Source organism: Procambarus clarkii, chromosome 91, assembly GCF_040958095.1.
Source record: "Procambarus clarkii isolate CNS0578487 chromosome 91, FALCON_Pclarkii_2.0, whole genome shotgun sequence".
Classification (NCBI taxonomy): Eukaryota; Metazoa; Arthropoda; class Malacostraca; order Decapoda; family Cambaridae; genus Procambarus; species Procambarus clarkii.
In genome coordinates this window covers 2,801,881-2,873,969 of record NC_091240.1, presented here as the reverse complement: position 1 = coordinate 2,873,969, position 72,089 = coordinate 2,801,881, and the positions used below count along the sequence as shown (strand labels likewise).

Sequence of the window (72,089 nt, the reverse complement as noted above, 5' to 3'; positions counted from 1 at the left end):
CCAACAGACGGTACAGACTTCACACACACACCACCAACAGACGGTACAGACCTCACACACACACACCTCCAACAGACGGTACAGACTTCACACACACCACCAACAGACGGTGCAGACCACACACACACCACCAACAGACGGTACAGACCTCTCACACACCTCCAACAGACGGTACAGACCTCACACACACCACCAACAGACAGTACAGACCACACACACCTCCAACAGACGGTACAGACCACACACACACACACCTCCAACAGACGGTACAGACTTCACACACACCACCAACAGACGGTGCAGACCACACACACACCACCAACAGACGGTACAGACCTCTCACACACCTCCAACAGACGGTACAGACTTCACACACACCACCAACAGACAGTACAGACCACACACACCTCCAACAGACGGTACAGACCACACACACACCTCCAACAGACGGTACAGACTTCACACACACACCACCAACAGACGGTACAGACTTCACACACACCTCCAACAGACGGTACAGACCACACACACACCTCCAACAGACGGTACAGACCTCTCACACACCACCAACAGACGGTACAGACCACACACACCACCAACAGACGGTACAGACTTCACACACACCACCAACAGACGGTACAGACCTCTCACACACCACCAACAGACGGTGCAGACCACACACACACCACCAACAGACGGTACAGACCTCACACACACCACCAACAGACGGTACAGACCACACACACACCACCAACAGACGGTACAGACCACACACACACCTCCAACAGACGGTACAGACCTCACACACCACCAACAGACGGTACAGACCACACACACACACCACCAACAGACGGTACAGACCACACACACACCACCAACAGACGGTACAGACCTCTCACACACCACCAACAGACGGTACAGACCTCACACACACCACCAACAGACGGTACAGACCTCTCACACACCACCAACAGACGGTACAGACCTCACACACACCACCAACAGACGGTACAGACCTCACACACACCACCAACAGACGGTACAGACTTCACACACACCACCAACAGACGGTACAGACTTCACACACACACCACCAACAGACGGTACAGACCTCACACACACACACCTCCAACAGACGGTACAGACTTCACACACACCACCAACAGACGGTGCAGACCACACACACACCACCAACAGACGGTACAGACCTCTCACACACCTCCAACAGACGGTACAGACCTCACACACCACCAACAGACGGTACAGACCACACACACACCACCAACAGACGGTACAGACCACACACACACCTCCAACAGACGGTACAGACCTCACACACCACCAACAGACGGTACAGACCACACACACACCACCAACAGACGGTACAGACCACACACACACCACCAACAGACGGTACAGACCTCTCATACACCACCAACAGACGGTACAGACCTCACACACACCACCAACAGACGGTACAGACCTCTCACACACCACCAACAGACGGTACAGACCACACACACACCTCCAACAGACGGTACAGACCTCACACACCACCAACAGACGGTACAGACCTCACACACCACCAACAGACGGTGCAGACCACACACACACCACCAACAGACGGTACAGACCTCTCACACACCAACAGACGGTACAGACCTCTCACACACCAACAGACGGTACAGACCACACACACACACCAACAGACGGTACAGACCACACACACACCACCAACAGACGGTACAGACCTCACACACACCACCAACAGACGGTACAGACCTCTCACACACCACCAACAGACGGTACAGACCTCACACACACACCACCAACAGACGGTACAGACCACACACACACCACCAACAGACGGTACAGACCTCACACACCACCAACAGACGGTACAGACCACACACACACCACCAACAGACGGTACAGACCACACACACACCACCAACAGACGGTACAGACCTCACACACCACCAACAGACGGTACAGACCTCACACACCACCAACAGACGGTACAGACCACACACACACACCACCAACAGACGGTACAGACCACACACACACCACCAACAGACGGTACAGACCTCACACACCACCAACAGACGGTACAGACCACACACACACACCACCAACAGACGGTACAGACCTCTCACACACCTCCAACAGACGGTACAGACCTCTCACACACCTCCAACAGACGGTGCAGACCTCTCACACACACCACCAACAGACGGTACAGACCTCTCACACACCTCCAACAGACGGTGCAGACCTCTCACACACACCACCAACAGACGGTACAGACCTCACACACCACCAACAGACGGTACAGACCTCACACACACACACCTCCAACAGACGGTACAGACCACACACACCTCCAACAGACGGTACAGACCACACACACACCTCCAACAGACGGTACAGACCTCTCACACACCTCCAACAGACGGTACAGACCACACACACCACCAACAGACGGTACAGACCACACACACACCACCAACAGACGGTACAGACCTCTCACACACCTCCAACAGACGGTACAGACCTCTCACACACCTCCAACAGACGGTACAGACCTCTCACACACCTCCAACAGACGGTACAGACCTCTCACACACCTCCAACAGACGGTACAGACCACACACACACAGATGGTATAGCCATGCAAATCTTCAAGCTATAAACTATATAGTACAGATGGCGTGGAAACGTTTGTGCTTATACTCTAATCTGACGAACTTCCCGATAGATAATAGACACTAAAACTTCCACAGATGTTAAAATCATCCCGAATTCCCCCCCCCCGTCAACACAGGTGTATATTCATCATGTTCATGTTCATCATATTCATCATACAACAAGCTTCCCTCCCGCTCTCAGGTGGTGATGCTGTGTCTGGCCCTCGTGGAGGCGGCGAATCCGCTTTCTAGACAGCTGGTGTCCCTGGCCACAGATGGCCTCCTGCCGCCCACCCTGGCCCACCAGTGTTCTCGCACCACTGCCCACGCCCACGCCCACCTTTTCGGGGGTACCATGGCTGCCTTTCTTGCTCTGCTCTTCAGCCACGTCCTCCTCCTTCAGGTAAGGGACGCTGAAGGTACGTGACAGGGACCAGTGAGAAGCTTAATTGGTCTGGATGGTGGCCGAGGGAGCCCCTGGTGGAGGCCCTAATTACGTTCTTACCTGAGGGAGAGGACCGAGTGAAAGGTGAATGAGATGTTGGTGGATACCCGAGGGCTGCCTTAAGAAACCTGGGGCCAGATTCACGCAAGTACTTACGAACGTGTACATCTTTCCTCAATCTTTGACGCCTTTGGTTACATTTATTAAACAGTTTACAAGCATGAAAACTTGCCAATCAACTGTTGTTATTGTTATAAACAGCCTCCTGGTGCTTCGGAGCTCATTAACTGTTTAATAATTGTAAACAAAGCCGCCAAAGATTGGGAAAAGATGTACAGGTGCGTAAGTGTTTGCGTAACTGCTTTCGTGAATCTGGCCCCTAAAGAGGCCCGAGCTGAGACCGAAAGACATGTTGCGGGTCCGGGGGAGGACCTTGGTCTAGGAGTAAATGGAAGGGGCGGGCCGGGTCGTGGTTCGCAGTGAGGTAGAACTAGGCAGTAGTGGGCGACAACGAGGGCTGTGAAGGGTGGCGTGCACACTAAGCATAGCGAGAAGATTTCATCATAGAAATCAACTACATTACAAATTCTTGAAGCTCTACAAATAAAAATAGAACAACCCACCGTAAGTTTCAGAAGAATGCCCAATTATCCAATCAGGATAATTGAGCATTCTTATGAAACTTCGACATCCTCTGGCGAGTCCCTTCGCATATCCCTAGACATCATACTCACAACGACGTCTAACTTAGTACCGTTTACGGGCTCACCATAGCCCGTGCTACTTGGAACTTTTTGCTCCAAGTAGCGAATCTTAAACAACAACAACAACTACATTACTAACTAAACTCTGGCTCCGGTGCTGCTGACAAGGGGTTAGGCTTAAGCAAGTTATCAGGAGAACGCGCCAAGCCGGGGAGACTTGTGTAGATGGTTGGGTTTTAAGCAACCCGTTCTCACACTTTCTTATAGTCAATATTGACTTATTAAATAAGTGCATATGTGACATACTAATTTATTGTGAATATTTTAGTTTACCTTGAAAAGCTTCATAGAAAACACCGACCTTACCTAACCTTCTTAGTATGTTAAGATAAGCATCTTATTGCTTCGTAATTACAATTATTACTTAACCTATTATAGTTAAGGAAGTTTAGATTCTAGCAAGATCAACTAGTTCAGTCTGAACTAGCAAGTTGAGCTTATTATGGAGTGACTATGTGGGTGTGTACTGTTAGTGAAGGGAAAGAGGGGGGGGGTATATAATATATGTACACGGTTGGGGCCTCGTAGCCTGGTGGATAGCGCGCAGGACTCGTAATTCTGTGGCGCGGGTTCGATTCCCGCACGAGGCAGAAACAAATGGGCAAAGTTTCTTTCACCCTGAATGCCCCTGTTACCTAGCAGTAAAATAGGTACCTGGGTGTTAGTCAGCTGTCACGGGCTGCTTCCTGGGGGTGGAGGCCTGGTCGATGACCGGGCCGCGGGGACACTAAAAGCCCCGAAATCATCTCAAGATAACCTCAAGATAACTCCCTAGATAATACGACTGCTGCTGCCTGCATAAGCTCTCCTGACCAGAGATATCATCTCCCAGGTGCTGGCCACGTGTGCGCTCTGCCTGCACGTGGTGGTGGTGCTGGCGGTGATGTACCGTCGGCACCGCTGCTCCTACGGGTCCCTGTGCTCCGTGGCCGCCACCGCCTCCTCCAGCGCCCCCTACAGCTACCAGCGTCTTGCTCCGCCACACTCCCGCCAGGAGAGGACCTTCCACTTCCTGAAGGTAAGAACGGCCTCCTGCGTGCTAAGTTGGGAATGATACTGGTATATTACTCTGCTGTTTGGGACGGACGTGGCACTGGTGGGACGGACTTGGCACTGGTGGGACGGACGTGGCACTGGTGGGACGGACGTGGCACTGGTGGGACGGACTTGGCACTGGTGTGACGGACGTGGCACTGGTGGGACGGACTTGGCACTGGTGTGACGGACGTGGTACTGGTGTGACGGACGTGGCACTGGTGTGACGGACGTGGCACTGGTGGGACGGACTTGGCACTGGTGTGACGGACGTGGTACTGGTGGGACGGACGTGGCACTGGTGGGACAGACATGGCACTGTTGGTGTGCAAATTAGCCAGTGCTAGTTATGACTATTATTCTAAGAATTAAGAATACAACCGTTATGCTTATCCCGTGAGAGAATACGTGACTTACTTTGCTCCTCCGCAGGACGGGATGCGAGTCCTGCCTCAGAGAGTCCGGACCCACAAGGACGCCACTCCCGCCTTCACCTCTCCGGACTCTGAGAGTGGCGTGAGTGGACTGGACCCAGAGACCCGTGACACGGCTCCTCTGCTGGACTACTCAGAGGACAGCCTCGCCTCGCCCCTCCGTGACTCCGTGCAGCTGGAGGCAGTAGAGTCCACCAACCAACAGCAGCAGCAGCAGCAGACTTCTGCGTCGGACACGGAATCCGCCGCGTCGGGATATGGCACGGACACTGATGCGGAAGATGACATTGACGCTGCCGTGGCCGAGTATCAGGAGAAGTTGAAGGTGGCAACGTTGGATATGGGCGTGGCCCGTGCCCCTACGGTGGCCACGGCGCGGCGGGCGTGCGTGGCCTTAACTGCCCTTCTGGCCACGGTGATTGTGGCGGCATTCGTGGCCGTGTATGGGTGGAGGGACGGCGGCGACCACCCACTCCTGGTGGTGGTGCTGTCGACCACCATGTTGGCAGCACTGGTGTTGGTGGCACTTCTAACCCGCCTACCCACCCTCCACCCCTCCAACACCACCACCTTCAGGGTACCAGCAGCCCCCTGGCTGCCCTCCGCTGCCCTCCTTCTCAATGTGATCCTGCTGGTGCAGGTCCTCAGGCACTCCTGGGCAGTTATCTCTCTCTACACTACGGCAGGTAAGTACGCCCTCAAACACACACACACACACACACACACACACACACACACACACACACACACACACACACACACACACACAGAGTGTCAGAGTAGTTAACAAGTGGACTGCATTAGGCAGCGATATGGTGACGGCAGACTCCATACACAGTTTAAAATGTAGATATGATAGAACCCAGTAGGCTCAGGAATCTGTACATCAGTTGATTGACGGTTGAGAGGCGGGACCAAAGAGCCACAGCTCAACCCCCGCAAGCACAACTAGGCCAGTACACACACACAGCCTGCTTTCCGCTGTACTGAACAGGTATAAGCCGCGTCACGTTATCAGATCAGCTTTTTCTTGAAGCATAATTGTGTGTAAAATTGGGCTCATTCTCCTTAAAGATCAAAAAGTTTAACACAGTGACAGCATTGAACATCAGCATGACCTGTTGGATCATGCACATGGCTGTCCTGAGCTCATACATAAAGGAGTATTAAGTGCTTTAATGACAGCAGGATTGTATTCAAGTTACGTCTTATGATGATCTTGGTTGTAATCTGAGGAACCGACAGATGAAACATGTATAATGAATTTACTACACTGGTTTACATACACTTGCCTGGGGGCTGTACTCTGGCACTTCTAACTTGTGCCCCTCACCTGTCATACTCTGGCTCCCTCGTATATTTCTCTCTCTCCTCCTCCCTGACTTCTTGTCCCTAATCCAATCACTTGGGCTGGACGGTAGAGCGACGGTCTCGCTTCATGCAGGTCGGCGTTCATTCCCCGACCGTCCAAGTGGTTGGACACCATTCCTTTCGAACCCCCGTCCCATCCCAAATCCTTATCCTGGCCCCTTCCAAGTGCTATATAGTTATAATGGCTTGGCGCTTTCCCCCTGATAGTTCGATTCAATTGTCCCTAACCCCTCGTCCCATACCTGTGTATCTAACTCCTGTCTCTTACCTATACTGTCGTCTCCCTGCAGGTCTGGTGTGGTACTTCACCTACGGCGTGCATCACAGCGCCCTGGCCACCCTAGGGGTGGTGACTGCACGCGGCCGCTCCACTGAGATCATCTGCATGGAGCCCCTAGCGCCCCCCGCCCTCACCCCGACCCTGCTGCAGGCGTCGCCCCAGCTCCTCCACCACCCAACGCACCAGCAACACTTCACCAGGCTCACCCAGGTCGACACCGTCCTCATCACTAGGTGAAACCCCTGCCGCAGAGTGATCCAATCCTGTTAAGAGGTTCCGCCTAATTGGGAACTATCGTCCTTGCTTCAGAGTGTGCCGCTTCTGGTCATATTACAGGCCGGAGAGGGACTCGTGGTCCATACGATTTCGTACCTATTTTCTTCAGCTCGTAGGTCGACGTAGTCCTCGATGACGAGAGTATCGAACGTAGACTTCAACTCGAATCTTGTTCCTCGATTGTGGTATACAGAGGAGCTTGGTCCTCCACTCCCTCCCTCGTCCTCCCAATCACGAATGTTTTAATTCGAATTGACAGTAACCTCGTTATAATGTGTCGAGTTTCTTCGGTTGGGGCTTCCTTTGAGGCTGACAAGACACGTAACACGAGCACAGCTCTCAATATAATTGACAGGTAATCACAAAAGGAAAATCACTCGCATCTGTTGTTGTTTTAGATTCAGTCACCGGGAACAAGAGTTCCAAGCAGCACGGGCTACGGTGAGCCCGAAGTGGACGTTCACTCGCACCTAATATGAAATACACACACACACACATATATGTAATATAATGCAAACTTGTTAATATTAAAAGTATTAAGAGTTTAATTTTGGAAATGAATTGTGTGGAATGTTTAACCAAACACTAGTCTGCCTTAGCATTGCTCTCATTAAGTAATGTAAAGCTTCCTCCATGTTAGGTTTTGCTCTGTGATTAAGTTATAAGCTTCCTGTAAGTCCAAAGCTCCGGTTGGTGGGTCTTGTTGATAATAAATAAATTACATTTTCATAAAGGATCAAAATATTTTGGGTGCAAATATAATCATTGCGGCTTCTTACAAATTAATCCAAAATATTGTTAGTTCTGTTATATTGATTGGACTATAAAGAACATGACCCATTCTGTTTTATTCTGGTTAGCATTTCTTGTGGCACTCAGTTGGCATAATGTGGCGTTCGTTCCACATTGAATCGAAGTCAGTGAATTGAGTCATTGAATTAAGTCAATGTTGATAGGTGGATACTGCAGAGATTTAAAATTATTAATGCACCAATGTTGCTGAAACGTCAATACAGTTGAATCACTGCTGCATCAATATGCCAAAATCCTCACATAATGTTTCAACGTCGTATCAACGTTACTTCAACGGAACATTAATATAAATACAACGTGACATTAACATCGATACAACGTTGCATCGACGTTAAAGCACTGTTGATACACTGATAATGTTGACATATCGATGCAAGATTGATTCAACATGATCAAAGTCGCATCAACGTTGCTTCAACGTCGCATCACCGTTGATGCGACATCCCCCCTAAGGTTGAATCGATACTGCAGCGACATACCAACATGAGTGTCGTATCGACGTTGCTTTAACTTCAATGTAAGGTCGCACAAACGTTGAAGCAACGCTGCATCAACGTTGTTCCAACGTTGATCTCACGTTGTGCGTGTCCATTCATTGCCAGTGTTAATCAAATCTCGTATGAACATTTAATCAACGTCATTGTTAATTCACCATTCAATCCGCATTGCTTTTGGATAGTGAGCCGTTGGGACGTGACCTCCTGCTGTAGTAAACCCCCCCCCCCCCCAGGTGAGTGTAATGGTGGTAAGGGCATTAAAACCTACGAGGTCTCGTATGTACTTGTCAGACACAGTTCTCCCCAGCCAGACACGTCGTCAGGTGCGACACACGTTCAGGCTGGGAATGGCTCTTGATAAACGTTGCTCACATCTTCGGGGGGAAAATGAAGTAATACCAAGACAAAATACCTCGCCTGTATCCTCTCAAAAATATATATATATTTACAGTTATATGTACAATATATATGTACATGTCAATTCACTGCCGTCAGTCAGTTTGTCTTGTATGACGCGCCAATAAAGACTTGGGGCCAGATTCACGAAAGCAGTTACGCAAACACTGGCGAACCTGTACATCTTTTCTCAATCTTTGGCGGCTTTGTTTCCAATTATTAAACAGTTAATAAGCTCCGAAGCACCAGGAGGCTGTTTATAACAATAATAACAGTTGAATGGGAAGTTTTCATGCTGTAAACTATTTAATAAATGTAACCAAAGCCGTCAAAGATTGAGGAAAGATGTACACGTTCGTAAGTGCTTTCGTGAATCTGGCCCAAGATCACTATTTCTACACCGTCCAGCGCTGTTGCTCATGTTGTGAATGTCGATGAATCTTCCCATCCAAAGTTGACAAATTCCCCCTCAGGCGACTCTTCTAAAGGCCGAGTTAATGCACTTCGGTCGGTTGTCACTGGGCCGCGAGCTGAGCACTTCGTCTTTGTTGACTGCGAGCCGAGTACTAACTGTACCCAAATTTATCGGTGTGCTTGTCTGTCGGCGACTCTGATTGGCTCTCATTTCTCGCCACCAGTCGCGCATTCTGGGCCAAAACTACACTAACTGTCGTCAGCTCGTTTCCTTCTGTAGCAATTCGACATTATCTTTTAAGTCACAATTTTAATCTTGGCGCGACGAATTAACACGTCCTGATAACTTTCAGTAACAATGCCCACTGGAAAGTGTATTGAGATTCCCTGGCCTGATAACCTCTACACTCTGGCCTGATAACCTCTACACTCTAGCCTGATAACCTCTACACTCTGGCCTGATAACCTCTACACTCTGGCCTGATAACCTCTACACTCTGGCCTGATAACCTCTACACTCTGGCCTGATAACCTCTACACTCTGGCCTGATAACCTCTACACTCTGGCCTAATAACCTCTACACTCTGGCCTGATAACCTCTACACTCTGGCCTGATAACCTCTACACTCTGGCCTGATAACCTCTACACTCTGGCCTGATAACCTCTACACTCTGGCCTGATAACCTCTACACTCTAGCCTGATAACCTCTACACTCTGGCCTGATAACCTCTACACTCTGGCCTGATAACCTTTACACTCTGGCCTGATAACCTCTACACTCTGGCCTGATAACCTCTACACTCTGGCCTGATAACCTCTACACTCTGGCCTGATAACCTCTACACTCTGGCCTGATAACCTTTACACTCTGGCCTGATAACCTCTACACTCTGGCCTGATAACCTCTACACTCTGGCCTGATAACCTCTACACTCTGGCCTGATAACCTCTACACTCTGGCCTGATAACCTCTACACTCTGGCCTGATAATGGATATTAACCGACCGAATGTTACACTTGATTGTCCTAGGAACTTGACGAGTCTCATTCTTCCCAGTTCTGTTTGCAATGGTAAGTATATATTCTGTGAATCTTGTTATAATGTTCTTCTCGTACTGAGTGTTATACCATCAGGTGTTATACTGATGAGTTAGCATGCGGATGGATGAATCTTTGAGGGCAGGCATGTGTGTTTTCCTAGTCAGTTGAGGGTGGCTTCTGCCTTTTCCTATCTGCTGGGGCCAGATTCACGAAGCAGTTACGCAAGTACTTACGAACGTGTACATCTTTCCTCAATCTTTGACGGCTTTGGTTACATTTATTAAACACTTTAGAAGCATGAAAACTTCCCAATCAACTGTTATTATTGTTATAAACAGCCTCCTGGTGCTTCGGAACTCATTAACTGTTTAATAATTGTAAACAAAGCCGTCAAAGATTGAGGAAAGATGTACAGGTTCGTAAGTACTTGCGTAACTGCTTCGTGAATCTGGCCCTCTGGTCTGTAACTAAATGACCCAATTTGTTCAACATCCTGTTAAGAGTCCGTATCAGCCATTTGGGGGTCGCTCTTGATATGCTACTGTGTGTGGACTGATCGAGTGTCCAGTCACAGGCGAACTGCGATATATTTGCTCAGATCAGTTTAACTATTAGTTTAAAAATGGGATGTGCCACTGTGGGTGAGGTACCTCCGTCTTCATGGGTTGAAACCTGAGTTTTCCCTCTACCTCTCTATCCTAGTTATTGGTATTCCATGGCTCTGGGATCCATCTTTTTTTCTCTTTCGTTCTAAGAAAACTTTGTACACTTATTACCTTTGATTCGTGTTGTTTGCAACCAAAACCACGAATCATGCACATCTAGAAGATCTATTCCTACCTTACCTGAAACAGCTACGCTATAGTACTAGTTGGACGTCTCTCTCCTCCTTTCAACCATCCATGTTGCAGTAGCATCTGCTATGTCACCCAATGTGACCATCTATCTACTGACCGTCTCACTCGATGTTTGTAACCACTGCATCGCAAACGAAGCCTCAACATCCAACAGTCGACACCGTCCTAATAACTTGAATAAAACCACATTCGAAGAGAATGTGGATCAATAGTTATTGATATCGGGCTTCAAATGCATTTGCGTGTGTGTGAAGACATCAATGTTATCTTCCGTCCCGGACAGTCTTCTACACCCATCGAAGTCCAATATCAAGAACACACTGCTCGCCTTGCTCCGTCACTTCACGCTGGTCAGGTTCTGATAACAATTATAAAAAAAACATACACCTGAATCCTAGTGTTGATATCATCTCATCAGTTGGGAGCAGAAATCCTCAGAAGTGCCATAGTGAAGTCAAAGATTTTAAGTATGCCATGGGAACTCTTATCTAGGTCCTGGCCCTCTCGTGATAAGTGATCTATCCTCTACCATATTTGTATTGTGTTCAACAGTATAACCTCAAAATCCTGTAGTTCTTGGGAAAGGACGAGTCAAATATTGTCCAGGAACAAACAAGCCCCCCCCCCCTCCCCATGCCAGTACAATGCATTATAAATGTGGCCATGTTGCTTGGCCTTGCATTTACACAATGATCTTCTGCACTATTATATGGTAATCGTGGCCATATTCAATCTATTATCGCAAACCTGCTAGCTCTGAATTAGTCGCAGTAATTACCATTCTACGTTCTCTTCTGTGCTCACATTGAAATAAAACAGTTCATTCTTCACCTTACACAACATTCCATTCTCGAAAAGGGTTACAAATATACTCGTGACGGTGCCCTCGATTGAGACACCTCTGAAGATGGGCAGCAGTTTGCTGTAAAAAGTGGCCCCCCCTCTGGCGCCCTCACCGAATTCACGTGCCTTCCACTATACACTTCCGTGGCACCTGCTCGGCACTTATTCCTAACAGTTCCCCTTACCCCAGGTAAGGTCCAGATCCGTGTCATGGCATCCCCATTGCCAGCAAGAGCCGTTTGATGGATCCATCTTCTGTTTCGTAGTCCTCGTACCCCACACACGGAGCTCCTGGTCATCCTCGTCCCAGATCCTTCCAACGCCCGCCTCCAAGACGTTACTGCCTACCATGAGGCCACAACCCCATATGCCTTGGGCTATCTTCCTGCAGCCGAATTCCTCAACTGCTTTCGTCTTTAATACCAAGCTCGGTCTAACCCCATCACACCTGGCTTGCTCCCAAGCCTCGCAGCATCTCGATTCAGCAGTAGTACCTCTCACCTGAGAACACACTGCCTCTATCCAACCTCTTCTACCAACACCTGAATGTGTGAGAGAGACCCATGTTATATCTTGAACCCTTCGAAGTCATTCCTCCTAGCCTTGCCTATGCTGCCTAAATCTGACTGGTAACACAGTTGACTAATTGTACTGTTTAATTCTCAAAATGCATAATTATTCAATGAAATACACCGCTTTTCTGCACTTTTTTTTCGCCAATACGTCACTCTCTAGACACCAACGAGTTTTTGGCCAATTTCAAGCTTACACCTTTTTAACGTCGCCTCGCCCTTGTAATATGTTAAAATGTCCACTCTTATCTTTGATCATCGAACATTTGTTCCACAATTCATCATATAGTCCAGAACGTGTTAAAATCAATGATAGAAATTAGAGGATAAGATATATTAATTGCACTCCCCCCCCCCCCAAACTTTGTACAACAAACCACATAGTGCTTCAATATACAGAAAATTGTAGCATGGAAAAGTATAGTCTCATCAGCTTGTTACTGTAGCAGCTCTACAAGTAAGTAAGTAATTATCAAAAGAAGGCACCAAACCGGGAAGGCTATGTAGCACCATCAAGTACGCAAAATAATCAGAGGGCGCTAAATATCACCAAGGATGCCAAGCAGCTCTACAAGGACCTGAGGGATGAATAGCATCGCTAGGGAACAGACTGCTTGGCGGGAACCGTTTCTGGTTTGAAAGGCGCGATATACTCCGATCGCCGGACGGAACCATTTGTACATTGCGGTAATAAAATGGAAAAATTGGCTACCCTAAAAGCTAATGTTTAAGCAATTTCGTGGAGCATTTGTCAATTTACTTTATGATAATTTTGGACGATTCTCGTCACTATCAGTTAATTTCTATACTTAAGTTATGACAACATTATGTCGTAAACTCGGGGGCCTGTGTTGCTTAAATTTGGTTTATTACACACATTACTCCTATTAAAATGTGGCAAATAGTTTCATCAATTGTTTGTAATTAAACGGAAGTAGTTCTTGCCGTGCTGACAATTTTATGTTGCCTCTTAATATTTGTAGAATAGGTTGGTAGCAAAAAAAACTTACAATTAAATCTTTTTTCCACCCTTCATGTAATGTCCTGAAGCTGAATGACTACCATAATTTCGAAAGCAAATTAAGACGTGTGGTTTTCGCTGACAATAGGAGATTGTCCCCAACACGAGTCTAGTCGTATTTCCATACATTTGGTGGCTCCTCTTACAGGTGTTCTTTATGTAGTTCTAACTTCCAGTTTAGAGTCTGAAGTTCATCATTCACGGACAGTTTTGGTGGCTTATTTTAACGAGCATTTGGCCAATGTATTAAAACATTGATTGGGCTGATTTTCAGCTCCCTTTGCTGCTGAGGGCTTCGTTTGGCAGTTCCATGAACTTTCACCTAACCTTCCATGTTGAGCGAATATCGGAACGTTTCAGTGGCTAACCTAACCTTACGTTAATTATACTTCACGTGGACGAGTGATAAAACACTGGGCCAATAATACCAGAACGTGGAAAGCAGTTTTATTTATGGTTACCTTCGCTATTTGGCCAACACTGAATTTTGTTTTTTCTGCTGCTACAGCTTGTGCAGATATATTTCAGGACTTCAGAAACCCTTGGCGGATAGCGACTGACGCCACATCACTTTCAACTCACTGTCCAGGCCTCTCAATAGGCCTACGTTGTGTACAAACCATTTCATTGTTACGAAGACTTTAATGAATAAAAAGTTTAAGATTGTACCCTATTGTTTTAGTTATTCTAAATTCAATTACCAGGAAAAAAAAATAAAGTGAATAGAAAGCAGAGCATAGAATATTTTATGGGTTTTATATTTAACATTGGGATCCAGCTCACAATTTTATTATGATTTTCTTCCAAGATCTCTGCATCAAAGGATTTTCCAAAAGGTGTCATACTAGACTAACAGTCTAGTTAAATAAAAGTAAGCAAGTAATTATCAAAAGAAGGCACCAAACCGGGATAGTTAAAAGCAAAGTTAACTGCCATGTAACCTATTAATTATATAAAATTAGCTCATAGCAAACGTAGTTATTAAGAGGGTTAATGTGAAATTATAAATTTTAATTAACCGCTACGTAAGCATTTATCTGTTAGTAAAAAAAACTAAGACTCTGGGTAGAGTTCCGAAGAGCGAGACGAAGGTCGTCTCGCACACCGACTTTTCGTAAGCCATTTTATTTGTATTGCAAATTTAACCATGCATATACGTACACACGTATTGTGAACACTATACTACCTGTGGGCGGTGGGGAAGGACTTTCTTACATTAAATTTCTTTAAACATTTTCAGAGCCATTTGCGTTTGGAGGAACTAGTGAAGTATTATATGTCTCCCCAATATTATATGCTGGACAAGGAAGCCAAGCGGTCAGCCGCTTCTTGAGAAGGGGCTGCAACAACACGGGTACAAGTATGGGAGGGGTTAAAGCTGACAAACGTATCCACAGAATCAACAAGGTGCTTATGGAGAAATCATCAGGACGAGTAGGGTCAACACTACCAAGATCAAAATACTTAGTCCACGTAGCAGGACCAAAGCCTGCGAGGAATCGTGCGAGTACGGAGGTGACGGCGCCGTGCACCCCTGGAAACGGTAAAAGGCGCAGTTGTGACAACGAAAGACTGAGCAACGCCAGGTGAGGTGGTGGTGATCACCACTGGAGCTTCGGGGCTCAACCCTGCCACAAAGGTGGGAGGGGAGCCGAGAGTAGCAGCATGGTCAGGGCCCAATGTAGCGGGGGATACAGAGCCCGGCCTTCCAGTACAGTCCGACTCTTAGGCCTGGTCGCCTACCACGAGTCTGAGAAGTTGTGAGGGTCAGAAAAAGGCATAAAAAAATAATCCACGAATACCCATACCCACCATGGAGCCACAATTAGAGGAGAGGACACCTGACAAGATGGTGCCCCCCCCCCACCAAAGGGGGTGCAACGTGGATCTACACTTTGCAGTCGCCACCTCCAGAGCCGTCAGTACATTGAGATCAGGCTCAGCAACGAAGTCAAAGATTGACAATACAAGCGTCCCCTCGCTCGACAACGTTGGGTACCACAGTTTTATGGGCGAAAGTGTGCCTCCCCAAACACCTGGGCGTCAAAACAAAAGAAGACATTAGAAAGAGTAATCAAGAATGGCAAAAAGTCGGCGGGAAATGACAGTCAGAAATAATAGCTGGGGAGGAAAAATAACTAGAAAGAAAATGTAATCAACACAATTAGTGAAGACGGCAGCAGGAACACAAGGCTACAAAAGGACAGAGGACTGTCCCATGGAGCATCACTCCCCGGCAGCCGCCCACCAAATCCCCTTGACAACGGGCTGGAGAGGGAAGGAGAGATATTGTTCAAGTATCTTAATATTGTTGACGACTCGCTCAAGACCAAGTACTATTTCAAACGGTGAAGTAAAAAAACATCCAGCCTGTATAAACTTTTAATTTAAAACTTAAAAACAATTCAAATATAAAACTAAATTAACTAAATACACTATATACAGATTTGTAGCTTTTATCTTGGTAAAGTATATGTAAAACTGGAAAGAAAATTAAATGCACCGAACCTACAATTAAATTAAGATGTATAAAGAACATGTATGGGTAGAGTATAAGCATTGCCTCAAAAGATAATTATAAAATTTACTATTTACATTTAGTTTCATCAATATAAGCTAAAAATTAAAGTCAAATGAGGAAACGGGAGAGACGAATTTAGCCAATTTAAGGAACTTTCAAATAAAAACTCATTCACACGAACCCGATATAACATTTCCACGTTTTAGCCTAGTGTGACCCATTAGATCATTAGCAATACCTAAATATATTACATATATTAAAGCATTTAAACTAAATCGTGTCATTATCTTTCGCAAGTAGCACACAAACAATTAGGAGGTGAACATCCGCACACTACATTGTTTATGGGACTATAACGTTGCGAATTATACCCTAAAATACAAATATTCAGTTTTTTTGGGGGGACTGTTTACTTTTTGGGTCTTTCTCTGAACACATTATATAGACGACAGTATTATTAACAGTTCTTCTCAGGCTGTAGTTCAAGGGATTGAAGAGATCTCTGTAGTCTCCCCTACTAACATCCAGCGACCTGGCCGCCTTGCTCACCACGTTAATGTCAAGACTGCGAGGGTCCGTACTGCTGGCCTTGTAGTACCCCAGCTGGAGGCAGACCAGGTGAGACAGGTAGGGCTTCCACCTCGAGTACAGGTAAGTGTACCACATCCCCGACAGCCGCACCAACAGGTAACCTCGGGGGCTGCTCTCTGGAACTCTGTGGGGGCAAAGGGGAGGGGAAAAAGAGATGAAATTAAGCAGCGCTTATTTAAGCAAGATCTCGTGCAAGCATAGAAACTTCTATTACTTGTGAATTCGAAGGTTTACGTTCATGTCAAAAGCTGTTGCATAAACTAGATTTCTAGTAACTAATAATTCCTCGACATTCCTCAATATTTTATGCAAATGTCCAACAACTACCATAAACGTGGAGTATCCTATCATTTTTACCTTTCCACTTGGTTTTCACTACGGACGAACCTCTCAGCCAGTTTCTAACCCTTCTGTTACCTACAATTAACTAATCTTTGCCAGTGCCTTCCCCGAGAACCTGCGCTAGTGGCCCTCGAGGTGCATTACTCACCCGAGGACGTTCTCTTGCACGTGGACGGCAGGGGCGAGGGCCACACAGTGCTGCTCGTCCTCGCCCGAGGGACAGTCCCTCACTCCATCACACACCTTCCTCCTCGCCACACACTCTTGCTCCTCAGAACTGCCGGAGAGATGCCCAATTACCAAGAAGTTATGCATCTTTAGACAGCACTGGAGGAGATCTTTGATACAAGGATACGTCAAATTTAACATTTACACTGCTTAGGGCTAGTGCAAGGCACTACGAACTGAACAATATAGGGAGTTCCCCCAGGCTTGAGGAGCAACTTACAAGTGGCACCTGAACCACTGGCTGGAGGGCTGACAGCCGCAGTAAGCCTCGTCACTCTGGTCGCTACAGTCCAGCCGGCCATCACACACCTTCTCCGGAGAGTTCCCAGACAGGTACTGAAACAGATTTCCATATAAAAAATAACTTTCAATAAGCAATGAACCGAAAAATAATTACAACTAGTGGCTGTTGTGTACACATCGTAACGTTATTAAAAGAAAACATTGCCACACGAGCTGGTGGAGCAGGGATTGGTCGGGATCACAGCTGGCAGGCTACACACGAGGGGCCAGATTCACGAAGCAGTTACGCAAGCACTTACGAACCTGTACATCTTTTCTCAATCCTTGGCGGCATTGTTTACAATAATTAAAGTTAATGAGCTCCGAAGCACCAGGAGGCTGTTTATAACAATAACAGTTGATTGGGAAGTTTTCATGCTTGTAAACTGTTTAATAAAAGTAACCAAAGCCGTCAAAGATTGAGGAAAGATGTACACGTTCATAAGTACTTGCATAACTGCTTCGTGAATCTGGCCCGAGGCCCTCAACCGCACACCCAAGGGCAACTACTGGAAAAGGCGGAAAAAAAACGAGAGGAAAGAAATCAGGGGATAGTGAGAGGGAGTCAAGAAAACTGAGGGAACAAGTACTCACGCGGCAACACACACAGTTGGTCTCGTCGACGGCGTCGGGACAGTCTGGGACGCCGTCGCAGATCTTCTTGAGCGGGACACACATCCCGTCCCGGCACGGAGCTCCGCCCTCTGGACACTCTGTACACACACCAGTTACTGATGTAGATACCATAGTGCACCGATTTGTTAACTATTACAAACCCCTCATGTATGTGTAGCCTCATAGGCAAAGTTTGATCTGTATTTTGAGGTATCTTAATTCAAGATATTGCCTTATTAACTAAAGCAAGATCTGAAGCACACGTGTACCAAATCATGTAGTACGCACCTCAACGTTTAATCTTTTTCCAAATAGTTTTTAGAGCGCTGTAAAGTTATGAAATTTAAACTCTTATAGCCTACTGGATACTACGCGTACCCGAATCTATAATATCTACCTCTGGAAGATAGGCTTACCTCCCCCGACCTTTAGCTTACAAGTCCAAAGGTGCACAACACCCTACTTCATCCGCCTTCACTTCCCCCTCAGTTAACAAGGGGGAAATAATGAAATTGCTTCACAGCTGTCCGAGATTCACAAGCTCAAAACGGTCACCGTTTTGGGCAAGATCAGCCACCACATGAATCTTACCACCAGAGATGGGAGGAGGATAGGCAAATATGGGAAAATAACTATCCGCGTTGAAAACAAACTTTAATCGATTTTTATCCCGCGGGTTGGATACCTACCACACATGCCAGTCTTGGAGTTAGGGCGACACACAGTGACGAGGTTGGGACAGTTTGCGGGCTCGTCTCGCTGGTCGGGGCAACTGAGGTCTGCGTCGCAAACCTTCTCCTTGCTCACACACACGGCCGTCGCGCACCTCGTCCCCTCGCACTCCATCAGAGCCTCGGGTGTGTAGCCCTCTGAGAAGGTACGATATAGATCCGATTTCAAATATTCTAGATTTTGAAAACTGAAATGTATGTATGCTGAAATTAAGTACAAAATCACAAAAGAAATTACGGTAGAGCGACTGTCTCCTCATGCAGGTCTGCGTTAAATCCCCGACCGTCCAAGTGGTTGGGCACCAATCTGCTCTGGTTTACTATTATTTCAAAAGAAAAACAAAAGTAAAACCTACTTTACGTTTTAGTTTTAAGTTACTACCTGATCAACCAGGCTGTGACTCATACGTCAGGCTGCGAGCAGCCGCGTCTAACAGCCTGGTTGATCAGTTCAGCAACCAGGAGGCCTGGTCGACGACCGGGCCGCGGGGACACTAAGCCCCGGAAGCACCTCAAGGTAACTTCAAGGTAACCAAGGTACTGATAAACCAATACTTTCTTAGCATTCTAATCTAACTTTAGACAAATCTAACAAGGTATGGCACGTTAAATGAATACTAATACCGCGCCCACATACACCCACACTACTGCTCCTCCTCCAAGCCGAACTCTGGCACCCACCGATGACTGCGTTAACACCAAGGAGGACGTCGACGGTGAAGAGCGGGTGTTGGGCGACGCTGGTGCAGTTCTCCTCTGGGTGTCTGTACGCCCACACGCCCACCCCCACCCACGTCGGGTTGAGTCCTTGGGTGTACTGACAGGCCACGATCCCCGCCCACGACCTCTGTGGGAGTTCAGTTCATTTGTTATGCATCAAATATCCATCCTGTGGGCGGTAGAGGAAATGGTTACAGATTCATGAGACCCCCCCCCCCAAAAAAAAAAATCATTTAGCTAAGCAAGTCTTTATGAACTGGTTATAGGTGTGGTCAGAGCTTAAGGAAAAGTTACCGAACTGGTCATTTGCAACCAAAAACTTCTCTAGTAATTGTATTTTCTCGCGATTTGAACTGCATTATGACATACATGAAACATTTTATAACAGAAATCCACTAGATGCCACATTTTTCTATCCCAGTCCAAACTGGTAGACAACTCCACACATGCTACGCTACTTTATTATAGTTAAGGATGCCACAGCCTAACACAGTTCCACATGTAGGTACCATGCAAGAATGCATTGACAATTAAATCATGGGCAATACCGAGGGCTTCGTATATGGAATTACGCGTAATAAGGCCAAATTGGATGGCATGAAAAACCACTGAATGATGGGCTTCTCGCTACACAAATGCGTCATTGATGACTGAACTAATTGCATCAATCTGCAAGTTTATAGTTAATATCTATCAGTCATCACAAGACTGTAATTATGAGGTCACCGCTTTGGTGATGGGAGAGTATCCTTACTGATATTCTACTGAATGCAAGCGGTTATAACCGTTTAATAAAAATTATGCTGCACCGTCCTATTCAGACGTGTATACTTTGAAAACCTTGGCAGTGCGAGTCATTTGAAGGGAGGACCAGGGGGTGGCTAGATTGTTTGAAAAGTCATGTTTTGAAAGTTCTGTCTGACGCGTCAGAAGCAGAGGTTCAAGAATTATCTTACGCACACTGCCCGCTGCTTCCTCTCAACTGAATGTTCCAATAAATGTCTAGTCTTCCAGTCCTCTGTGGTACAAAGGTCCTGTTACGATCTGGTTGGTCTATATATTATATAAAAAAACAAGCCATTTGGGCGCAACATACAAATGTAGGAACGATATTGTCCGTTGAGGGTCTTGTGTCGGCGCTGCCGGCGCCACGATTATTTGTATAAATGTTAACTATTGGCTATGTTTTAGACTTTGGATGCATCAAGTTATATTTTAGTACATAGCCAGTAAAATGCTGAAGTTATGTGATATTTAAGTTTTATTTGACAAAGTTGTCTGGAAGCACAAGACTGTTACTGTACGTCAGTTTGTTTATGTTAAACTGCCGAGAGGGAGCGACAACGAGTCAATTGGTTCTGTGCACAGAACATATGAACATGTACTGAACGGGATGAGAATAGCTTTAGGTACCTCGTCTGTGTGTATTTATACCTCAATAAACTTATTGAGGTACAGCTGTGCATTTACAATATCAATCAAATCCTGTTCTTTTATTTTTGCTCCAAATAGTTATAAATATTGAAATTTGTGCAAAACGTTAATGTTTAGTCAAACCTATAACCAAATTTACAACTACTCGGTACACATGTACCCTGGAGACGTGTGCCTCACCATGCAGGGATGGTCGGTCGTGCTGCGCAGGACACACAAGTGGTCGTCAGGACAATTTTTATCCAGTTGCAAGAGCACTCCGCTCATGCTGCCCTCTGCCTCGTGGAGCCCGCCCATCGCACACCGCCGGCCACTCTCCACCTGCTCCACGTTCCTAAAACAAAATAAAGTGCTTCAGTAATATAGATTCAATAATACAATATTCAATATTACATAAATAAGATTCACCGACAGTTCAGGGAGGGTTGGCATCCCCCGTCAGTGTTCAGAATACGAGAAAATCAGTACGAGCCATGAGAAGGACTCGAACCCAAGCCATCATAAAAGCAGTTGATTTGTAAAACACATTTATGCACTTGAAAAGAAGCGTTGGAGGTAGAACTGGACAATAGCTAGAGTGTATGGGGGGAGGGGGGGCCAATGTGTGAAACCCTGACTGCTTCAGTGGAAGCCGCAAAACCCCTCTATTATTCATTTTAATCCCAGGTTGCATTGCTTTTACCATGTCGCGGTGTAGTGGTCTAAGGCGTGGGCCTGGGAGTACCAAATGTGAGCATTCGAATCCTCCTCACGGCTCCTACTGATTTTCTCATCGATACATCACGTTAATGTGATTTGATTGTACACTAAAACTAGAGATACGCGAGGTCTTTAGCATTTTATAATTTAGGAATTTATTCCGTTTTAATTATCTACTTTTTAGGTGGTATTTAAGGCGGGGGTTAGAGCTATACAGATTGACAAAAATAATTGTAAATATTTCCAATAAAAGATTTACCACTTTGTCAGTACTTTCTTCTGAATTTAATTGGTAAACAGACCTTTATTGACATTTGTCCGGGTAAATTTCCCCACTGAAGTGTGTACTCTCGCTACTCACTTGGTCGGGAGACACAGGTGGGCGATGTAGGGAGTCTTGGGCATTCTGTCTTCAAGTCGCAACAAGAGGATGTCAGTGTTGGCCACCGCCTTCATGTACGTCACCCGACGGTCGTGTTCGTGGGCGCCCCAGAGCCGTGTGGGCGACCCGACCAGACGCCGTGACCCCATCACCATCGACACCATCGACCGCTGCAAGCTGACAGTGAAGGCGATAGCATAAGCGCAACTGGGCGTCTAGCGTGGTCGTGGGAGAACACGGCATAACCAAACTATTAGTTTCACTATAATCGTTAGCACTCAAGTTCCTCAAGAGCACAAAATACCGCCGTCGGCAGCATACGAGTATTGTGTTACGTCTCACCTGACTCCCTTCATGCAGGTGTCGGAGGTGACGACCCAGTGAGGTCTGATGAGCGTGGCACCGCACCTGTGGCTGCCGTCGACGTACACAGTACCAGCCCAGGGGAGGCCACCAGCCATCCCCACGGGGGTATCCTTGCTGAAGTAGTACAGAGGAGCCTTCCCGCATGACTCCCTCTCGCAGCTCACCACCGCCTGAGGAGATTGAACAGTTTATGGTGCATTAATAATTTGCCTTTTATGTTAAAGATCGGTTATTAATTACCCGAAATTTTTACCGACGCCCGAGGCAGGAAATTAACACATCCGTTTGCCACGACTCCCTTCCAGACGGAATTTCTCTTATTTTGTAAACGTCACGACACCTCGCTTGCATATTTCCTCAAGTGACGCAGTCTAACAGTGCAATCCGAGTCATTATCTCCACTATCGAAGAAAAGACGTCTGTTAGGCTATCTACGACCCCTTCCATCCAGCACAATAATTAATGATGTCACGAACGCCGTCCAAGGTTTACGCCTATGTAAACAAATCTACTCTGACTCGCCTGTTCCCTTATTTAATTAATTTAGCTTACTATCCTTTTAATGCTACGCCAAATTAATGACACTATGTTAAAGACACATCCAACACTATGTAGCATACATAAATCTGTATCTATGTATTTACATATGTAGCTTAGCCTAGCATTTTTAAAATCACTACAATCACCTTGTGGTTGATTGGTCAAATCCCTGAACTGAATGTTTGACAAATCTCTCACCCTGTCCATGGAGGACAGAAGAAAATGTATATGCGCTGATTAGCATTGTAAATGTGTGGCCACGTCTGTGGTAGAAACAAAAAAAGCTACGCCAAGTGCGACTTAAGGGGCACATGAAGGCAGGTCGTGTGGCAGCAGGTGGCACCAGCGCCTAAAGAATGGAGAGAAAATTCGGTGACCTGGTCTACCTGTTCGTTCTCGACCCAAGGGAAGGTCTGTGCTCAAGGTAGCGTCAAGTTACGTGTTACCACTTTGAGAGTGAGGAAGTTTATCTGCAGTTAACGGCGTATTAGTTGCTTATTTAATATACAACTTCTGTACCTACAAATAAACCATTGTGTTAATTTTTATTCATAAAATATACATTACGTTTATTGTACAAAAAAGTTGGGGTGGTAGAAAATATTTGTGTTCAGTGAGATTCCACAAGGTCTCAATGCTTTTATTCTCTTCCCCGAGAGGCTGTAAGTCCCTACAATTGCACCAGTGGTGGTATCCCTATATATTAGGTTTTATTTTATATTCTCTTACCACCTGTTCCTTTCTGACCCCGCCTACAAATATTCAGACGATTTGAAGTTAACATTTAACAAGGAAATGCCTCCTGGTAAGTCTAACATTAAGCCAATTTGTTGCACTTCTCAGGCCAGGAGTAATGGACGGAGGAAATCTGTTAACCAATTACCATTTCTACAAAAATATTTCCCCAGGTTAAGCTAGTCTTAAACGTCATGAAAGCCGCTTCTGCTGCAGAATAGTCTGACCACCGAGGCTACAGTAACTATCCAATTATCACAAAATTAGTCTAAATTGTAAAAAAATAGCCTAATCTAGATCCGCCACCCACTTGTTCCTTACCTGGGTACAGATTGCGCGCCTAGTTCTTCCTCTCTGGGACACATGTCCTAACTCCTGTAGAAACTTCAGACTCGGGACGTAGTCTTCTGGGATCCAGGTGTCGTTGTGTACCAGCCTCTCGACGCTGCTCGTGCCGCGCCGTCCCTCGACGGACCGTCTGTGTTTCACCTTTCCTTCAGAACGCTGGGAGAAGTTAGTGACGTTTCTGTGGGGGTGCTTGACGGAGAGAAGCTCGCGGGGCCTTAGTTGTCTGATGTTGCTCTCCGCCTGAATGTAACTCACGTTGGCCAGTTTACTGGAAAACATGAAATATAAACGAGGCTACGGACACACGGTGCAACAATTAAATTTGGAAATGTGTGTAGAGGGTTCAAAATATAAAGCTTAAATTAGGATTTTGATTCTGCAACAAACTTTACAATTCCACACTACACTGTTAGTTATTTTTTTTTGCATGCCCAAAAATTCATATATTCCGAGATTTTTTAGAGCACGAATGATGCCAGGACTAGCAAAGCCTTAGCCCACGTATATCTGTTGCCCAAGGCATTTCGCCTTAAATTTAAAAGACTTTATATTCAATTGCGAAATTATTATAGCACGCTTGGTAAACTCTTACCCGAGGTCTTGCTCAAAATAATTAAGAATTAATTCAGTGTGGATTTTGCCTCTGGCCTACGAGAATATATTACTACCAAAATATATTGTTTGAGGAGGGATATATATATAATTTGTTCTATTCTATGGGGAGTTTGTAGAACATACAAAGCATAACTGCAAAATAGTTATCAATGAAAATAAAAGCTCTTCCATACTCCTACGATGCAAGAATCACAGCCATGGTTCAGGCAGTATCTGAAACTCATGATAATCTTCAAAACCTATAATCTTAAATTTTAAATCTATAGAAAATGTGATACCGCTTCAAAATCTAGCTCTAAAAAAGTATGTCTACTATAAATTTCAATATAGTAAGGCCTACGTCAGTAGGTGGCGCGAACGCCTACAGATATGCTCACACAGTAAACAATATAGCCTAATTTTTAAATTCACTTCCCACCGCGAGTAATTTGCCTCAACTCTTTCTAGGGACTTTTGCTGCATTATCACATTTATGGGTTAGGTTGATTACAGCAGTGGGAGGCAAATAGGTAAATCTATAAATTCATCTGTGTGGATACGTGTCATCAGTTAGGGTTTGACAATTATGGAAACAAAATTTTAAACTCTTTCTCGTCGGTAAACCAAATCGGGTGATTAGCGACAAACCATCTCAGGCTCTAAATTATGCCGAACTTTCCTCTCGTCCCGAGAACCTAAGTTTTATCCCTCACATTCGGAGTACATGGTGCCTTTAACCGTATATGAGGCTAGCACAGCTTTGCCACCATGTCTTATAATAGTTCACATTTAATTATCGTTTCATTTATAAAAAAGGCATGATGAAAAGGTGAATTCAATATGGTATACAATATTCTTTGAGTGGACCCACTCTGGCTGCCGATATGAAGTACTGTTCAAGAATTACAGGAGGCCTTGGTTGAACTTTCCTTTGCCTGTAGCACAGAGGTGTATTGGCAAATTATGAACCAAATTGCACGATATTTTATAAAAAATAACCATTATCAGTTTATGGTCAAGTTGTAGAATAAACCTTGAGTTTCCATTACTAATGTGCCTAGAATAACTAGGCAGAAACTTAATAGCCTGAACCTTTATATTTCTCTAGTGACTTAAATTGTTTCTCTAGTGACCTCGATTGTTTCGGGCGCGGGTTGGACAGGCGTGTTAGTGGGATTGGGTGGTTATAGATAGGAGCTGCCTCGTATGGGCCAATAGGCCTTCTGCAGTTACCCTTGTTCTTATGTTCTTAAATATTTAATTGCGTTACATAAGAACATAAGAACATAAGAACAAAGGTAACTGCAGAAGGCCTATTGGCCCATACGAGGCAGCTCCTATTCTATAACCACCCAATCCCACTCATATACTTGTCCAACCCGTGCTTGAAACAATCGAGGGACCCCACCTCCACAATGTTACGCGGCAATTGGTTCCACAAATCAACAACCCTGTTACTGAACCAGTATTTACCCAAGTCTTTCCTAAATCTAAACTTATCCAATTTATACCCATTGTTTCGTGTTCTGTAATTACAGCGCAATTATATGAAATTAAACTTACAAATTCATAATTTCTTTATCAATTTTTTTTATCGAAGCAGAATTCAAATTTACACGAAAGAGTCGTTGACAGAAACTAACTTTCTAGCAAGTTATAAAATTTTCGAGACGATATAGGTTAGCACTGGTTTGGTTTTAGTTGGATAATATGTCACCCCTAACTCTTCGCCTTTCCAGTGAATGCAACTTAAGCTTTGTTAATCTTTCTTCATATGAAAGATTTCTAATTTGGGGAATTAACTTAGTCATCCTACGCTGGACACGTTCAAGTGAATTTATATCCATTCTATAGTACGGCGACCAAAACTGGACTGCATAATCTAAATGGGGCCTAACCAGAGCAAGATATAGCTGAAGAACCACACCAGGTGTCTTGTTACTAACGCTTCGATTAATAAATCCCAATGTCCTATTCGCCTTATTACGAACATTCATGCATTGATCCTTTTGTTTTAAATTCTTACTAATCATAACTCCCAGATCCCTTTCGCAATCTCAACACCATCTAGCTCGTATCTTTTAACTATCATCATTACCTAGCCTCAAAACTTTACATTTATTAGCATTAAACTGCATCTGCCAGTCTTTTGACCATTTTAAAACCCTATTTAGATCAACTTTAAGTGATAGCGAGTCGTCTTGCGTGTTAATTTCCCTACCGATTTTTGTATCTGCAAATTTGCAGATTTTGCTACTCAATTTTTTAGATCAAAAGTTTTATATATAAAAAACCTGTATTAATTATTACTACTAGATGGTACGTGCAGTATGCACGGAAAATAAACCCTTCATGCAGACAGCACGTATCATCATGAATAGTTTTTTTATACAACCTTTTATCTAAATTAACAATTTAGATAAATCCACTAGATTACATTTATGACAAGATTTCTTTATCCGATCTACAACAATATACGCAAACTGCAGGAGGTATCTCACTTGTAGCCGAGGTAGGAGCAGGCGCTTATGCCCATATCTTCCGTCAGGTGGTCGATGCACACGGCAGACCAGGAGGCTCCCGACCGTAACACCAGCGTGCCCTGGGACCTCTCCACCAGACGGCCGAACTTGTCAGTCTCCAGCGAGCCAGCCACCTCGACCAACCCGACTAAGGTTGCAGCAGGATGGGGGAGAGAGGCGATAGTCAGTTCTGGTGCCCGAGCACCACTAGCATCTAAATATTGGCGACAAAGTTAGCATGTTTTCAACATCTTTACTAGAAAAAGGCCACTTACTGCAGTCCAGTTCATCCTCGCCGTACACGCAGTCAGTTATGATGTTGCATACCTTCTCGTAGGGGACGCATGCTCTGCTCCTCGCACAAAGGAAATCATTCCCACACGGGTCTGAGAAGGAGACAACAAAGTCGGCAGGCAGCTGTCTCCAATATAGAGGTTACCAAGGAACAGTAAGGGATGGGGGGACCGAATACACATGCTAAACTGCGTGGTGTATCTCGAATAAGAGTATTCGAATCATTAATCAGTTTACATTTTAACAACCTAATAAAATTAGTTAATAGCTCTATGCAATCACCCCATTCAGCCTCTCATCCGACACAATTTTTATTATTATTCATTTGAGGGCCACTCGAGGGCTGCCTCAACCGGGACAGCAACCCTTTGTTTGTAAACTTTTCACGCTCTAATCTATCTCTCCCTCACCGTCCCCCTCCCCACCAATTCGACCCCAGTCTGTCCAAGACTAAACTACTCGATCTACAGCTCGTCACAAGCCGCCTTACTGCAGGTCTCGTCGCTCAGGTCGAAGCAGTCGAAGTGGCCGTCACAGTCGAGGTCTTCACGGAACTTCAGCAGTCTGTCGAGGCAGGTGCAGCCGATCTCGTCAGTGCCGTCCTTGCAGTGCCGCACCCCATCGCACACGGCCTCCCAAGCCAGGCACTGAGGCACTCTGTGGGGCCGAGTACAATTTTAGATGCAAGCAACACAAGCCCGTTACGGCTACAGGCTGTCTAGGCAAGAATGGGGTGTGTGTGTGTGTGTGTGTGTGTGTGTGTGTGTGTGGTGTGTGTGTGTGTGTGTGTGTGTGTGTGTGTGTGAAAGTGTGAGAAAAGAGGGAGAGGGGGGAGGGAGGGGGGGGGGGAAGAGAAACAATGGACAAAATATATAATAGAAGGCAAGAGCTTTCACGCGGGAGGACGCTACTCAATATTTAAAGTTTGTTTACTTTTAACCAGTTTATAAAAAAAATTGAACCTCATTTTCTTAAAAAAAAATATTTACCCCATAAAAGTTTTAGCATTCAAATTCAATAGATAAATACGAATTCCAAATATTGCACTTGGAGTAAGTTCAATACGTTCCCACCCAGCAACCAGTCCTCAGGCCAGGCTCGTTAATGCAGCGGCAGTCCAAGACGCATTCATTAATTTTAACGTTGTATTAAAAATAGGCTTTTCATATATAAATTAACAATATTATTCATTAAAGTTCTATGTATAGTTAGGCCGATTCGTCGATTAGGTGTTTAGGCTCTATTTGCGATTATTTGTATTGGAAGTAAGTGGGTGAAGCATTTACAAAGTTGAGATTAGAGCAGAGGTTATAGAAGCGCAGGTTGAGAAGTGTTCTAGCGTCATCAGTTGAAGTCTGGTGTAAACCGCTTTTAATTCATAAAACGAGTTTGGCTTAACGAGCCAAACTCGTTAATGGATTATTATGGAAATGGAAATCCAACTCATTTGGATTAACGAGCATTTGGCCTTTGTTGATGAGGACAGACAGCGCCCAGACACTCCTAGAATTCAACTTACACCGAGCAAACAAATTCTGTCCTCGAGCAGTTTATATCCCTGGTGATGGAGGCTGAAGACATGTCGGGGTACTTGCACAGGTGGCCACCCAAGCTGCCATTTACCAACCCTGACGAGGTGGAAAAGGCGGCAGTCGTCGCCGTCGAAGGTAGCTGCTGCGAGGTGCTAATCTTGTTACCAGCAGGCCGAGTCGTCGTAAGGTTTGTAAACAATTTGTGTTCTTGTGAAGTGTTTACCTTTAGAGCACTTTGTGTTCCCGACTCTCGTTGGTCAATAGAAGGTAACAGTGTCGAGGCATTAGAAAATGAATGCTGAACCGCTTTTGTAGCCTCTGCAGAGGAACTGGCGGTAGTTTCCATAGACAAACTGGCAGTTTCCGTACCATCCGTAGACAAACTGGCAGTTTCCGTACCATCCGTAGACAAACTGGTAGTAGTGTCCGTACCGTCAGTAGAGAAAGTGGCAGTAGTGTCCGTGGACAAACTGGTTGTAGTGTCCGTACCGTCCGTGTAGACGACACTAGGTATTTTAGCACCTATGGACACTACGTGCATTTTGTTTGTACCATGAGAGATCCCGATCGTGTTACTCCCCAGAGTGTGGGCGGTGGACGAGGTGGAGTGGACTTGGTAATACTGGGGACAGTTCATCTCGTCTTCTCCGTCAAGACATTCCTCCTGTGGAGTATCCAAAGCCAGAATCGGTCACAATACACAATAAGCTCTACCATTTAAATTCCCCAAGACCATCCCGTTTGTATACTTACATTAGGTGTGAGGGCACTTGTCCGGGGAAAAATCTATTGAGCAGCATATGGAAAGGTGGTGTGGGAGATTGAATCATCCACTCCTTAAGCCATTCAATCTCCGGCTCTCACTTAGCCTAGGTTACCTGCAAAGTCTAAGCTTACCTATAAAGTTACTAAGGTTATTAGTAAGCTTTCTCCCAAGTCTATTTTCACTTTTAATCTGAGTAATCCCCATAACTATGACAACCAGACCATCTCTGGTGCACCTCATTCTCATTGCAGACAGTTTTAGACTTTGCCTCTTCAGCAGGTTCTAACACTAACAGGTTCTCAAGATGCCTTTGACAAATTAAATAGCCATTTCTATTAGTTAGCCTAATCTCCATTTTCTTTCTCCACTTATTATCAGTAGCCTCAACATTTAATTAACGCATTCTTTATATTATATAAATAACTGTTAGATCAGCATTTGTTTACATCAAGCACTGGAAAGTTTCCCCAGAGAGGCTCAGACATGCTCACCTTACCGTTGCAGATGGCAGCAAGAGGGGCGCACGACCCGTAACTCAGCTTACACCTGATGCCTTTACAGGGCAGAGGGCCAACCAAGAAAGGCGACTCCATCGTTCCTGAAGAGGGAGTCCAATACCATGAGTAAATTAGCCCTTCAGTCCTGAAGACAATTATGAAGAATAAGGACACTTACAACTAATGTTCATGTGTCTACAAGCATATACACCAAAAGCAGTTGTCGGTGTATATAGACTTCACTTTCTTCTTTGACTACCTAAAGTTCTAAAGTATGCTTTGTACTTGGCCCTAGTTTATTTTCTAGTAAGGATATTGTTACGGCCTTAATCCTCCCCCCCTCCCCCCTCCCCGGAGCAGTTCATGGGCTATAATGCCAATACACTTTTTTGGGGGCTTAATTTACCTTCTAATTGCCGACATTTCTACAAGATGCAATAATTACTGATAATGGGATGGAGTAGTATTGTAATTTAGATACTACAGAGCATAAGCCAGTAAATCCTAATGTTCGAGCACTGAGAGCATATGCATTGCTTACATAGGCTTATAGCAAGTAACATCACGAGGTAGGCAAGCATTTCCTACCCACATAAAAGTAACTTTAGTGATGCCTCCAGCGCGAGGACAGCATACAAGTTTAACATTTGTCAATAACGATCTCCCGTGTAATATATAGTACAGTAGGCTTCTCGACTCGCAGTCGGGGATCCCGGCTTAAGATTCCCAGGCAGGACAGAAAATATTGGGTACCGTTCCCTTTACCCAACATGTCTGCTCGCATAGCAATAAATAGGTACCAGAGTTTTAAGCGAGGCACATCTCCTGTGCCAGGTAAGTACAACGGGCTTACCATAGATCATGCTGCTTGGAACTTTTGTTCCGAATAGCTAACTCTGAAACAAGCGAGTTTAACAATTTTTGTAGAGTTGCATTATATGGTATAATGTTTGGTCTCTGAAGGGACCTTTTACACAATCCTGAAGTATATTTGTACACAGGCTTCCTGCCCGACAAATAAAAATGAAGGCTTCTGAATACTCTCCAGATAATTATCGTAGTCTCTTAATTTAACGATAAGATTTAAAGAGCTAATTTTACGATTTTAACATTTTGGTCTTCATTAATTACCTTCACCACCTACTTTTAACAAACTGCCACACACACATCTCCTTTATGAGCTATCAAAAGTATAACCCAGAATTTCTAGTTAAATTTACAGACCCCCTCCCAAAAAAATATAATTAAGCTGCACACTGATCCCCCCCCCCAAAAAAAAAACACGCCAGGAACCGAATGAAATTCTCGACATCCAGAAAAAATGTAAACTGGTCATATATATACCGATACATACCCATCTTCTTCTGTATCCAGGGAAGGTAGTGAGAGACCCTGGTGTAGACTCCCGGGCTGTCGCGCCGGGCGCACCCCATCCCGAAGGACACGACGCCCGCCTGCCTCCACCCACCGGGCCTTCACAGGTGGGAGAGGTCGAGACGTGTAGCAATGAGGACGGTAATGAGAACATTTAATAAAAAAAATAAAGATTACAAGGAAACTAGACATCCGGTCCGTAGTGAGGTACAAGAAACTTCAGCATTTGGCTTAAAAGAGACCACCACCAGCTGCACTACAACTACCAGAAAATTTAAAAAACACAAGAGGAATAATTGCACGATTCAAAGTCTGATCTTCGAGTAATTTAAAACTTCTGCGAGATTGACGGCAAGAACCTCATATTAACAATTATAAATGACATGATCGCTGAACAGACTAAAAGGGTTCGGATTTCCTTTGAATGGATACCATCACACAAATATAACCAATCACAGTGTCAGACATTGCAGCCAAAATTAGCTTGTAATAAAGACGAAACTGAGTTAGATATCCCCATCTCTTGTGTCAATACTATATTGTTCCAAACGCTCAGGTCCGTTTGGAGAGAAATTACAGACTCCTAACGACCTGAAAGCTCTAGTACAAAAAGCTATGATTTGTTCAGATCCGAAACCTATGTTTACGGGCAGCACAAAACGTTCACCAGATGAAGCGGGCCGTGAAGGGTGCCAGAGTGCACAAAGAAATAAGTAATTATCAAAAGAAGGCACCAAACCGGGAAGGCTATGTAGCACCATCAAATGCGCGAAATAATCAGAAGGCCCTAAATATCACCAAGGGCGCAAAGAAATAATTTTCACCTTTTACAAAAGAGTGGTCCACCGGAGTCTCCCTGGCAAGCGTCCCTCTTGCCCTCCTTGTAGCCAGCGCAGATCACCTCCTGGTCGTTAATGGCGGTGAAGTGTTTCCTGCAGGTCTTCATGATGGGCACCGACACTTGCTGCAGGTGGTCGGCTGCAGGACACGGGCGGAGAGAACAAGTCTATAAGGTACACGCATCAGGAAAGAAGAGGTACTGGTGTGAGAATACGAGGGCGGGGGGGGGGGAGGATAATTCAGTAGATGGTAGTTTAAGGGTGAATGAAGAAACAAAGGGAAGAATTGGAATGATTTTTGATTCTGACGTCTAAGTCTATTTGCAAATATTAACAGGACAGTGGAGGGTTGTCAAGAGACTTACGCATCACACACAGAGATCACACTAACGTGATGCATCAAATGAACAAATCCACAAGAGCCTCGTCACGGCCCTTGTGGATTTGACTTACGCATGTCTGTGCCGTTCTCCGTCAAGAAGCCCCACCCCGCCACGTAGCACAGGTCTCCGGGACGCAGATCTGACCGTGTCTCCAGGCACACGGGCCGCACCCACCTGGCCAGGTAGACGCACAAGAATAAGTAACATGTCAAGGAAAATGTGTCCATCTTAAGGAAAGGGGAGGGGGGGTGGGGATTCAAGGGAATATTATCTAACGCTTTAAACATTAATCGCCCTTACTACTTTAAGGTACCTTGGCAATCTTTCAGTGATAAGAACCTTCAGAACGTAATTATTAAAGTATCCTGCAGATCTTTGAGTAACTGAAGACTTACACATTTATCCGAGTCGTGCAGGTCGGCGCTCAAACCCTGACCAGTTGGACACCATTCCTTTCCACTGAACTACCCCATTAATTCTTATATCTCTTCGAAGTGCTACATAGTTGTAATTGCTTAATGCTTTCTCCTGAAACCTTACCTTCAACCCATCTTTACCCCCCCACCACACTTTCCCTTCGACCCATCTGAACTGCTCGCGTTACCTGTTGAGCTGAAGGGGAGTCTTCAGTTTGATGAGGGCCAAGTCGTTTGTGATGTGTTTAGAGTCGTATTGATCGTGAAGGAAGACGTGTGATATAATCGACGTCTGCTCGAACGGAGAGAAGGAATTTGTACGCAACATACCAACGTGAATGTCCGTCAACGATTTCAGTGACCTGTAACAATGTTCAAATTGTTATATCGTGACAATGTCTGTTGCAATTTGTTAGGTACACAAGGCTAATTTGCCGTTATAATGAGGAGCCGCCTTGCAGTCAAACCAAACTCTTACATGTATTCTCCGCTGCGTACACTCCTGGGAGTTCATGTCTATTGTGCTTTATCTGTTCCATAAACAGATGACCTAAATTTCCATGCTAGTATTTATCCAGATCTTTAATCTTGTTAAATCTGTATCTTTAGCATCATTTCCCATCGTCATTCTAAATTTTAAATTTTCTTTACACTGTATATTTCAATTATGTTATGCCTTACTCTATCCTTTTCCTAGAAGGCAACTTTAGTTTTTTAATATCCCTTCCTAGGAAAGGTTCCAGAGATCGACTATCAGCGTTTATGCGTGCAAGTGAATGTGTGCGCGTTCTAAAGTATGGTGACCAAACTTGTTCTGCATAATCTAAATGGGGCCTAACAGAGCTAGTAATTATCAAAAGGCATCTAGTTGGGAAGACTATTTAGCACCTTCTGTATCGTAGGATATTCAACAGATGCCAAGTATCACTAAATGCCAATACGAGAACAGAACGACACATGGCGAGTTACCTCAGCAATGTCATCTTAAGTGTTACAGAATAGTTATACTTCAGGGCAGTATAACTATAAAATTTGACTGATGCTCGACAAAGAACACCAAAATCTTCCCCCCTATTATCCTTAGAGACCACGAGGAGGTGCAAACTCGCAGAGTTTAAATTTACAACACCGCCCGTTCCTTCGCTACCATGCCACGGTACCCACCCCAAGCAGCAGTGCGCGGCAGTAAGTATCCAATCTGCCGAGATGATGGTCCCACCACAGCCGTGGCGTCCCTTCCTCACCAGGCTCACCAGGAAAGTCCACACGTCCGCAGCAGAATCTTCTCCGCCCACGATCCTCACCCGACCGTCGTCTCTCAAGCCCTGAGCGAGCTTTCTATTCCAGCTTTTCTCCAGGCTCTTCCCTAGCAACATGGACAGAAGAATTTATGCCCGAAACGCTTTGCGTAATAGTGGCTTTGGGCATTGTATGTACTAGCTCTACCTATAAGTCAACCAATCTTTGTAAAAATTTATTGTATGTATGTACCTTACCTAAATAAACATTTTATTTTTTATTTTGTTTTTAATTTGTCTAGTGGATGAAGCAGTCATTGAATAATTTGATTTTAATTATTGTACCCTTATTAGGCAAAACACTTTACAACTATAAGGGGACTTGGTTGTAAACATACAAAAGTGTCCAGGAACTAAATGAACGTGTCTCGCCACCCTCTCTCATCCTTAAGAAGATCTGTAGAACTCAGCAGGTGTTAATGAGCATTAAAGCCAGAACTGCCCAGTTTAAGATACGGACAGCATTTTAAACTGGGCAGTGTGCTTGCCGACAGTGAAAACTTGAGAATAAAATCGTGTGTTGCAAGATTTTCCTTGAAGCTAGAGTCAAGATGTCGGCAGCTTAAGTAGTCGGCGATTAGTGTAAGAGAACCTTATTGCCTTCAGTACTGTTATCAACCAACAATAATAAAGGTAGTATTAAAAGAACCCCCCCCCCCCATTGTGTTATTCAAAAATCAACCACAGCCCTCACCCTCCATTCCAACTAGACAATTTATATCCATCTATTTCCATTCATCCCATGACTATCCTGTCTCCACATTCCCCCGTCGACGTCGTCTCACCTGCCTCCCGGCGCCCCCTGCTGGGGAAGCTGCTCACACACTGAGGGTCGCTGCAGGAGACGTACACCCCGAGCTTGGAGGGGCAGCCCTTGGACAGGTAGATCTCTCCCGTCGTCTCGTTCAGGCGGGTCCAAGCAATCTCTTCAGGTATCACTGTGGGGCTGAGAGCCGTCAATCTGTACGTGTCCTCGCCGACTCTAGAGGGAGAAACGGTCTTTACCAAATGGAGCTGCAAGCATCTTTGCTATCTAAAAGGAGAGTTTTCCTTCCCTCGGGATGTTAGATGGAAGACAGCTAGCCTCAATTCATGGGCTAGCTGAATTGATTATGATTCAGTTGATAACGATTAACTTAACTATCATCAACGGAACCTTTTTTTATACAAGTCTACGGTATAATTTTATTTTCTATTTTAAGATGCCAAAGAAAATGTGAATGAGTAACTAAAGTAAGTAATGTAACAAATATTCTGTTATCCTCATAGTTCCCGAGGATATTATTCCTGTTAAGCTTTTTGACGTCTAAAGTATAAAGGCTGTTCTCGCCGTCACCCATTCGAGTTATTGGCCAGATACAACGGTGCATAACCTGACAGTGCCGAGTCCGAGCTGTACACGAGGTGTAAGTAGTACAAGACTTGCCTCGCTCTTTCCCAATAGTCGGAGGCCAGGAAGCTTAGTTAGGCTTGCAGGCCAACGACTGACTTGCTCCAATATGCAACTTTCAAAACAGCTGCCTATCACCTAGTTAGCCGTTTACTACTAGGTAAACAGAGGTATCGAGCGAGAGGAAACTTGCCCAAATGTTCTGTCCAGCCCGGGAATCGAACCCAAGACTAATCTCTAGTAAGCAAATTGCGTCAACTCTTACCTCTCGCCGACGAGTTCTTCACAGAAGCTGCTCACTACCGCCGTCAGGTTCTGCTTAAGGCTGCTGCAGAAGGGCAGCCACTGCCCGCCTCTCTTCACCTGCAGGTACCCTTCCTTACGGAAACTCGGCACCACCTGCAGGGGACGACACTTATTCTGAACAAGAATATGTCTTCAGACTGGCGTCAGTCACACGTATTTTACACATTTCTCTGCAGTTCTATCCTCTCTAATACACCTTATTTTGCTCCTCATCTCTCGTGCCTATTTATTGCCTGTCTCTACTTCCTCATCACAATCTACTTTAGAATGGTCCAGGACGGACCGAAACGTTGTCGTCCCTTCACCTAGTGTGTGGTCTGGTCAACATCAATTTACACATTTCAGTTTGGATTAAGTTACTTTACTACAAACATTTATAAATCCTAAAATCATTTTATAAATCATCCTCCTCACTAATTATCACTCCAACAATCTACATACGCAACTAGAAATTATAAAGTTTTCCCCACAACAACTTTGAATCAACTAACGTTACGTGAAGTTAATCATGAACGTGAAGCAAGAGGGTGCGAGTTTGAAAACAGTGGGTCTTAAATGTTTCTAAAAAGATGTAATTTGAGAAAAATATTTGCTTGCGAAATCAAAATGCAAATAATTTCAATTTAAAATTTTAAGGTCACAATCGACATTTGTGTTATTGGTACCTTTATCAGGACTTGACACCGACAATGCCTCCCTGACGTAGGCCCTACTTGTACAAACAGAGATGGGAAGGAAGGCGGTAGAGACCTAACATGTGCAAAAACTAGTCTAGATAGTGCAGACGAGGAGTCACAACGTGGCTGAAATATGTTTACCAAACCACACTAGAAAGTGAAGGGACGACGACGTTTCGGTCCTTCCTGGACCATTCAAGTCGATTGTCATTGTGACAATCGACTCATTAAACATAATGAGTGTTTTGTCGAATCATCATTTGTTAGATATGACCAGAGCCAGTGGTCTCGGAATTCAACGTCTACCAAACTCGCTTGTCAACAGGGCATAGTTTTAAGCACCACAACTTCACGAATCAATCAACATTACTACTGTTGCTCCTGGAGTACGCTCTCTGGTAGCTCTACTGTGATGGGCGGACACTCACCGAGGAATCTACCTGCTGGAGGGAGAGTCTTCTGCAGAAGGCCTCGTCCTGGCCGGTGTCGCAGACGAGCCGACCGTCGCACAGTTGAGACTTTTCCACACACAAAGGTCTGCCTTTAACATCTCTACACCACAGCTGGCCCGCCATGCACCCTATTAAGGGCAGATCAATTTAATTATTTACCCATCACCAATGAGGCCATGGCCGCCAAGCAAACATTTGTATTTGGGATAAACTAATCTGACCAACTCTTCAGAAGGAAAGAAATCGACGAGGGGAAAAATAAAATAAAATAAGGGTGTGGGTGGTGGGGACGAGAGAGACTCGTCCCTGCACGTAACGTCACACTCGCCTGTAGGAGTCAAACGACACTGTCACCATCCTCGGCGAGATGTCCTCCTACAGAGGCGGCAGTATGGCAAAATATTTGCTCAAGCCCCACACTAACAGTTACTGGTAAATTTATTCCCGCGTGCCGACACGTTTTAGTTTTAAGTAGCTCTCTGAATTGTCTTCTACAATATCTAACCTTTGATGATTTACGCTAAAGACCTTCCCCATATCTCCAGCTTCCACTTAAGTCTCTAGACCAGTTCATTTATAGCATGGCTTATTATGCATTATCTTCTCTCTCTCTCCCTGTAGCGTGCTAACTAAAAATGGGATGACCTCTGACTGGGATGCATCTGGGATGATCTCCGACTCGGGTTCGAATCCTCGTCACGGCCCTTGTGGATTTTTTCATTGAAGCATCACGCTATTGTGATTTGTGTGTAGTGCTAACTAGTTCTCTCATCCATAGTTCATATACATCAAGCAAGACTAATTAACCATGTCAGGGACTGCCTTCACCACAATGATGCAACTGTTAGCATCACCAATAAGGATCATTCACATCTGAAGCTGTAAATTTAATTCAGGTTGCGTATTCCTAAGCATGACTTCACACGTGGACAACAGAGGTACAAATCCCGTTCACAATATACACGAGATGGAAGATAAAGTCTCGTGACAGGTGTTTAAGCACAGTGAACACCTCAGTTCCCAACTGAACAGCAGAGACTTCCCTTTATTGTTGCTGGTCACATTAAAGTACAAATCCACGAATCAAAACGGCTTAAAAGACGTTGAAAATCAAGAACATTTATCCAGCTGCTAATCAACGGAATGGACTGTGACTACAGACCTTAGCATCTCTAAATTCCGGTCTACCATCAGTAACTCCCTTTACGTCATGTAAAGCACCCGCCCACCGAAGCACAAACCCACCGAAGCATCCCAGCTCGTCGGTGAAGTCGGGGCAGTCGACGATGCCATCACAGTGCCTCTCCTTCGCCACACGTGAGCGACACGGACACCCTCTCTCGTCAGAGGCATCCGGACAGTGAACTGATCCGTCGCATCTCTGTTGCTTCGTGTAGCACCACCGGCGGTCCTTGCACTGCTGGAGGCCGTCTCCGGAACAGCCTGCAGGAGGAAGAAATACTTGCATGGAAGAGCAGCGCTGTAGGAACAATGGTTTGCGAAAGTAAACGGTTAAACATTGGTTGTATTGATTAAGCCTTTGATACCATACATCACAACCGATCAGACAATACGTAGTCATCAATACCCACTTTTCTGTTAACCACAAGGGACCAGAGAGCAGCAGTCTGAGCTCAACTTGTAAACATCAATGCCAGCGTTTCAAACTTTTCTACTATTTTTTAAACGATACTGTAGCTTTAGCCCTAACCTCCATACCCTAAATGAACACAAAAAAAAAAATTCAATCTCACTAATCAAAATACCTATATTTTGTTTCTAACCAAATTATCCAATCTTCAAATTAACAAATATTGAATACAAATTAGATTTTTTTTTTTAGATCGACAGACTAAAATATTAATTTATCCACATCTAACTTAAGGCAACTGTGCATGCGGGTCAATCACCGTAACCTGCCTCAAACTCACCAACAATCAAAACTATAAAAAGATCTTCAGACAACCAGCTGAACAATCCGTACATTGATGTGTGATAGTTACATTTACAGAGTCCTATGCAGGCTCTATAGGCTCTAAATGGATACAATAGAAGTCAAGAACACGATGCCAGAAGAAGTATCCATCAGTCAAAATAACCAAACGTGTCATGCACACGAATAGATCCAAAAACTTAGTATACGGGTTCCAGCCCTCTAACAGCCTCGGCACTTTGACGCCATCACGTTTCGGAGAACCACTCACCCCCCCCCCCCTCGTGATGTGCAAAGGTAGCCAGTGATTGGTGAAGGGTAAGACTCCCAAGAGGTGGCACGGGAGCGAGTAGCCCGTATGGGTAGCCACCTTGTACGCCACTTTATTGCCTAGCCTCTAAAAGGTAAGTAACTTACCATTTTTCACCTCTCAGTACTCTATACATTTTCCAAAAGTCATTACTCTTATTTGACTAATTTTTTCTTTTACTTGCTACATTCCTTAGTCAACTTTTGGTTCAAGATCGACGTCGCCTTTTTAAGATTCATTAAAAAAAATTGCTAGCTCAGGCATTCAAGAGACACTATGCACTAGTCATCTAAAATAAAACTTAATATAATCCAGCGTATATTACATAAACTAGAGCGCATAGGGAAGAAATTAATGGACGACCCCCCTTTAAAGACCACTGATCATTCCACCCTCTAAACACCCGGCTGTGACCCCAACCCTAAGACCTGACCAGCCGTCAATTATGGAGGCACTGAATCAAGATATGTCAGAACCATCTCCAAAGCGAAAACTTGAACGCACTATGTTTTTAATGTTGAGGCTACATGTCCTATGCTAAGAAAAAATGAAACTTGCCTCGAAATTTTGGGATATCTTGTGCTTGTTCAGTCTCCAGATCAGTTCTGCGCTTCACGGTGCCGTTCTTGTATACAAACTTCTTAAAGTCCTCAGCGTCGGCCACCATCATCTTCCCGTCATCAAGAGAGGCGCAGCGCCCCACCAGCGCCAGTGAGACGGCCATGATAATGGGGAAACAAACCCACCAACGCGAGAAAGCTAGAGTCATGGCGATAGAATGCAACGTGCATCTAATCCAGACACCTCACAATGTCGAATAAATCAACATGGTACACAATTTACAAATCCTTACATCGATCACAGACAACAAAAACGCCCTCGTGCGACAAGCGACAGGAACACATTGACGGGGCACGGATCGTCAGAGATCTCTCATGAAAACTGAATTCCAAACCGTTTCGAAATCACGACTTCGAAGTGCCGTGAGTTATCGGCATTTCGAAGCTGTTTTGGCGCCTAAGACTGGACCTCGAGTCTCAGCGCACAGCCCGTCTTCATAAACAAAGGACAAAGTCCATTCCATGCACCCGCCAAACCCCCTGTTTATGAATGAAAAGCGGTTTACACACGACTCACAACTGCTGACGTTCGAACATATCCGGAACAAGTGCTTCACTGACGAATTTTGTTCGAATCGCAACGCTATAAATGCTTCACCCACGTACTACAAATACAAATAATCGCCAACAGAACCTAAACACCTAACCTAACCTAACCTATGCCTATATATACACAATATGCCAATATATTATAATATTAATTTATACTTGAGAAAATTCCCGTTTTGAATGAACAGCATATTAAAATTTATGAATGCGTCTGTGGGGTCGACCGCTGGATGTAATGGACTTGAGTCGAGGACGGGTTGAATAATCGCCAACAGAACCTATAAACACCTAACCTAACCTAGGCCAAACTATACATAGAATTTTTTATGTATAATAACATGAATTTATATATGAGGACAAATCAATTTTGAATATACAGTATTTTAAAATTGATGAATGCGTCTGGGGAGGACGGCCGCTGCCTCGTGTGAGGACGGGTTGAGCTGTCTCCCAATGCTAAGTTTTCCCTGGATGCTAAGTTTAGCATCTTTGAAGATCGTGAGGTACCGACCTGGGCCCCCAAGAGGTAAACAGACATTGCTGGCGTGGTACTGTTGAAACACACGGAGAGCTCACTTGTGCTAAGCAGGCTGAGAAGAATCAAGCACAATTCAGCTTGTCACTGGCGTAATCTAATGGAACCATTAATGGAACAGAGATACAGTTTCCCTCTCGAGAAGCACGGAACAGTTGGAGAAATACAACTTCTACCACATTATTGTAAAAAAAAAAAATTACATCTTTAGTCATTGCAAAGTGGTCAAAAAGTCACTTAAAATATTCCTCAACTGGACTTAAGGTAGACTGCGCGGCAGGGCGTCAATGTTCCTTGTGCGCATGTCTAGGACCATCTTGTTTACGGGGGTTCCAGAACTCTGTTGAAATCACTTTGTTTCAAATACTTGGGCTGGACGGTAGAGCGACGGTCTCGCTTCATGCAGGTCTGCGTTCAATCCCCGAGCGTCCAAGTGGTTGGGCAGTATTCCCCCCCCCCCCCCGTACCATCTCAAGTCCTTATCCTGACCCCTTCCAAGGGCTATATAGTCGTAATGGCTTGGCGCTTTTTCCGATTGACGTTTCAGCCCCGCTCCTGTGCCAGGTAAGTCCATCACGGGCTCACCATAACCCGTGCTACTTGGAACTTTTAGTTCCCCGTAGCTGAATCTTAATCAACAACAACGCTTTCTCCTCATAGTTTCAATTCCAAATTTCCCAGATTATGAGATCTGTCCGTGCTAGTCTTCAGAGAACGGGCCGCTGAGACATTGTTCCTCGTATGAATTTACTTTTTAACATTTACAAGATCTTGAAATGTTAGTCCTGAACTAAAGTAAACTTAATGTGTATACTCCGAGACGCAGGCTCTACATCTCGGTATATAATATCCCTGAACCATCTTAAATATAGCCTAATGAATATGCTAGCCTAACCTTTGTGAAATTGTTACAAATAAACAGTAAAAAAAACGGTATTAGCTTTTTTCTAACGTAAGATGATATGTTCTGACATTAAAAATATTGATTTTGTTTTTTTGCAAGGATATTCCTGCACGGACCCTAAGCCTCTGGCTGGCCCACTAAGTGTTGCGATTCCCGCAAACTATATTCCTTCAGCTATATTTCTATTAATGTTAGTAAAATGTATTTTACTTGGTATCCCATAAAGTGAAAGGAAACGTGCCCAACCGTTTTTATCCCCCCCACCCCCGCCGTGGGAGGCACGATCTACATTGGGCATTGAATCTACATTATCAACGTTAATTCACTATTAATGACGTTAATTTGGCTTTGAATTAGCGTTGATCTTGGATATTGTGCCCGTTTGACTGGGGGTCCTCAATAGTGGGGGTCCTCAATAGTGGGGGTCCTCAATAGTGGGGGTCCTAAATAGTGGGGGTCCTCAATAGTGGGGGTCCTCAATAGTGAACTTGAAAAAAACAGGGACACTGCGACATATTGTCACCCGTTTTCTATCTGTAGGGCTAAAATGACCCCATTAACATTGTTCCGCCTTCCAAGACGGGCTTAGCCTAAGCTACTCTATCCCTTTAAGATGTATTTCTTGTCTCAATAAACATACTTGAACGGGTTTAGAGGCGGCAGTAGTGGTGATCCGGTGTTCAACTCACAAATGTTTATTAGGTATTTATTTACAGATTGAGGCGCAAGAAGCCTGTGTTGTTTATCGATACACCGCTTGTCTTTGTTGCTCCCTCCCCCTCCTCCTCACGTCAAGTTACTGGCTTTCCTCAGCATACTTACTGCTGGGTGAACAGAGGCATCTGGCTCACCCAGCGAGCAAACCCGGGAGCAGGCGACGAGTCACAATAACGTGGCTGAAGAATGTTGACCAGACCCCACACTAGAAGGTGAAGGGACCATGACGTTTCGGTCCGTCCTGGACCATTCTCAAGTCGATTGTGGTCGACTTGAGAACGAATGGTCTAGGACGGATCGAAACGTCGTCGTCCCTTCACCTTCTAATGTGTGGTCTGGTCAACAAACCCGGGATCTTCGAGGGAGTCTGTACAATGTAGTGCCAAGTACTATTAGACCTCTAGGTAGTATTAGCAGTAATTAATAATAACCACCATTTGAATACCACGATAATTCATCTGTAAGGCAGCCACAGATCTTGGGTAGTGTGCCGCATCTTAAATTTATAGCAAGCGTGTATAGGTGTTTCCAGAGGTTCTCACCTGTTTGGACCAACACTTCAGATTTATACTTTTAATATTTGGTCATTTAAACACGTATTATAGGAACTATTTGTACGAAAAAAAAAATTAAGTTTGAAACTAGTTTATTCATTTTTAGTGCTAAAACAAAAAAAAAAGTTTCAAATAATTAAAATTCTTTATCTTCTTTGTGGTAGATTATTAAAAATATTGAAATTAAACTGGGTCGTTTTTTCATTTGCCTTTTGGTTAGCTGAAAAAAAAAGCCGGTCATCTTACCGGCTGAAGTTTTTTTTTTTTTGCAAGCATCGTTTAACTCTAAAATCACTCGCGTTATGCTGATTTAAGGAATATAGTCCATAGTTAAACCAGATATATATATATACACACACTAAAGCCGCTAGTACTCAACGATTCCATAAGTGAAATATTCGCTTATCAGCCCGCCCTCTCGAGCATTCACAGTGGCACTAAACTGCTCAACTAAATTTTCATCGATTGTAACCGTGATATATATGTGCTTCAGCCTACAGTTTAGACCTATTGTCTTATGTATGACCCTCTGTCCTGCGTGACAGTGAATACTAGCATTAACCTCAATTTAATAAGACTATCAAAATCCTCAGATTAGGCAAAATTGTAATTAATTTTGTCAATAAAGATGTTAATAATAATAATAATAACTAAATTTTCCGAACTAATTATTAAACATGTCATTTTTGCGAGCTGTTAAAACTTTCAGTACAGTGCATCAGCTTTAGGTCGGGGGGGGGGGGGGGGGGGGGAGGGTAGGTGGGGGGGGGGGGGAGGGTAGGTGGGGATGTTATACAGCAGAATGTGGTGGTGTACGGGAGGACGGGTTGGTGTATCAAATTCCTTTTCCTGCCTGGCACGTCACCAGGGGACGTCTGTATGGTGATATTTAGGACAGTAAATTCTGAGGACTTGCGAGGCATTTGAGAATTTTGAGCTAAAATAGAGGATAGACGAAGAAAGTAGCCAATATAAATACTTTATTTTAAATAATAAAACAATTAAAAGTTCAACAATGTAAGAGATTAACAAATGCAACAAACAGAAAATGTTAAATGAAATTGTAAAATATAAATAAACTGCAAAAGCCGTTTAAAATAGTCCACCGTTTTTCCTTGGACAATCGACCCCAAAGACCAATTTTACGTTTTAATCCTGGTTTCTCTAAAATATTTTTCTGAAGCTTTCTCCTGGAAGGGAATCTAGAAACCAAATATTTAACCCCCTCCCTCCCTCTTCCCACATAAAAGCACCTTAATACCCTTCAGGTCGCTAGATTTAATAGAGTTTTGTCGACTTAGACAAGACCGACAGCTGGTAGAACAAACTGAGAATGGTTTCCAAGCGTGTCGTCACCTCTGGGATCTTTCTCTGCACACGTTATGTAGACGACAGTGTTGTTATCAGTCCTCCTCAAGCTGTAGTTCCAAGGATTGAAGAGATCTCTGTAGTCTCCCCCACCGACTCCCAGCGACCTGGCCGCCTTGCTCACCACGTTAATGTCAAGACTGCGAGGGTCCGTACTGCTGGCCCTGTAGTACCCCAGCTGGAGGCAGACCAGGTGAGACAGGTAGGGCTTCCACATCGAGTACAGGTAAGTGTACCACATCCCCGACAGCCGCACCAACAGGTAACCTAGAGGATGGCTCTCTGGAACCCTGCACACACAAGAATAGAAAGAGTTTAGTCAACTAAACTTTCACACTTCCCCTCTTAAAACCATGATCCGTCATGTGATTGTCATTTTTGTTAACATGTTAACCTGCCTCGCTTCACAGGCCACAATGAAACTGATAATATTTTTATAAAGAGTAACTTTCAAATTTCAAATTGGTAAAGATACACAAGGGTTCTTGTTAAGTTTGGTTGTATTAGCATTGAGCTAACTAATTGAGCAGATATGCCTAAAACGGCTTCAAATGACTTTAGTTTGGCAGGGGAAACTATGGCAAAACGACGAGCGTCGTTATTCAACCATCTTTGACTCATGATCCTCATTGCACACTGTCCGGGTAATGGTACTCTTATATTCACCGAGACCAAGCCCAGGAGATACACGTCTGCAGTGAGGAACTGCACTCTACACAGTCTTAACCCAAGCCACAAGGCTCACTATGCACAACCTGTTAAAACAAACTGCTTTCGCGGCATGCAATCTTCACCACACACTTTCGGAAACTCAATGGGGGAAGAGGGACAACAAAAATGAAATTAGAGAAACAATTTAAGGCTGCCCCTCGAAGTGCCTCACTCACCCCAGGACGTCCTCGTGGACGTGGACGGCAGGGGCGAGGGCCACACAGTGCTGCTCGTCCTCGCCCGAGGGACAGTCCCTCACTCCATCACACAACTTTGACTTCGCCACACACACTTGCTCCTCGGAACTGCAGGAGAGATGCCCAATTTTCAAGAAGTTATACATCTTCAGACAATATTGGAGGGGGGATCTTTGATACAAAGATACGTCAAATAAATTTAACAATGACGTTTACACTGCATAGATGTCCAAGGCACAACGAACTGAACAATATAGGGAGTTCCCCCAGGCTTGAGGAGCAACTTACAAGTGGCACCTGAACCACAGGCTGGAGGGCTGACAGCCGCAGTAAGCCTCGTCACTCTGGTCGCTACAGTCCAGCCGGCCATCACACACCTTCTCCGGAGAGTTCCCAGACAGGTACTGAAACGGGTCATTACACAAACATTCCTTTACATTAAATATAACTATAAAATTAGAAAAAAATTACCCTTTGACTATTTTTATAACTTTTAAAACATCTTAAACTTTTTAACAACGTTTAATAAAGTTTTAAAAACTTAGTTACGTTGCATCAAGATATTTGCATTGTTGGGCAGAAAAGTTTCTAGTCCCACCAAGCTGGCATCTTGTCTAGTGTTGCCTGGGGTGTGTCTAGTGTAGAATACTTGCCGAAGCTTAAATGGGCAAAGCATCTTTTTTATTTTAACCCAAATTAGCATGTTAAACTCTTAATCTCTAGGTTTTCACTATACAGTGCACACGACAGTCTTACAGTCGACTCAAAACTGCGATTTCACACCCGACGTATTTGTAGAGAAATCCCCCGCCCCGCAAGGAGCCAGAGTCCATATCTATGTACCGATCGTCTCGCTCGTATGCTTTCTCATGGCTCCTGGAACAATGGGGAGGGGGAGGGGGGGGGGGAGGGGGTAGTCAGACGAGATGAAACAGGAAGAGGGATGTCATGAACAAAAGAGGCCCGCAAGAATGAGGGAGGAAAGGAGGCATAATGAGGGGATAAACTGGCAGGAATGGTATTGCGGTCAGGGGACGTAATTTTTAATTTATTATTATTATTTAGATATATATACAAGCGTTCTTACATTCTCCTAAAGCCACTAACACGCATAGCATTTCAGGCAGGTCCTTAATCTTCCCTGGAATATGATCCGCTAAATTTTTTAACAACCAGGTACCCCCTTCAGTGCTGGGTGAACCGAGGCGAACAGTTAAGGATTGGCGCCTAGTCAATCCTCCCCGCCCAGGAAACTAACCCAGGCGAAATTGCTTGCAAGGCGCGGGGCGAGTGTGCTACCACTGCGCCACGAAGACAATTACTGGAAGAGGAAGGGAAAGAGGGTAACGTTAAATAGAGACCAGTGAAAATGGGAGGGATACTCTGCACAGTACTCACGCGGCAACACACACAGTTGGTCTCGTCGGAGGCGTCGGGACAGTCAGGGACGCCGTCGCAGATCTTCTTGACCGGGACACACATCCCGTCCCGGCACGGAGCTCCGCCCTCTGGACACTCTGTACACACACCAGTTACTGATGTAGATACTATAGTGCACCGATTTGAAAACCTATCTTCGAAGGAAACTAGAGTGTGGTGCATTATTAGCAAGATATAAAAATTGGCTAATGTGATGCTACAAGTTAGAAAGTCAATTGGTAAAATGGTTAAAATGATCTAGCCGAGTTTGTGACTCAAGATTATCAGTGATTATAAAAACTACCAAATTTAGTGATTTAGGGCCAGAAGGCAATTTATGAGCGACAAACGAAGCTTTGATAAATTGTTGGGGCTTGTCTAGAATCTAAAGCGCGTCTCAGAAGCATTTAATATAGCTAAACTGTGGACATGTCGCGTCTCATCCCCAGTTCCAGCCTCTCCCTCTTTTTTCCTCTACAAAAAACATGAATCTTCTACAAACCAAGATAGAAAGTAAACAAATGGACACGTTTGTACCTTTTGACTGCTCATGAACTCAGATTTCCTGTTTATGTAAAGTACTTAAAAACTATGTGCATGCATCAAGTCCTTTTGTTAAAACCTGGCTAAATAAAGCTGACAATATATCCAACGCTGGTCGAGTTTTACTTGCTTAAGCACAATTTCTAAGTTCGTTGTTGTGCAGGGAAAGCAACCCCTTCCCCTAGACTTCTGAAGTTAGTGAACAGGGGCCAGATTCACGAAAGCACTTACGAACCTGTACCTCTTTTCTCAATCTTCGGAGGCTTTGTTTCCAATTATTAAACAGTTAATGAGCTCCGAAGCACCAGGAGGCTGTTCATAACAATAACAGTTGATTGGCAAGTTTTCATGCTTGTAAACTGTTTAATAAATGTAACCAAAGCCGTCAAAGATTGAGGAAAGATGTACACGTTCGTAAGTGCTTGCGTGAATCTGGCCCCTGGTTTGAGGTGGCACCTTACCGCACATGCCGGTCTTGTGGTTGGGTCGACACGTGGTGACGGGGTGCGGGCAGGCGGTGGGCTCGTCGCTCTGGTCGGGGCAGGTCACCTCTGCGTCACAGCGCTGCTCCTCAGTCACGCACACGCCCGTCACGCAAGTTCTGCCCGCGCACTCCAGCAGAGGCACGGGTTCATACCCCTCTGTAAGGTCAAGCGTGTCGCTACAATAGAATAAATCAATGTTGTTATAGATTCAGCTACTCTGAACAAGTTCCAAGTAGCACGGGCTATGGTGAGCCCGTGGTGGACTTATCTGGCACAGGAGCGGTGCTGAATGTGGAATAAATCAGAGAAAAGATTAAGCCACCCAAAAGGTGGCTTGGGCATGAATAGCCCATAAGTGGTGGCCCTTTTGAGCCATTTCCAGTATCAATAGACGATACTGGAGATCTGTGGAGGTGCGCCTGCACCCTGCGTGACGGGAGATGTCTCCCGTGGAATAAATCAAAATATACCCACAATATATACGATCATTGGTGCGGTGGTCACGGTACTGTGTACGTTTAGGGGGTGATCCTGGACGGCATGGGTTCGAATCCTGGCCGGGTCAAAGAGTTCTTAGTGATCTATGGCTTGCACGTTCATGCAGCTTTCTCACATGACCAGAAATGCACATGACCAGAAATTTATTTGTGGTATTGTATCTGTAGTATGAACAATTTATTATTAAAATATGCAAGTTCATCATTCTACAATGTTTTTAAAATATACACTTTTTTATCGAAACTAAAAACTTGACTTAAAAACCGAAGTCTAGAACCATGGCTCTTTAAAAAGGAAAATAAATCTTTATTTTAATGATTTTTGTCGGGGACAGGCAGCCTGTGTATGTATATACTTTTGACTTCTATTGGGAGGGGGGTGGGGTGTCAAGAGTCTCTGGGTAAGGGGAAAGACAAAGGATAGTATGAATGCGTACCGTTAACAGAATTTAGTAATTATTTTGGTTATATTTAAAGTTTGGGAAAGTGGTCGTCTTACTTATACAGAAGAAAAGGGATATTTATCACCCCCTGTCTATTTCGAATGTATTATAAAATAATGGCAGTATAGTGGTCTCAGTCTTTATAAACCACCACCGGCAAGCTCACTCACTCAATATATAAATCAACAGTATCATCTTTCTGCCCGAGGAATTCTTTTACAATATGTTGATTAGAGCCAGTCCACACACACACACACACACACACACACACACACACACACACACACACACACACACACACACACACACACCTGTGTGTTGCACAGGATTGGATCATCTCGGACTAGTCGTCTAGTAACTCCTAGTTATCATATCAAACTCAGAGGAGACTAGTAACACTAGCACTATTTTATATTATGATTGAATTTTATGAGCCGAGTGCAACTCAGACGGGAGGACTAGTGACAAAATTTATTAGATGAACCTCACGCAAAGTGAGTAAAGTATAGTGGTATAATTCCTTACTCTTGAATTTTTTTTTTTTTTAACAACGTTTGATCAAGTCCAACCACTATGATTGGTCGGTACATCGATCACCTCGTTTCTAACTGGTCAAACCGTACAATTCCCAACGGTCAAAATGGTTAGACACTAATCCTTAACCCTGTCCTCGTACCCAAGCTCCTTGTCCTTCTAAGTGCCATGTAGTAATACTAGCTAAGCACTTAAGGTTGTATAGTGATAAGTAACACAAAAGTAAATGCCTAAGTGGCACTAAGAGACCTACCAATGATGGCTTGAATACCGAGAATGTTATCGATGGTGAAGAGCGGGTGTTTGGTGACTATGGAGCAGGTCTCGTCAGGGCGGTGGTACGCCCACACACCCGCCCCCACCCAGGTAGGGTTGCTCCCACGGGTCATCTGGCAGGCCACGACCCCTGACCACGACCTCTGCAAAAAGGGGTAGACCCTGATAGAGGGCTCAGGGGACAAACCACAGCCAATATTTCATTTCACTACGTCAATAGCAATTATATCCATTGTATAACACAAGATTAGCCATCGTCGATTATTATGAAAGTTAAGTAATGTATATTCAAACAGTTTCAACAATTCTTCCAAAATTCAAAAAATGCTGTCATTTAATTTCAAGTATTCCCCCATTATTTATTATTACGGGATTACATATTTTTCCCCAACTCATTCTCATGTTCAAATGTACAGCTTTCTAGAAGCTGTACCTTTGCAAAATGTCTTAACAATTTATGCTGCTTACTTGTATAGTGGCACTACAATTAGTACAAGCACTACAACCTCTAATACTAACTAAATTGTGCCCGAAATGCACTGTGTACTAGTGGCTTTAAGCATTGTATTTATGTTGCCCATGTATCTTCCTCGGTTCATGTATTTTTTTTATTTTTTTATTTATACAAGAGTTCTTACATTCTTGTACAGCCACTAGCACGCGTAGCGTTTCAGGCAGGTCCTTAATCCTATGTTCCTTGGAATACGACCCACCAAATCTTTTAACAACCAGGTACCCATTTTACTGTTGGGTAAACAGAGGCTTCAGTTAAGGATTGGCACCCAATAAATCCTCCCTGGCCAGGATACGAACCCAGGACAAAGCGCTCGCGAAACGCGAGGCAAGCGTCGTATCACTACGCCACGGGGACTGCTTTATATGTACACATAAATGATCATCTCGGAAAAACCGTTCGCTGCATCAGCCACAACACAAAGTGGGCATTTAACTATTAACAAAGTCTCCCTGCACACTTTACGACTAAAACAGAAGCGAAAAAGTAACGGGGGAAAAAGGAGGAAACCCCACCTCCATTTAAAACTTTGACCCAAATATCAGAGTAACAAGGTTATCGCGAATAACCAAACTCGATTACGGGCTCACCATAGCCCGTGTTACATGGACATTTTGTTCCGAGTAGCTAAATCTAAAACCAACAACAACTGCACACTTCTGCCTCACCATGCAGGGGAGGTTGGCCTGGCCGGGCTGGATACACAGGTGATGGTCGGGACAGTCGCTGGCCAGTCGAAGGAGCACACCAACGCTGACCAGACCCCGGCCCTCGTGCAGGCCGCCCACCGCACACCTGCTGTCATTCTTCGGCTGTGTCACGCTCCTGAAAGGCACGACCAAATTTTTTAAATTTTAAATTTTGCCCCGAGGGGCGAGTTTATTGGGCAGCGCCACTCATCTTTTGAGTGAACACACCGCCATAGCAGAATGTACAACACTCCCCAATAGGAAGAAAACCCGCTGGGTTGTTCATCCTGTCACAGTAGGCTCGCTGGCACAGAATGACTGAATTACGCAAGGCGACTATTTTGGCGTAAACCCTTTAACACTATAAATACCTGGAAATTATCTTTCCCTTCACAATACCTACCTCCCTTCGATAGGTTGGGATTATGCACAGAATCATGGATAGAGTTTTATAGTGGTAGAGCATCTATAATAAGCGTATTAAGGTGGTACTTGCTTTCTGCAAAATTTGTAATAACTATATTGATTCTTAATTTAAACCAAGAAAATCTAATGCAGTATTAGACACCCTCTTTTGGCAAGTACAGACTCCTGCCGACACTTGCCAGAAATCACCGATACACTGGTGATTGAAACTTTCACAAGCTCCGGCAGGATGGCTGAGCAGCGATACAAGAGTGTCAGAGGCACTTATCTATTGAAGATGTGGGGGTCATAAGGAGGAGAGAAATTATGCCCACTAAGTGTGTGTACTCTCGCTACTCACTTGGTCGGGAGACACAGGTGGGCGATGTAGGGAGTCTTGGGCATTCTCTCTTCAAGTCGCAACAAGAGGATGTCAGTGTTGGCCACCGCCTTCATGTACGTCACCCGACGGTCGTGTTCGTGGGCGCCCCAGAGCCGTGTGGGCGACCCGACCAGACGCCGTGACCCCATCACCATCGACACCATCGACCGCTGCAAGCTGACAGTGAAGGCGATAGCATAAGCGCAACTGGGCGTCTAGCGTGGTCGTGGGAGAACACGGCATAACCAAACTATTAGTTTCACTATAATCGTTAGCACTCAAGTTCCTCAAGAGCACAAAATACCGCCGTCGGCAGCATACGAGTATTGTGTTACGTCTCACCTGACTCCCTTCATGCAGGTGTCGGAGGTGACGACCCAGTGAGGTCTGATGAGCGTGGCACCACACCTGTGCCTGCCGTCGACGTACACAGTGCCAGCCCAGGGGAGGCCACCAGCCATCCCCACGGGGGTATCCTTGCTGAAGTAGTACAGAGGAGCCTTCCCGCATGACTCCCTCTCGCAGCTCACCACCGCCTGAGGAGCCCAAGACGACAGGAAGAGCCGCCACCACCAATCAAGAAAAACATTTTAAAAGATTAGCAAGACGTCGATAAGGTCACAGAACAAGACAACATAAGCAAGATGTAAAATAATACCCTAGAGGCTCCATGCTCCCCCAATGTGGGCTCCACGTACCTCCAAAGTGAACACGGAGCACCAATTCAACAATTAACTGTGCTTTAGACCATCGAGATTACGTGAATATCTGAATTCTAGGCTGGCATAAGTAGCTTCAGAATGTACTTCACTGACTGCAGTTTGACACCATTAAATTTATATTAAAAAAAACTGAGCTGGGTCACTAAGTGACCCAGCTGAAGAGGACAAAAGCACCATACTCGCCCCGCTATACAACCCTCTGCAGAGCGCGTCACAACGTTGCTGAAAACATAACCAAACCCAAATCATGGAACTACAGGGACTCTCCCTCTCGCTCATGCTATGTCCTAAATTTACATGGGACTCCAGGACATATAGACAACTTTAACTTCATATTTGGGTTGTGCTGTACAACTCTTATTCTTTACCGTCTATGCCTCACCTGGGAACAGACTTCCCTCTTGGTCCTTCCGTCCTGCATCTTATCTCTAACCTGCTGCAGGAACTCTAGACCCGGGAGACTCGTGCTGGAGCTATCGTCGACCACCAGCCTCCTGACGCTGCTGGCGCCACTCTGTCCCACGACGGACCGTCTCTGTTTCCGCTTTCTTTCAGGAAGCTGATGGAAGTTGGTGACGTTCCTTTCGGGGTGTTTGACGGGGAGGACCTCACGGACTTTTGGAAGACTCACGTGGCTCTCTGCCTGGATATAGCTCACGTTGGCCAGTTTACTGAGGAGCAGGCGAAATAAGGTGACTAATTGAAACTACACGAGATTCCGAGACTGAAACGAGGACTACATTTTACTATTATACTGCCAAGTTATGCTAGATTTGTATTTTCTAGATATCTAAACATTAAGTTTGATATTTTGTAGGTGGGGGATAAAGACGGGAATTTAATGATGAAATATTTGTGCAAATTAGTTGCGTCAGCGAGATTTCTTTTGGATAAATTCAGTAAAGTTGTCGATTCCTTCAGATAATCTGTTTAATCCTTTATCATGTGTACCATTTACACGCGTCATCTCACCTGTAGCCGAGATAGGAGCAGACTGTGATGCCAACATCCTCTGGCAGGTGGTCCAGGCACACCGAGGACCACTCGGCTCCTCCTCCTGACCGCAGGACCAGCGTCCCATGTGACCGGTCCACCAGCTGACCAAACTTGTCGTACTCGAGAAGTCCAGTCTCCTGCAGCAGCCCGACTGAGGCGCAGCAGGAGGGAAACGTGCGACAGTCAGTTCTGGTAAACCCAGCGTAAACACCTAAATATTGGCGGCAATGTTCTCAAGTATTCAATATACCGACAGGTTAATAACCACTTACTGCAGTTCAGTTCATCCTCTCCGTATACGCAGTCAGTCTTGCTGTCGCATACCTTCTCATAAGGGACACAGGCGCGGCTCCTCGCACACAGGAAGTCACTCCCACACGGGCCTGAAAGAGAGGTGGTTTTGCCAGTCTCAGTTCAGCAGGAAGGTGCTATTTTACCAATGTTGTAATGTGAACAAGGCCTCTGGAGATAATTTCCATCTAAATTAGAGAAAATAAATTTAGACACCGAGTGTCTTTATAAACTTTCTATCCATACACTATTCCTGCCCAACCCTGTCGTCAGTAGATGAAAATTGCACACTTATGTATCAAGACAATCTACAGCTCGTCACAAGCCGCCTTACTGCAGGTCTCGTCGCTCAGGTCGAAGCAGTCGAAGTGGCCGTCACAGTCGAGGTCTTCACGGAACTTCAGCAGTCTGTCGAGGCAGGTGCAGCCGATCTCGTCAGTGCCGTCCTTGCAGTGCCGCACCCCATCGCACACGGCCTCCCAAGCCAGGCACTGAGGCACTCTGTGGGGCCGAGTACAATTTTAGATGCAAGCGACCCAAAGACCGCCTGAGCTGTTGGATGTACAAGATGGGGGTAATACAAGAGGGTCTGTAACAGGCAGTGTGTCGAGGCAGCAGCTGGTGCTGGGCACACTGGGGGACACTACCAGCCTGCAGCAGGTGACGAGATCCTCCCAACAAGTTATGATGGATCACTTTTGTTCAAAAGAATTTTGTATGGCGATTATTAACCGAACAAAGCTAGCCATAAGAATTTGTTGTCGTGGGCATGCAAGTTGATTTTCAACCAGCAACTTGCATGGCCGCAATTTGCCAGTTTAAAATTTCCAACCAGCAAATTGCGGCCACGCAAGTTGTTTGGGTATAAACGGCGATAAGGGGAAGCTGGTGGTGGTTACCTGGTGGTGCGGCTGGTTAAAGAATCGTTCAGGAAAAGTTGAGCGACTAGCGAGTCGAAACAAAAATAGTTGTGCGACTTATCTGGAGTCGAGGAAACTACCTCTATCATTGTTATCTATATGACTAACGTCAGTTTACCGTGTTCAAATCTTTTTTTTACAAACAACCTTCGTTTGATCCATGAAAATTAAACTGTCGAATGCTAGGAAACTAATTGGAGGTCTCGTCATAACCCTCAGTTTCTCCAGTCCAGATTGGCAAAGAATTTTACTTACTTCGAGCAGACGAACTCGTCCTTAGAACAGTTGGTTTCCGTGGTGATGGAGTCGAGGGTACGTTCAGGGTACTTGCACATGGCAGTGCCCTTTACACTGCTGGCCGAGCCTGGCGCTGTAGTAGAGTTCGTTTCCCGCAGTATATCAGTGGTGACGCCAAGTACCCCTGGAGGATACGTCGGGGCGGACGTGGAGGCGGACGTCGAAGCTGACGTCGGGACGGACGTGGAGGCGGACGTCGTGACGGACGTCGGAGTCGTAGCGTTCGGAAGATTTTTGTAGTAGTGTGGGCAGTTCATCTCATCCTCACCACCAAGACACTCCGTCTATCGAAGCGAGAAAACCAGTGTTACTTGCAAGATATAATTACTTTTTCACAACGCCAAGATTGTCTATAAAACTCTTAGTCAAAGAATCTCATGCTAAATGGCACCGCTCACCTTGCCGTTGCAGATGTGGGCAAGAGGAGCACAGGAGCCATAGTTTAACTGGCAAAGCATGCCCTTACATGGGAGAGGTCCAGCCCTTGAAGGGGCGTCCATCTTACCTGCAGAAGGATAAAACCTTAATTAAAACGTCTTCATCAAAAGTACCGAAGACAAAATTTGGATAATTTAAATAGTGTATCTATAGTCATGCCAAATTTCGATTCCAACAAACACAGCAGTGAAAGGTACTTCATATCTGAACAAAACTGCAAGAGCTTTTAGTACATTGTTTGCGCACATGTGTTCATAACCTAGGATTTTCAGACTGTGGTCTGTAAATAAATATGAACACTGTATTTAACGGGGTGAGAATACCTTGAGATATAAACAAACACGGTATGAAGTTTCTCAAACTTATTTCAGTTCAACTACGCACAGAATACGCACTCCCACTATCTCGCACAATGTTTATGTACGAGAGCTATGTACCATCACAGCAGACGACGGGACGTGGTTCATTTTAAAAGACAAGGCTTAGATAAACGGGCAGCAGAAGAACGGGCAGCCCGCTGTTGAAAAAGACAGGCGAGGAGTGCCGCCAGAGGCATAAACAAGGCGAGTCGCCACAAGATACCATTGGGTTAGCATTGCGCCTTTTGTGCTGCTTAGCACTATACAACAGATTACCTCCTGGGAGATGGAGGACTTGGTGGAGTCTGAACTGATGCTAGTGCAGTTATCCATGCTGCTGGAGAGCTTGGCATTCGGCGCAGAGGCCTCTCTTCCCGAAGATACGTCGGGAGTGTCTTGCAGATAACGTGCGAGTGTCTGGTCGATGCAGTTGTTCGGGAAATGCCAAAAAACAATCGTGTTAAGTCTCCAGCTGGAAGGAACTTTCTCACACTCCGTGTGGCTGCTGCGAGTTAAGTCTTACCTCGGCCAATAACGAATGGGTATGCACCCGGGGCAGAGGCCCAATCAGTCAAACCAAAGGCACCAAGAAGCCGCACTCGCTGCTTCGACGCTTGAGGGGAGGGGGGGGGGGAAGGGCTCCCGGGTCTCGCCCTAACTTTGAACACTCCTACTCTACCTGTCTTCCGAAAAGTGTAGTAAGGAGGCCTGGTCAGACCGGGTCGCGGGGACCTTCACCCCAGGAATCAACACAACGTAACCATATATCAACTACTGATCGAATGTACAAAAATGGATCCGTTACAAGTTCTCCACGGCCATATATTTATATATACAAGAGTTCTTATATATACAAAAAGAGTTCTTACATGAAGAATTTAAGAAAAGAAAATTTAAGAAAAACAAACACTTATCAAAGAGTTCACAGAGTTTCTTCCTATTGGGTAATCTCAGCCAGAGGAGAGTTATTTTTTATTTTTTTATTTTTATTTAAAGTATTTTTTGCCTTCACAAACAAGCAGTTAGCCGCCTTCATCTAGCAGTGGTGCAGCTCAACACCAAGGCGCCGCCAGCCACAAACGAGCAGTTTGCTAGTTGACCAGATGTCCACCTCGCGTTGACACCGGATGCGAGTCACCACCGCCGGACTATATAAAGGGCATTCTTAGTGCTCTTAGTGTCTTTTTTTCTTTTTTCGTCATTCATTGGCAACGGAAGCAGTAGCACGTCGCGCTCGCAGTGAGATCTAGGCGATACGCTGTTTGAGCGCCCCCGCACCTGCAACCACCTGCCTCTGCACTATTGCAGTTACTGGGACCACCGTTTTGAGGCATCTGACATCACAACCACCACAGTGATCCAACAGCATCGATTTAACAACAGCCAGAGATGCAGAGCGCTAGTAGCACCTGTTGCTAACTTGCAAGGTCGGGGCCGCTTGGTCGGCCCAGACGAGCATACTCTCGTGGTAACCCTACCTGGGGCCACATCCTTATCACAGCCATCTTCCATCCAAGGCAACACCCAGGCAAACTGGCACACACCTCTTTTTCAGGCAACGACGGCTCTTCCTCTCGGCGTGTTCACGGTTTATGTTACAGCTCTATCAGTGATATAGCGTGCAAAGATACATTACCCTAGTGGGCCAACCCGTACTGCCACCCTGAATAAAACCAGGGACAGCTGGATGGCCTAACTTACGTAATGTGTATTGCCGTGTATAGCACTCTTTCTCTCCTCTGCTAAACATTTCTTCCTCTTCAGGCCGGGACCTACCCCCTGTGCGGTGAAAGTGCAGTGGGGTATTCGTCCTTTCCTCCCAGGTGGGACCACAGCACGTGCTTGCGCCCTGTGTCTCCCTGCCTGGCTTGTTTGCTATGCCGATCCACTGCTAGAACCTCGTGATAGTGCGAGTCAACTAGCAGTGGGGGTTGCCCTTGAGTAACACCTTCAGGACTCGCGAATACTTTGTATTTGTGCCGAACCGGGTTCAATTAGCCTGCTAGGAACCCGGAATTACGCCTCTGACAACCGAGCTCCAACCCACAGCTCACGAGCACACTGACCTAATGGAATCGCAGTGATTGGCACAAGACACGGGACTGTCAGTAGATAGTGAGTCACAATGGCTCACTGTCTACGGATGACCTACACTGGGAATACACCCATAGACACAGTTGACTGCATCACTACCTTTTACAATGCCACTGGCACACCAGCCACTAACCATATAAAACATGCCAACACAAACACCATCAAATTTCTCATTGCCTCAGAAGACGACCTTTTTGCCTGTTTCAGGGAACCTGCTTTATCAAAACTCACACAAGCTTCACTGACTCCTGTCCTCACAATTGAACAAAAAACTAAATGCTCCATCCTTGTAAGAAATGTCGACAGCTCTGTCCTATCAGCACCTAACACTATCAATCTCTCCCAAGACATCTCACACAGGAATGCTATTACTGTCATGGAAATATACCCAGTGCCCAACACAAAACACCTTAAGATCCAGTGTTCCTCCCCTACAGAAGCTCAAAAACTCTTGCATCATGGAATTAAAATCCTCAACACCAGCACTCCTCCCTATCTCATTAGTCCAGTTGACTATCTTCCTTTGCTGCAATGCTTTAAATGCTACAAATACAGTCATGAAACCCGGAAATGTAAAAGCCCACAAATTTGTTCAAAATGTTCTGCAGAAGGCCATTTTTACACTCGGTGCTCTGCCAACACTTCAAAATGCATCAATTGCCAAGGAGGTCATTCAGCAGTTGACAAATCTTGCCCTTTGAGAAAGCAAACCCTAAAATCTCTTCGCAATAACCAACCTCGCACTCAAGCACACCCTCATTCCTCTTCTTCAACCTCCCATAACCTATCTCATCACCAAACAGCATCAGCCACCTCAATGTCCTATGCCAGTGTCCTTAATGCTTCACCTCACCAGCAACATCATCATAATACTACACAACAAACTCAGTCCTCTCCACCTCTCTTCCCTCACCCACCACCTCCACCTTATTCTCCTCTTCAGAACCTTGCATATGAACGAGTCACTGCCTGTGTACAAGCTGCTTACTTGAAGGCCAAGGACGATGGCCGTGACTTTGCTGACTATCTTCCAATCTTTCTCACTCATAACGGCCTTCCTAGTATCTCTGTTCCTCCTACTCAACTATTGCGCTCTGCTCCATTCTCGCCTACAGTCCTCACTCCACAAAACACCATGACTTCAGCTGAAGAAAATACTACAGTTTCCCCACAATCTCCTACCAACCCACTCCTGACTGCTACAGAAAACGGTGCCACTGACAAAACAGCACATCCTGGACTATCCCAAACTGAAGCATCCATATCAAAGGCACTTTCAACCTCTTCTCCCAACATTGTCCTCTCCACTTCCAATCTGACTACTAACACTACAACCTCTGATACCTCTCACCCGGTCCCTGTCAACAAGCCTTCTGTCTCCCTCCATCCCCCAACAACTTCAGTCATTTCTTCTGTAACTCATCTTGTCTCGTCCCGAGCCCGTTCAACAACCCGTTGTCTTACTCCCACCTCCCGCTGTAAATATCCTACAATTCCTACCACCATCCTCCAAGATGCACCCTCCTCAATAACTGCCCAACTCATTGAATCACGCAACCCTCATGCTCTTGTACATGCACAAAACTCCACCAGCACCCCATCAAAACCTAAAAATTCATAAAGATCATACAGTTTAATGTGCGGGCATATTTCAACATTAGACACATGGTGTCAGATTTTATTGAGATCGAGAGACCTGATGTGCTATTATTAAATAGCACATACATTACGAACTCATATAAAATCAAACATTATGGCTACTCCTCTTACCAGTCACCAGATGAAGCACATGAAGGAGTTGCAATACTCATCCGTTCTTCATACAAACACGAACTCTTACACACTCATTGCCTTCACAAACATTTCCTAGCCATTAAAGTTCATACACAAATGGGGTCTCTCATCATCTGCACAACCTACACCCGTCCTAACACCGACATTCCCATGCAAGATTTCATAACTCTCTTCAACAACTCTCACTTGCCTGTTTTTCTGCTTGCAGACCTCAATGCACAACACCCTACATTCCACCACAATACCACAAATCAGCATGGCAGACAGCTTCACCAAATATACACCCAAAAACATCTATTCTTTCTTGGCCCTGATTTCCCCACTTGTTTCACACATACAGGTTCTGGCCGGCCTGATCTCATATTCACCAACAGACACGGCAGCAACTTGCAACACTTCATTTCACCAGGGCCCATTACGGGCTCTGATCATATTCCCTTAATTCTCAGTCTCCACAAATCCTATTCTCATCCCCAGCACTCCTCAATTCTCATACCATAGGGCAAACTGGGACATGTTCAAACACATTGATGACACTGATCTCACTTATGAATACAATGACAAACATCACACTGACATCGACACACAAGCACGCAACATACAAGACACCATCATTCATGCAGCAAACATCTCCATTCCTAAAACAGCACACAAACCACATTTCACTTTCACCCCCTCCATTCGCTCCAAACGCCTCTTAGCTTGCTATCACACTAGATTCTTACAAAACATACATCGTCATGGACAAATACTATGGGACCTAACAGCATTAAAAAACCATATCCTTAACAGCCTAGATGAAGATCACACAAAACATTGGAAACACCTTATAGAACAAGCAGAACAATACAGAAAACTGACACCTCAAGAATTCTGGAAACGAATCAAACGATTACAAGGATCAACTCACACACCGTTTAAATACCTTCTACATAATAACAAAATCACTGATCCTGAAGCAGTTCTCAACATTTTTAAACACCACTGGGAACAAATCTTTCACCCACATCCTCCTGAACCATTTGCACGCCCCAACATTGAAATAGTCGAAGACTGGATACACCAAAATAGACAAGCAACTACACCAGACGACCTCATTCACCTTGAAAATCTCAATTCAAACACTGAACTACAGACTCCCCTAACTCTAGCTGATGTCAAGACAGCTCTCATGGGCACTCGTCGTAGAGCCCCTGGTGCGTCTGGCATTGGACATATCCTTCTTAGACAACTCCCTGCTTCTATCATTACTGCTATCACTAACCTATTCAACGCCTCCCTTGCCTCTGGATACTTTCCACTCAACTTTAAGTCTGCCACAGCCGTTCTTATTCCAAAACCTGGGAAACCCCACACTGACCCAAAGAACTATAGACCCATCAGCCTTCTAGAGACACTTGGCAAAGTCTTTGAAAGGCTGATCAACCAGAGACTTAGAACCCACCTTGAACACAATGACTTACTCACTAACAAACAGTTTGGATTTCGGCCTCACCGGTCCACTCACGACGCCTTAAACATCATGACTAACTACCTCAGTATCAATCAGCACCAAAGACTTAAGACTGCACTCATCACTAAGGACGTTGAGAAGGCCTTTGACACTGTTTGGCATGACGGCTTAAAATTCAAACTATGCAACAACTTTAATCTTCCTCTTATCACCACCAAACTTCTTTCGAACTACTTAGACAATAGGACAATGCGAATTAAGTTCCTCCAACAACACTCTGACTACTTCAACTTACACGCCGGTGTTCCCCAAGGTTCTGTTCTTGCCCCAACACTCTACATCCTATACATAAACGACATTCCTGACCCTGTTCATCACACTTCATTAACCATATGTTATGCTGATGATGTCTCTCACCTTGTCACCAGCAACACCATTGATACACTAACAAACAGAGCACAAACAGAACTTGATGTTGTCACTGAGTGGGAGTACAAATGGCGTATAAAAACCAACTCCAGCAAATCTAAAATCACCTACTTTTTCTGTAAAAGAACTATTCGCCCAATTCCTCTCAAACTCTATTCATACACTCAAAATCCTACTTATATCTCTGTATCTCCCTCCTCCACAGTCCTGGGACTCACATTTGATCGACAACTACTCTTTCACACACACAACACAGAAACATGCAATAGCTCTTCAAGTCATGAAGAAACTATACAGACTTAGATTTGCAAAACCTGACACAAAAATGCACCTTTACAAAGCACTTATTAGACCTCTCCTAACATACGCTCCACTAGCTCTTTATCTGCACGAACTAACAAAATAAAACTTCAAAGAATACAGAACAGAGCACTAAGATGGGTACTCAACACCCGATGGCAAGAGTTAAACACCAGTCAAAGTCTCCATGAAAGTACTAACATTCCTGCCCTAAATACCTACTGGAAAACTCTATCAGACAAACAAATCGATAGACTACTCACTCATCATGAACAACACATTGATTTTCTCCTACACACTCTCAGACTACCACGAAACAACCATGACCTCTTCTCTACCATCCATGATCCTCTTCCTAACTCTGTATTTCGTTAAACTTTAGCTCTCAACACCCAGCATCCACTATCATTACATATTCAGCTCTCAACAACCAGCACATACAATCCGTAAAAAAGTTCAGCCCTGACGCTCTTGAGCCAATCACTGTGATGTTGTGAGTTTGTGATGTCCCGATGTTGTCACTGAAAACACCCGACTGAGTCCCTGCCTCGAAAGCCGCAACCTAACGACACGCAGCTGGGTTTAGCCCTGGCACTTTTTCTCTTACAAATCTTCTTCCTCTCACCCCCCCTTATCTTCTTCTGTCCCCACTTCCAAGCTCGCCCCTATGGGCATCTTCTCCTGTATTATTCTGATTCTGATTCTCTTAGTGCTTAGTCTGCCTTCAGCCTACGCCGTGTGTCTGATGCCATGGTGGTACGGTAGTTGTCTTCACTACATCAGTATATCTTCAGGAATTGTATTAATTTAATTAGTTTATTTTTGTATTTATTTGTATTTGTATTTATTTATTTATTTTATTTGTATTTATTTATTTATTTTATTTGTATTTATTTTTTTTTCCATATTTTTTGTTCACTTTTGCATTACATGATTGCCAAGCGTTTTCAGGTGCCATTTTTGTTCATTAATTCAGTAAATTGTTTTAATTATTTGATTTTCATTTGTTTCCACCTGCGACTTACACATAATAAGTAGCAGCATTTTTTTTATTTATGTGAGGGAGAGCCATACCATCTTTGTTCAGTATAGCTGCAATACCACAACCCGTCACAATATCTTCCAATATATACCCCTCTTAAAAAGTTATTTGAACCATAACTATCCAACATTTTAATAACCAGGACCTGTAAAACTGACGAATAGTAAAAACACTTTTACATACATACCCATTTTGGACGTTATCCAAGGAAGGTAGTAGGAGACTCTAGCGTAGACTCCAGGACTGTCTGGCCTGGCACACCCCACCCCGAAGGACACCACACCCACCTGAGTCCACCCACTCGACCTGCGACAGAAGATTAATTTGCTCGTGTAAAATTGTTCAAAAGACGAGGGACGTAGGGTAAGGTAGTTATGAGAAGGCACTACGCCCTTACAACTATATAACACTTTGAAGGGGTCAGGATACAAATTTGGGATGGGACGGGGGTAAGGAATGGTGCCCAGCCGCTTGGAAGGCCGGGGGTTGATCGCAGACCTGCAACAAACTAAACCGTCAATCTACCGTCATTATTAAACTTCATGTCTCCCAAAACATATGACCAGGCCAACCAGAATAAATCAGGAATCTCGGCAAAATTACTAAATACGCTGCCCAGTTGGATATTTCGTATTAAAACGTGAGAGAAGGGTGCCCGAGGGTATGCAGGTGATTAAGTCACAATAACGAGGCTAAAGTAAGTTGACCAGACCACACACTAGAAGGTGAAGGGACGACGACGTTTCGGTCCGTCCTGGACCATTCTCAAGTCGATTGTGAATGTCGTCCCTTCGTCGTCGAAACGTCGTCGTCCCTTCACCTTCTAGTGTGTGGTCTGGTCAGCCCGAGGGTATCTTTACCTTTTACAAAAGAGTGGTCCACCGGAGTCTCCCTGGCAAGAGTCCCTCTTGCCCTCCTTGTAGCCAGCGCAGATCACCTCCTGGTCATTAATGGTGGTGAAGTGTTTCTTGCAGGTCTTCATGATGGGCACCAGTACCTGCTGCAGGTGGTCGGCTGCAGGACACGGGTGGAGAGAACAAGTCTATAGGCACAAATATCAGGGGAAGCAGCACTGGGGTGTGAAGGCCAGGGGGGGGGGAATATTCGAGTAAATGGAGGGAGCAAAGATATACACAATCAAGGTAAGAATTGTGATAATGAAAGTTAAGTTTTGATTGTGGCATTTAATTCTTTATTTGCAAGTATCAAAAACAGCCCGCCAAGCTGAGAAGACCACATTTATTCGCTGGCAAATGTTATCAGCGTCAAGGAGAGTCGTGAGAGACTTACGAGTAGCTGTGCTGTTCTCCGCCAGGGTGCCCCACCCCGCCACATAGCACACGTCTCTAGTGCTCAACTCTGCCTTCGTGTCCAGACACACCGGCCGCACCCATCTGTGCAGGCAGGAGAGCAAAGGCTTATTGGGGATTGCAGCCCAGTCAAGAGGGTAGCTAGAGTAACAGCATTTATAATAGGGAACGAAAAATCTTACCAAATTATGGTCCTTTGCTAATCTAAATTAAATACATTTGATTCAAATAAGAGTTACCATTAAACTTTTCAGGGTAAAAGTGAGGTCACCATAACTAACCTCATAGTCCCTAATCTGTTACAGACACAGACAAAGCTGGCCAGGTCACTCTCCCCTACCCTAAACTAATTCTTTCGTTGGCAAATCAAGAATGTCCCTCGGGCAATTCCCAGCCTATTGCGACTGCTTTTTCATCACCTGTTCAGTTGCAAAGGAGTCTTCACTCTAATGAGCGCCACGTCGTTTCTGACGTGCTTCGAGTCGTAGTAATCGTGAATGTAGATCTGCGAAATAACCGAAGTCTGCTCCTGTGGCGAGAAAGATTTGATGCGAATCATCCCAACATGAACGTCCGTCAACTTGTTCAACCACCTGAAACAAATTGGGACCCTTGCTGATGAAGCCGTGTGACACGTCTAAGAGGAAAGGGGTGTGTGCAGTGTTTACACGCCTATCCCCTTTTAGGATACTATATCCACCGAACATAGCAAATCTAGCCCATCTTGAGGGCTCAAATCTACAGAAGATATTTAATTCGTCCCTCTGCACCGAGACATCCACCCCAGGCAGCAGTGGGCTGCGGTCGGTACCCACCCCAGGCAGCAGTTGGCTGCGGTCGGTACCCACCCCAGGCAGCAGTTGGCTGCGGTCGGTACCCACCCCAGGCAGCAGTGGGCTGCGGTCGGTACCCACCCCAGGCAGCAGTGGGCTGCGGTCAGTACCCACCCCAGGCAGCAGTTGGCTGCGGTCAGTACCCACCCCAGGCAGCAGTGGGCGGCGGTCAGTACCCACCCCAGGAAGCAGTTGGCTGCGGTCAGTACCCACCCCAGGCAGCAGTGGGCTGCGGTCAGTACCTACCCCAGGCAGCAGTGGGCTGCGGTCAGTACCTACCCCAAACAGTAGTGGGCTGGGGTCAGTATCCACCCCAGGCAGCAGTGGGCTGCGGTCGGTACTTACCCCAGGCAGCAGTGGGCTGCGGTCAGTATCCATTCTGCGGAGATGATGGTCCCACCACACCCGTGCTGACCCTCCCTCACCAGGCTCACCAGGAAGGTCCACACGTCCGCGGACGACTCTTCTCCGCCCACTATTCTCACCTGACCGGGAGTCGGTCTCTCAATGACGCTCTTCGTTCGATCTTCACTGCCATGTGGTCCTGCTCCTGGCCAGGAGTACCGCATATAATAAACACTTAATATACTTTAATTGACCATTTGAGTGATGCCTCCAAAAGCGGCTTGTTTACTGTGTACTCTATACTCTTCCAGTGACGAGTATAGACGAGCACAAAGAGCTCTGCAAATATTTTTACATTTAAAATTTCACCTAATCTTAATGACAGCTAGTAACCTTTTTGTACATCGACAACTCTTGTCGATTCGTGTCTCCAATCTTGAGTATTGAAAACTAAAGTTCTGCATAGCCAGAAGTACGCCCCTGGGGTCACGTGACCAGTGCCAGCCTATCACACTTCTACTCTAATAGAATCCTAATCTAGCTCAGGATTGGTCGACCTTTCCCGCAATCGTATGACGATCAGTGAATTTAGGCGTTGAATAATTATTACACATACACACACACACATTAAGAGTAGGAAGTAATCTGCAATCACGACTAATCTGTAGAGTGCTTCTTGAGATTATCTTGAGATGATTTCAGGGCTTTAGTGTCCCCGCGGCCCGGTCCTCGACCAGGCCTCCACCCCCAGGAAGCAGCCCGTGACAGCTGACTAACTCCTAGGTACCTATTTACTGCTAGGTAACAGGGGCATTCAGGGTGAAAGAAACTTTGCCCATTTGTTTCTGCCTCGTGCGGGAATCGAACCCGCGCCACAGAATTACGAGTCCTGCTCGCTATCCACCAGGCTACGAGGCCTCGCTTCTTTCAAAAGTCTACGTTTGATGGACTTTGGCCTCAATTTTATATAGCTATAGTGGCTTACCACTTTCTCCAGAGAATTTCACTTCCTATGAACTCTTCTAAACTTTAGTTAACGAAACTATTTTACAATGTTAAAAGTAAGGTAAAATGGATAAACAGATTATCTAATATAATTTGTATGACTAAAATAAGAGGCATAGTTGAAAATTAAAATCAGACTACTGAAAATGGGACATTTCCGTTCCCGTCTCCACATTCTCCTGTCGACGTCGTCTCACCTGCCTCCCGGCGCCCCCTGCTGGGGAAGCTGCTCACACACTGAGGGTCGCTGCAGGAGACGTACACCCCGAGCTTGGAGGGGCAGCCCTTGGACAGGTAGATCTCTCCCGTCGTCTCGTTCAGGCGGGTCCAAGCAATCTCTTCAGGTATCACTGTGGGGCTGAGAGCCGTCAATCTGTACGTGTCCTCGCCGACTCTAGAGGGAGAAAAGTGTGCTTAGTTATTAAAGCTTCGAGCCTGCTTTACTCTTGGCGTGACTAGATTAAGGAAACTAATTTTAACCTCAAGGAATCAAAATAGTCAAATTACAGTGGTGGGGTAATCGTGTTTCAAATAATGAAACAATTATCACTGCTCTTAAAGGGACAACGGTAATTATGTTTCTTATTTCTTGTTATTTATTGCTGCTCTAAAGAAAAGTCTGCATTAAACCCTTATACAAACTATTAGGATTATTTAATTTCTCACCCAAATAAAAATTGAAATCTACCACCTGCCCTTACCAAGATGCGGAGTAATATTAGCTCCATTAAGGTGTAAATCTATACCTATAACTGCAAATAGCTACATGTAATCAGACTTTATACAGCGTTATATATTATATGTATATTACATTATATATATATTATATATTAAAAGTTATATAAAAATTTGCTTGCACATGGAATTCAAAACCGAAGTTAGCCATTGTATATACATTTTCTATTTTAAAATTAATAAAGAAAACGGTTTTGGAGTAACTGAAGCAAGAGGCTTATTTTTTCCGTGCTATATATTATCAGACACATTAAACCTGCAAGACGTATTGAGGTGTCAAAAGGACGATGCTGTCAAAGCGGGAATCCATCCAGTTACTGGCCAAACCCAATGGGGCTCCTATCCAAAAGTATACCATGAAGATTTTATCATTGGGAACAAAATATATCCAAGGCCCCTATAAAGTTTGATTTTGTTTGCAGACACAGCTCTTACCTCTCGCCGACGAGCTCTTCACAGAGGCTTCTCACTACCGCCGTCAGGTTCTGCTTAAGACTACCGCAGAAGGGCAGCCACTGCCCGCCTCTTTTCACCTGCAGGTACCCTTCCTTACGGAGGCTCGGCGTCACCTGCAGGGTACAACATACTGGGGTACTTTTTCCAACAAACAATTACCTATCATAGTTTCACTTCATTTCTATAAAACTTTAATAATTCACAATATCGCGCATGAAGTTTCATAATTAAATTCAGAACTTTGGCTTTGTTCTCTACTCTAAATCTGGACGCCTGGGTTCGATTTGCAAAGGGTAGTTACATTTCACCTAATGCCTATGTTAACTTAGCAGTCAAGAGGTACCCAGGAGTTTGGCAACTGCTGTGGGGTTGCATCCCTGAACACAGTCCGGTACTGAAGTTAACTAGGGGTTATATACACCAAGAAGCAGGGTACACCTCTGAATATATTTGGCAATTTGAAAGAGCATGTTTAGCCACCATTCTCTGGTCTTATCACCAAATTCTTAATGATTCTTTGAGCCAGAGTGCTCACTCACCGAGGGATCCACCTGCTGGAGGGAGAGTCTGCTGCAGAAGGCCTCATCCTGACCGTCGTCACAGCTGATGTGACCGTCACAGACTTCGGTGTTCTTGACACAGGAGGCCGTCTCGTTGGTGGTGCACCACAGCTGCCCCGACACGCAGCCTGCTGGGGCGAGGAGGGAGGGGAAGTATGGCAGATTAAAGTGCGAACTAATGTTCCCTGGGTGATGGGGGTTCTATAGATAAAAGTTTCAGGAAGGGAGGGGGGCCCCCCCCCCCAAGATAGTTCTTGTGACGGGTGGTAAAGAATGGTTAAAAAAGGTCACTCAAGCAGCACCTATTACCTCGATAAACTAATATAAATCAAAACACTATTTTACATTAGAAGCAACCCGATGTTAAGCAAATTCATTCCAATACAAACATTTTTCAGGACAACTCTGGAACAGTTTGTACACCTCCACATACTACATGCGCAAGGAAGCTGCACCCCCTTACCCCTGCCTGCAACACCAGTGCCACTGCCACTAGCACGTCACTAGTGCCATGACCGCAAGAACCTTAACGCACTTGCATCAAAGTATTCATCTGTTAATCCCCCCTCACCCACCAACCCGCCCATCGAAGTACAAACCCACCGAAGCATCCCAGCTCGTCGGTGAAGTCGGGACAGTCGACGATGCCATCACAGTGCCTCTCCTTCGCCACACGTGAGCGACACGGACACCCCCTCTCGTCAGAGGCATCCGGACAGTGAACTGATCCGTCGCATCTCTGTTGCTTCGTGTAGCACCACCGGCGGTCCTTGCACTGCTGGAGGCCGTCCCCGGAACAGCCTGCAGGAGGAGGAGGAGGAAAGACTTGCATGGAAGATCCGTTCATGGGAAAGATAAACAGTTGAGAACGGTTTGTGAAGATTATCAACTCGGTAAACACATCCTAGAGCAGTCCGTCCTCCTAAGGTTTCACAACGTCAAGGAAACTTAATTTAAAGTGTCCTCTCCTAACCTAACAGAGGACCCAAAACAAAACGGGAGAGTACGTCACTTTCGCCAGCCGCTTTCATTTTCTAGTACGACAATTTTTGGCCTTGAGTAACTCATACGAGCGAAAGGCGACGTTCCTGGTAGGAGAAGGTTGCCTAGAGTATCGTTATCAGCGTTGAATCAGTATTAAATTTGGATACTGTGCCCACTGGGGACTTGATAACGCTGGTTCCACTAAACGAAAATTAGGGGCGATTAATCATCACATTTCACGTCCGGAAAATATTAGTAAATACATATTAGCTTAGTATAGCCATGTCCAGTCAACTTCCTGAACACAATGTTAACGAACCAAATAAATTCCCGGAAGCGTTGCTAACCACGTCACTATTAACGCCCCACAACTGCGGTAGCTGCAGGCATCTTACCCACACACTTGGCCCCGGGGCCCACACTCTCTACCACATACCAAGAATTTGGTAAAAATAAAGGGAACAAAATGGGTTTAGAGCCAATTATGTAATGAACCTTTTTCCACCAGCGCTCATAGGAGGAATATTAGGGTTGAGATTTTTTTTTCATAAAGATCCAAGTTCAGCCTTCAAAGGGTGCCTGGAAACTATTTGATTCATACACCAAACTATGTGCAGTACACACAGCCTGGTTGACCAGACTGGCAAGCAGAATTCGGGCCGCGGGAACAATAAACCAAATCAAGATTAGCTGAAGATAAAGGAAGAACACCGAGCAAAACTAACAACCCAACAAGCAAAATAAATTAAACGGGCTAAGACTAGTTTGATAGATTACATATAATTTTACAATATAACTAGCCAATCAAGGCTGCAACTTACTCTGCTAAGCGAATTTTGGGATTAGATACACGAGCCCATTCTGCCACTAACCGTTTCCAGTATAATTCTCACGGTGGCTATCGAGGAGTTCAGAGCACCGCTCCTGTACTAGGTAAGTCCACTACGGGCTCACCATAGCCCATGCTACTTGGAAACTTGTTCCGTGTAGCTGAATCTATAACAATCGAGGAGTTTAATCAATGAACTATAAACTGAACAGGCAACAGACTAACACCCTGGGAGGGTAGAAATAGCCTAAGCTACTCTCTCCCTCTAAGAAACATTTTATTGTCTGAATAAACGTCCTTTTAACTCTAGCAACCTTATCTAGGATGCGGCAAATAGGAAACTGGCCCTTTTGCTTTTAATGTGGCAGTTTTTTATAGCATATTAATTCACGAAACGTGCAAGGTCACATGCATCTCCCCAATCCAATCCGTCAGCCCAAGATATTAAAGTCAAATACTGGACTTGTGTAGGCTTTAATAAACAGTCATTTGACTTGTTTGTTCTCAGCACATGGTCCTTTGTTTTGATAATGTGCCAAAGTTTTCGCTACATTGTTCCAACCCAATTGTAGTTAAGTTCACACATCGTAGCTCAGGCACCTTAAAACATGTACTGAGGTAGAAACTACTTTCTCCGCGTTCATTAAAGGAATCAATGGCGTATTCTCTCTGTAGTAATATCAACTATCTGCACCTAAAGCACTATATACGCCAAAATTTATTCACGGCCTTCTGACCGATATTGAATATTTACTGAGCATTTCTTTGTAAAAAATAGTTTTTTGCAATACTTAGATTAAATTTCTCAGCTGGTGGGGGTAGGGGGGGGAAGTGAGGAGGGAGGGTTGGAGTGAGGGATGAGGGGGAGATAGGAGGGGGACAGAGGAGGAGGAGGAGGGGTGGGGGTGGGGGGTGGAGGTGTAGGGTTGTCAAGATCACCAGCCAAGAGGCCACTAACAACTACTCTGGCCAAGGAACAATATACACTCACCTTGAAACTCTGGGATCTTCTGAGTTAAGTCCGTCCCCTCACTCTTGACCCTATCCAAGAGTTCCCTGGCCTTACCAAGGCTCGGCGAGTCGTCTGCTTGGGTCGCCACCGTCCCCGAGCCCTCCAGGCATCCTCCCGGTCCTCCCAACACCAGACACCCCGCCACCAACATAGGAAAAGCCCACCAAAGCGAAAATTTTCGGCCCATGTCGATAATTATATTTTTGACGAGGTTCTCACAACAGGCGTCACGAAAATCTTCATAAAAAAAATCAACTCCAGGAGAGACCAACAATATAGCGTCCCAGGGCCGCCACGCAACTAAACGCCTAACTAGTGGAGGACGATCGTCGGGGACGTTTCATTGAGATTGTGGACCCCAAACTGTCTCGAATGCACGATTTCGAAACATCGTGAGGAATCGAGATTTCGCATTCAACCATCAAAACAGAAGTGCATCGGAGCATGGATTCACGATGTGTGAATACAAACTATCGCTTTCCATCCTCAGAGTAGTGACCAATTGTTGGAGCAACTATCTCCCGATGGTTATGGGTAAAAAATATCACTTTACATATGGCTTGTAACTGATTGCAATCATCATTATCTTGAACAGTGCTTCGGTGACTTTTTATGTTCGGAACGCATCTCTCTAAATGCTTCACCCACGTACTGTAAATACAAATAATTGCCAA

The 72,089-nt window shown here is 45.1% G+C and overlaps 3 protein-coding genes across 4 annotated transcripts in view; 1 reads left to right on the top strand and 2 right to left on the bottom strand.

Annotated features, from left to right (window-relative positions):
* LOC123773921 (cationic amino acid transporter 4) overlaps nt 1-7,668 on the top strand; it is a 53,834-nt gene extending 46,166 nt beyond the window's left edge. Inside the window, exons 8-11 of the mRNA XM_045767893.2 lie at nt 2,893-3,093; nt 4,732-4,917; nt 5,367-6,054; nt 7,030-7,668. Of these exons, the coding sequence (XP_045623849.1) occupies nt 2,893-3,093; nt 4,732-4,917; nt 5,367-6,054; nt 7,030-7,256 (1,302 nt within the window). The 3' untranslated portion in view covers nt 7,257-7,668. The remainder of the gene's footprint in view (nt 1-2,892; nt 3,094-4,731; nt 4,918-5,366; nt 6,055-7,029) is intronic.
* An 8,450-nt stretch (nt 7,669-16,118) lies between these two features.
* Nucleotides 16,119-40,803, bottom strand: LOC123773919 (serine protease nudel). The gene is made up of 25 exons (XM_045767888.2): nt 40,428-40,803; nt 38,872-39,069; nt 37,603-37,754; nt 36,457-36,590; nt 35,587-35,783; nt 34,668-34,869; nt 33,692-33,865; nt 33,158-33,261; nt 32,690-32,843; nt 31,846-31,964; nt 30,486-30,592; nt 29,216-29,892; nt 28,187-28,353; nt 27,678-27,788; nt 27,382-27,550; nt 24,260-24,554; nt 22,640-22,833; nt 22,277-22,474; nt 21,397-21,550; nt 19,744-19,909; nt 19,021-19,200; nt 18,311-18,429; nt 17,655-17,770; nt 17,355-17,483; nt 16,119-16,988 (listed from the first exon to the last, which is right to left on the bottom strand). Exons 1-25 carry the CDS (start codon nt 40,636-40,638, stop codon nt 16,661-16,663), a joined length of 4,755 nt encoding a protein of 1,584 aa, XP_045623844.1. The 5' UTR covers nt 40,639-40,803; the 3' UTR covers nt 16,119-16,660.
* A 3,910-nt stretch (nt 40,804-44,713) lies between these two features.
* Nucleotides 44,714-71,731, bottom strand: LOC123773920 (serine protease nudel). 2 transcript variants are annotated; one of them, XM_045767891.2, is made up of 25 exons: nt 71,395-71,731; nt 69,194-69,391; nt 68,570-68,718; nt 68,010-68,143; nt 67,037-67,233; nt 65,835-66,039; nt 65,076-65,249; nt 64,637-64,740; nt 64,207-64,360; nt 63,534-63,652; nt 55,836-55,942; nt 55,396-55,721; nt 54,555-54,721; nt 54,202-54,312; nt 53,906-54,080; nt 53,316-53,604; nt 52,554-52,747; nt 52,191-52,388; nt 51,404-51,560; nt 50,199-50,364; nt 48,448-48,627; nt 47,423-47,541; nt 46,313-46,428; nt 46,004-46,132; nt 44,714-45,406 (listed from the first exon to the last, which is right to left on the bottom strand). In XM_045767891.2, exons 1-25 carry the CDS (start codon nt 71,600-71,602, stop codon nt 45,046-45,048), a joined length of 4,437 nt encoding a protein of 1,478 aa, XP_045623847.1. In that variant the 5' UTR covers nt 71,603-71,731; the 3' UTR covers nt 44,714-45,045. The 2 variants fall into 2 exon arrangements, with proteins under 2 accessions (XP_045623847.1, XP_045623848.1); XM_045767892.2 differs by having other exon boundaries at nt 65,835-66,033.
* Nucleotides 71,732-72,089: the final 358 nt, after the last annotated feature.

What these genes read in the sequence shown, in the direction of transcription:
- LOC123773919 (XM_045767888.2), bottom strand. Translation starts at nt 40,638, where the DNA reads ATGACTCTAGCTTTCTCGCGTTGGTGGGTTTGTTTCCCCATTATCATG. An exon ending in GGAGAACGGCACAGACATGC is followed by an intron (nt 32,844 to 33,157) that starts GTAAGTCAAATC and finishes CGTGTCCTGCAG; the next exon opens with CCGACCACCTGCAGCAAGTG. An exon ending in ACAGAATTTGTTTGCTCGGT is followed by an intron (nt 28,354 to 29,215) that starts GTAAGTTGAATT and finishes TCGGCCCCACAG; the next exon opens with AGTGCCTCAGTGCCTGGCTT.
- LOC123773920 (XM_045767891.2), bottom strand. Translation starts at nt 71,602, where the DNA reads ATGGGCCGAAAATTTTCGCTTTGGTGGGCTTTTCCTATGTTGGTGGCG. An exon ending in CCACAAGACCGGCATGTGCG is followed by an intron (nt 47,542 to 48,447) that starts GTAAGGTGCCAC and finishes GTGTGTGTACAG; the next exon opens with AGTGTCCAGAGGGCGGAGCT. An exon ending in GTCCACGAGGACGTCCTGGG is followed by an intron (nt 45,407 to 46,003) that starts GTGAGTGAGGCA and finishes TTGTGTGTGCAG; the next exon opens with GGTTCCAGAGAGCCATCCTC.